Here is a 72,089-nt window from a genome sequence, read left to right on the forward strand (position 1 = left end):
ATGGCCAATTTATAAAAAGAAAACATTTTCCGTCATAACAACCTCTACACTAACAATATCAACCTTTGGTGACAATACATTGACTGCATTATGTAGACGCCCACGATTCAGATTCCAGGTAAGTTTGGTGCTTACACTTCCCACAAGTTCTTTTACCGCTCGATTCACTGATTAACGTCTAAGATGCCTCTTCAAATTTGTCACAATGCACTTTTTTTTAGAGACCTCACTTCATTAACCTAGGCTCGCCTCATTGATCCACAATTTAACTACTATCCCCGAACCGTGCTCTTGTTTTTATTCTTTTCTTTTTACCTCACTTCACCATTTTTTCAACTTTGTTTACCTTTCCACTTCGTGGTTTTCATGAAGATCAGCACATCTACCCACACGACGGTTTTCTCACCTATGAGTTACTTGCACCATACCACATGCACTTATCATGATATATTAACGTCTTATGAGTATACAGGACATGGTTGTTGATTGCTATATCCTTGTTTTCAGCGCTCCTTGAGAAAGGGCAAGACGCCCGAAATGCATTGGAGTATTTATGAAGGCGAAATACGACATATCAAGTCATAATGTGAACTATGTAGAACCACTGATATGAATTTGAATATCAAGAAGAATATAAACATAACTTCGAAAAAAGAATAAACATTCCAAAAACTTTTTTGAGGAGTCTTATTCAAGAACCTAAGGTGTGCCCACTGCAGGGATGCCCTCACAATCCTTGTGATAGCACTTTCTTCCGACAATACATTGACAACATACCTATCTTCTGGCAGGGAGACATTGAGGCAGGTGACAATTACGAAACATGAGTTAATTCCCTTAATCCTTTCCTACGGTTCAATTAAGAATCTTGGACAAGTCTCTCCCTTTTCTTGACCTATGCATTACTATTCATAATGGTAAACTCACAACTACAACATACAAAAAGTCTGCAACAATCGACAACTATATGATAGTAAACACCCAAAGCATTGAGGGACAATCTGCCCTATGCTCAGGAAACTGCAACTGATCTCCAATCTGAAAGCACGCAACTACACACCCCGCTCCATCCATCGACTTATCACGGAAAAGGGTAAAAAACAATAATTGGGCATCAATGTTGGAACCCTGCACTAGAACACAGGGTAACACTATCACCTGTGTCACAACGTTCACCTCTAACTCAAACAAAGTACAAAACAATTATAGGCAAGTATTGATCCATCTTGCAAACAGGCTCACTGGAGATTCCCACACCACGTTTGAGTTTAAACAGACACATAATCTCAGAGACATAATAGCCCACATCAGGCCGCGGCGGGCACCCAGGCTCAAACAGCGTCCTCTCTTGAGCCTGCACCCCATTACTGGACATTATCCATATGGCTCTTGAAGCTTTTGTGACTTAACTGAACCTACAGAAGTGATTGTGCTTGAAAAGACCTACACATGGATACAAAAGAATCACACCAACCTTAAATGCAAAGAAGTGTGTATACATGATCACCTGCCCTTGCACCAAAAGATACATGAGCATGACAACTAGACCTGTCAGAGTGAGGATCACAGAACATTGGAGTGCTAGCCGATGTAGAAAAAACTACCACTAAAATTGGTACTCACTTCCTCACCCAAAATCATACACCTGACAATGTGCTCTGGTCTATCCGACAATCACACAACAATATGAGCAAACAAACGCTCTTCTGTAGGGAACAAAACTTGATTTTTTGCTTAGCCACACCGGACTGGCATCATTGATGATATTCTTTGATATGAATTGGGTAACTAAGGCCCTCCTATTGGAGAACCACCCTGACAGTGCCTGATGCTCATCTGCCTTTCCCATGGGAGTCTGTAACCATGGGTTGTCACATGTGAGTTTACACACCTGAATGACCTTTCCATTAATTCATGATTTACCATTGCCTCATGAATTATTCAATCCTGTAAAAATATATGCCTATTTTGATATTCTGTCCATCTAGATAAGCCTGAGTCCTTAACTTATTTCTGGCTGTTGAATTTTTATTTATGAACCTACTACCGTCCCTCTATGGCCAATGAAACACATGCTGCCTCTCTTTTCACTCTTTGAACCTCCACAACATACTCCACCCACTGACGCTTGAGTGATATACATTGGTGCAATGTAAAGGCATTCAGCCTATGAGCCATCCATGTGTGCAACATATAGGCTTTTTACTTTTAAACCGTCTTTAATCCTTCTTTCACATCATTTCCTTTTTTATTTCAAGCTCTTAAACATATTAGAAGGCTTTTTATTACTAACCCAACCACTTCAAGATGGCAGCTTAGCTGTGCTGCTGTATTTTTGGATGGGTGTACACCTGCCCCCAGTTTTCCTCCTCGTAGCAAGATGTGCCGCATCCCAACCAGCATTCAATGGACGAGAGCTAGTTTTTGATATGTCAACCCTGCTTTTCTGATTCGGGTAATGATTATGATTTTGTTGCGGTCCACCGCTTTTAAATTCAGTTTTGGGTCCCAAAGTATTCCTCCCCAAGATGGTGGAGGGACCGTTACGGCTTGGGGTCTTGCTTATGGGCGAGTTTCTCACTCAGAAATTAACTCAGGTGCACTCCTTTACCACACCTGCGAGTGACCAACATTATCATGACCAGTACTTAAACCTCTCCTCTGGCTCCCTCATTATCTCCAGGGTGGCAGGGAGGGGTAGGTCTCCGTATTTCTAACACGCTGGACACCGTGAGTACCTGGGAGAATCATTAATCTAATGTATCTGCTTTCACTACTGGGCCATTTGCTTACTCCAATTGAGTAAGACTCACTGCTCTTGCAGTTTAATGTTGTACTTCTTAATTTAAATAGCAGATTACTGATTTTCCATGCTCATATATGCGTGGAGGATGATGTGCTTTGTGTTTGTAACGTCACATGTATCACCTGTCTTTATATTTGTTCTTACATGTTTGCACGATCACTGACAGGAGTGCTTCTGCCTCTGGCATGTTTTTCATTACAGTTGCCTAATGCATTGCCATTCTATAGATAGGTATAAATGCCTGAATAACCACCTCTGTGTTCCCTCTATTACTCTGTTCTCCCTCTCCTTGCAGGTCGGATTTTAGATATTTAGCCAATTATTGTAGCTATATCCTGCAATTTGCGGCTGATTTTTTGTGATTGGTTACTTTGTTAATCCTTACACCTACAACCCCAGTCAATTTTAGATTAGGTCTACATGGTCCTTAAGTGTTGCCCAGATCCACAGCAACTTTATATGGCAAGAAACATGTTGAACCAAGTTTTCACTACTTTGTGAGCTGTACTGGATCCTTACCTTCAATAAAGCAACTCCTTGTTGTTATTTATAACAAGAGGATCTACATATTAAAATTCCTAAAGGGTCTCTCTTAGCTATTTTTAAACCACATAGTAACCAATCTACACACACTGCACCTCCACACACACTTCATCATGGCATTTTATTTTCAAAAGACCTCCGGCAAAGAGCCCCCTGGTGGGGCCTGTTGGACACTGCAGTGCCAGTCTAGTGATGAGCTACCCTATGATGATGCATGACACCCATCTGGGTGCGTGAGGGCTTTTGCTTCTGAGCAATAAGATCTCCCCCTTGTCTGTTTGCCAGCCTCTACAGGCTTATTTACTCTCCTTCTCTTTGTACCTTTATAGGAACTGCATACTCTATGTGGATATCAGACACAATTAAATTCAAAATCATGTAGCTTAGTTAAATGGCCTATGGCAAGTGCGCTGTGTGCTTATAATCATTTAGCAGAGCACTTATATTAGGTGCAAAAAGCATACATTGAGCATGTACTCCCCTCCTTCTCATTCTAAAGGCCCACAGTGTGGTGGACTTTGAGCTTGCATGAAGCAAATAAACAAAAGCAATGCTGATAAGCTGGTTAGATAGAAAGGAGGAAATGCTAGTATGTCAATGCCCTCTGTTATGATGCTTAGTAAAGGGGAAACCACTAGAGTTGTTTTGCATTTTCAGTCTGAGTTTCTTGTCATAAACCACGCTTCAATGCACCTTTGTGGTCTTTGGATTACGCCACAGCTAAATCAAGCTTGAACATGTTTCACATGTTGTTTCGTTAATCATCAACTGTACAATCAAGATTGCGCGTTGTAAAACACCATTTGGGAGTGAAAAACGATCAGATATGGAATGGAGTTTCAGTGCCTCCCTTTCTAAAGTGATTGCTCCATGCGTGTGTTTGCTCTGCAGCAGGCACTGGAATGGCGGCTGTTTGTTCTGTGCTCTTTTAGTTAACGACTCTGAAACAGAGGAGCCCCTCCTGTTTCCATCGTTGGGAGTTGCCTAGCAATATATCATACTGACGGCGAACAAATGTGTAATGGTAAATATTATGGTTTCATCTAACACTTCCACAGTGAAATAAACCACAGAAAAAATGAAGTTCACATAACAGATTCTAAGGTCATTGACCACAGGCGCAGACATTTGAAAAAAGGCAACTATTACAGTACTCGTCACCCATAAGTGGCTATTTATTGGAACACGTTATGGGTCACAACAATTCAGAGCACAGCGTGCACCGGAAAATTCCATTCTTTGGTGCTGGCAGGCATTATATATACATGACACATTTAGAGCCCAGGTGAAAGAAATACAGCACTTGAAAAGTGCAGCAGTTTTCTGTGTTTAATTTCAAAACAATATATGGTGTTTCTCTAATGATAGATGATTAGTCACATGACAAACCGGAAACTAGAAAGTGCAAACAGCATTCAAGTATAGACAAATTTAAGAATCCATTTTCGTCTTGTTTATATTTTTATTGTATTTATATTAAATAAAAGCGATAGATTAGGAATTGTAAAAAAAATGTTCATCGAGAATGTAGACAGATATTTTCAGGCTTTTTTTTTTTTACTAAATAACCACTTTTTAGCTGCGTGATCAAAATAATATTGAGAAAAGTGGCCTGATATTTTTTGTTTTGTTGATGTTCTGAAATATTACTATGCAATTGACGCAAAGAAGTAAATTGCAGAAGATTTTCTAATTTTGACATGTAAGGTATAGGTAAGAGAGCTTCATAACAGCCCCTCCATCAGAGCGCTGTATCCACACACAGCGTACTGAAGTGCAGCTATCGATGGTGCAGTGTCACCGGGTCCCAGGTTTGAGAGGCCTGCTGCATCCCAGTTATTGCGAGTGTATTCCTTGCTGAATCACGCTCCCGTTTTGCTACGCCTCGGTCCACACATCTGAACACTTGCCTACAGTCGTACAGACAGCTATATTAAGTATGATACTACGTTGTATTTGTAGAGAGTAGTCATTGTTGAGTGTTGTTAATGCTCTACTGTTGGTCCTGGGTCAATGTCTTTATCTTTTGAACCCGAAGTGTCGCAATTTTAGTCTTGGGTGCATCAATTTGAATATATTTGAAGGTCTGTAATTTTCCTGCATTTCGAAGTTCGTAGTATGCTGGTGCACAGTGGTATGCAAGGCTATTGATGCAGCAGCTTCTAAGCAGTCTGGGAAACACTGACAGCGAAATCGGGTGACTTTTTAGTTCCAACAAGCTATTGAGGTGTCGTAATTTGGCAGTACCTGAGTTAGCGTTAAGCTCAGCTACACGAACATTTCTGTTAACTTGACTAAACGTGCGGGGGCCATTTTGTATTCGGTGGCTTCCATTTTGTATGAACATGCGGCCTCGTGGTCAGCGTGCCCTTTCGTCATTCCTTCATGCCAATGAACCTTTACCCTGCCCAGCAACAGGCTATTTTTAGTAATGGTCAGTCTCGCGCATGCGTACATCTGATCTTTGGACTAGAGAATGGTCACTCCTTAGGAATGTTCCTCCCAACTGACCAGTGGTATTAAACCCCTCCCACATGTTGGCTGTGTTCCAAAAATGCCAATATATGTACCTAAAACTGTTCTAATGTATACCACCTACCTTTTTATTGCTGTTAAACTGAATAAAAGAGGTCGCGCACCGATGTTCGGTGTGATACTTCTTGCATTGCCGAAGGGTGCTATAGGAATGTACCACCACCCCATGGGGTCCTAATAAACTTGTCTCTTTGCATTTTCAGTTTCCGTGCCAACTTCTGTTTTATGGTGTCCGAGTGTTTCTGCAAGTATGTAGACCTGATAGAACCCGATACCACAATTGGCGACCACGAAGGGACTCATCGGCGACTCGGATGCCCGAAGGAGAGGTCACGACGAAGGATTGGAAACTCGCTATGGACGCGTACGCTGCCACTGAGTGACCTGAGTCTCGGCACCCATGGTGTTTTTTCCTTTCCTTCTGATCTGACCTTCCAGGTGGGGCCGGTCCCCGACTGAGATTCTGATCGTTTGGCTTGTCATGTAGTGCCTGTTTTGGCTGATTCGGCTACGGAACTTGGCAGTTGGAATCTGGACATTTTTGAAGATATTTGGTAAGCTTATGTTTGGTAAGGTAGTCTATTGACACTTACTGTGGCTTTTTGAATTTGAATTTGAATTTGTATGAGTTAGCTAACGTTTGGACCTATGATTTAAATTATATGTGGAGTGCACCTCACATAGGCAGGCATGTAGGGATATTTCTCTGCTTTTGAATTTGTTTGAACGGCACATTGTGCATAAGTACCCTTAAGTGCCATTTTATGTAATATCGCGTTTTTTCCGTGATATTTTGAACATGCCTGTTCTCAGCACACTCCGAGGAATGTGCTGCTTTGGAAATAGTACCACTTATCGATTAAATGAATCTCAGCCGGCTCCCCCAGCGGGGACTCCTAATCGCGAAATGTACATTAAATTTGGCCTTCCTCCCATAATGTATAGCACGTTATGGCACAAATACACTAAACCTGATCGTGAGTTGCAATGGCCACTACATGGGTCATTCGACTTGCGAAAAGTCCAGTATGTAGAACAGTGTTTGTTTCAGCGCAGGTCTAGACAGGATATGTTTGATTGTGTGCGTATGTGGGAGAAAGCGGTGCGTGAACGAATGAAGCGTGCAGAAGCCTTGGCGGACAAAGAGCAGCGAAAGGCTGCTCGGGATAAAGCTTTACAGCTACAGGAGAAGGAATTGCAGGAACAGAAAGAGAAAGAGAGTCGAGAACGTAACTTGCAGGTTAATGGTCAGTTTCCTATTAGACGTCCTCTTTATCCTGTCTTTACTAATGAATTAGATGATTTTTCATTGTTAGATCGTTGCCCGCCTCCGTATGTTCAGCCTACGGCTCCGGATGAGGACTTGGACGAGGATAGCCAGGATAAACAGCGTACCAGATTACATACCGAGCGCATGACGGAATTACGTTCGATTGCTCGTAAACTTAACAGTGATATTATAACTGTGTCGGGGGTTAATGATCTTATGAGTCAGTGGTCTGACAAGGAACGGTTGTATTTTTTAAATCATTTTACAGATGAAGTTGTTGAGCGGTTTAGAAAACACTCTCCTGAGTTGGAACCTAAAGATATATCAGTTGGTCGTGAGAATTTTCGTAAAGGTATTTTTGCTCTTTCAGATGCGGACGAATTCTTCCGGCGGTTGGTTCAGTTACGAGATGAGGCGACACGATTGCGAGCGGCGAACAAGGCATCAGAGCAATCAGCGTCTGGATCGACGGAAAATACCCGAGTGTGCCCTATCTATGGATCAGATAAGAGTGTTGCGATTAATGTTTTGCCTATGCGGGAAGCTGCACCTTTGTATGTCCCTCCTAAAGGGGATGGTACGGATGAGGATAAGACGTCTAAGGATTCAAAGGGCTATTTTATATATAATTAGGTTTATACGCCATGGAATAGAGCAGATGTTATGGCACTTAAGAATGCTTTGCCTGACCCCCGTAAAAATCCAGCAGCTTTCTATGAAGGTGTGGAGGGTGCTATTTCTTTGTGTATTATGACGTTAGTTGATATTGATCTTTTCTTTGGGCTGATATTGCCTCCTGATATGTGGAGGATGATTCGTAAGTTTGACGATCGAACGATATTAGGTGCAGATTGGAAGGACATAGTGAGAGCTGATTCAGATAGGGAACCTGCATGTAAACCGTGTCAGTTGATTTTAGATTTGCCAACAGCTATCTTGAATAAATTAAAAACGCTTGTCCCCCCTAAGAAAATAGATTGGACAGTGTTAGCGTCTTGTAAGCAGAAGTCAGACGAATCGGTTTCTGATTTCTTTTCACTTTTTGAGGAAGGAAGCATTCCATGATTACAGTGGTCAATCATTAACAGAGGACACGGGCAGGCACTTATTCGTAGATAAGTATGTGGCTAATCTCCTACCGGAGATTGCAAAACGATTAAAGGCTAGTGAAAGTTCATGGACCACGGCAATGCCTGCCTCCTTATTAACTATGGCTCAGTATTATGAACGTCAGGAACTAGAGGCTAAAGAAAGTAGTGATAAGAAAGCGAAGGACTTAAAGACGAAAGTGATGTTGGCACAGGTTTGTGCTACGCAATCGAGAGGGAACGATAGGGGTAGACGAGGATCGTACGTTACGTCTCCCCCTCGTTCCGACATTTCTGAGGATCAGTGTGCATACTGTAAGCAGTTTGGACATTGGCTCGCAGATTGTCCGGTACTTCGTGAACAGCGTAGTCAGAGGGGTCGAGGAAGTGGAAGGTCACGGAATAGTTATTCAGGACCAAGAGGTGGAGCGAATGATCGTGGTAGGTTTGAAGAGAGGGGACGTGGTCAGGTTGAACATAATACTTTTGATCAGCGGAATCAATACCAGATAGCTGGAGGAGAAAATACTGAGTCACAGGATAATAGATATGCATAGGATTGCGTAGTATGGGGTGTGGAATCGGTTGAAGTACCAGTCGATCAAAGGGGTCCATATATATCAGCACATGTTTTGGGTTCTACTGATCAGTTTCTGGTCGACACAGGAGCTACTCGTAGTGCTCTGTCTAAACACTTGGTTCCAAGGGCTCCCCTGTCTGGCGAAACGATTACAGCAATAGGGTTCGATGGAACACCTTCACTAAGCCCATTGTCTCAACCCCTTACATTTCATGTTGATAAATTCACTGCCCCATGTCCGTTTTTATTATCTCCAAATACACTAGATAATATTATGGGACTTGATATGCTAAAGCATTTTCGTGCAACAATACGCTGTGCCCCTGAAGGGGTGCGGGTCATTTTGAATGAAAACTACCCAGAAATTGAGAGGTCGTGCCTCATGCAAGAGGCCGACGCATTAGCTTCCCTTCCAAGTACGTTATGGGCTACTTCCGATACTGATGTGGGTCAAATGATTATTCCTCCTGTGCGCATTACTGTGTAGGAGGTAGCGGTTTTACCTCGTGTTCCTCAGTACAAGATCTCTAGAGAAGGCGAAATAGCCTTGATACATATTATGAATGACTTGATAACGGCAGGGGTGGTGGAGGAAGTTCCCTATAATGTTTGTAACAGTCCAATTCTTCCGATCCTAAAGAAAGACACAGATACTAAGATCTATCGTTTTATTATTGATTTGAGGGAAATTAATAAGATAGTTGTACCGCAGTATCCAGTAGTATCTGACATTACCACTTTACTTACTTTGGTTCCACCCACGGCTACTACATTTACAGTGATTGATTTGAAAAACGCTTTCTTTTCAATCCCTATTCATCCTGATAGCCGATATTTGTTCGGCTTTACATTAAATAATAAATCTTATAGATTTTGTCGAGTTCCTCAAGGTTACACAGAAAGTCCTAGCATTTATAGTCAGGCTTTGAAAAGACAACTGGATTCCTTTGATTTGCAGTCTGGGGTGGCACTAATCCAATATGTTGATGACATTCTGCTTGCAGCCGACACACAGGAGCAATTCGAGGAGAGTACACTCTCCCTGCTTTCTTTCCTTGCGGAACACAATCACAAGGTTTCGCGGAAGAAGCTACAATATTGTAGACCAAAGGTGACATATATTGGTCATCCTTTGTCTAAGGAGGGACGTGCATTAACATCAGACCGAATCCAAGCAATCTTAGATACACCAGTCCCTTGCACGCAGAAGGATGTTTGTGCTTTCATAGGTTTGACGTCCTTCGGTAGGCAATGGATACTAGGATTTTTCGTACATTGTAAAACCTTTGTTAGCGTTGCTGTCCAAAACTGCACCACTCCCCCTCGAATGGATGGACGAATGTCAAAATGCTTTTGAACAATTAAGACAAGCTCTTTGTTCTGCGCCAGTGTTAGGTACACCAGATTATACAAAGCTCTTTACACTGTATGTACATGAGAAGGATGGGTGCGCATTGTCAGTCTTGGTACAATTACACGGAGATAAACAGAGGCCTTGCGCATACTTTTCAGCGGTACTCGATCCTGTGGCACGAGGACCGCCTGGATGCCTTCGAGCAGTTGCAGCAACAGCAGTAGCTATACGGCAGAGTGAGGGAATAGTTTTGTCACACAAATTGTTGGTGTTAGTTCCCCATGCAGTAGCTGCTTTGCTGAACCAAACGAAAACGCAACATCTAACCAGTGCCCGTTTAACGGGATACGAATTAACACTGTTGGCGCCACACATTACATTGAAGAGGTGCGCCACTTTGAATCCCGCTACTTTATTGCCATATCCTGTTACTGAGACCCAGGAGGAAGAACAACATGATTGTGTTTTTCTGACTGACGAACAAACAAAGGGTCGTGTCGATTTACAGGACACGCCACTTCCTGATGTAGATGGGGAACTGTGGGTTGATGGATTGTGTGTGAGATTGCCAGATGGTACGGCTTCCGCAGCCTATGCGATCACGACACTTAAGACAGTGGTAGAAACAGCACGAATACCACAAAAATCTGCTCAAGCGGCTGAATTGATAGCCTTAACGAAAGCATGTGAGTTAAGCGCTGGTCTATGTGTAAATATCTATACTGATAGTCGTTACGCCTTTGGAGTAGCGCACGATTTTGGCCTACTCTGGAGGGAACGAGGGTTTATGACCTCACACGGAACACACATCATGTACGGAGAGTTGGTATGCGACCTCCTGAATGCACCATTATGTCCAAAGAAGGTGGCGATAATAAAATGTAGTGCACATAGGAAAGTGACAGACAAAATAGGGCAAGGAAATGCTTTTGCAGACCGCATAGCGAGAGAGACTGCTATGTTGCAAAATGACTCCCCTATGTATGTGGTGAGATCGCAAGCCGAGCAATGGCATGATGCTAGAGAAGAAATTCTAGACATACAACAGTCAGCATCTAAAGTAGAACTTGCAACATGGGCAACAGAGGGAGTATTGGATGATGAGGGTTGTTGGAGAAGCAAAGACATGGAGAAATGGAAATTGCCTGCTGCTTACTTGCAAGCAATGGTTCGAATGACGCATGGGCTGGCACATATTGGAGCTCTTGCAATCACGAAATTGCTTACACGAGTTTGGGAGCATCCTGAGATTGCCAGCACGGCTAGGAGAGAAGTGCAGACCTGTCTGATATGCCTACAGTATAATCCTGCTAAAGGGTCCTCTACTCCTAAAGGAGGGTTTGTTCCACCTACTGCACCATTCGAAGTAGTGCAAATGGACTATATCCAACTGGAGCGCTGTAATAACCTCAAGTATGTCCTAGTGGTGGTGTGTGCTTTTAGTAAATGGGTTGAAGCCTACCCCACAAAGGACAATACAGCATTAACAACAGCTAAGGTATTACTCAAAGAGTACTTCCCACGTTATGGTGTTTGTAAATTCTTGTGGAATGATAATGGTCCTCATTTTGTTGGGAAGATAGTGGAGCATGTCCTGAAAGGATTGGGAATTAGACAAAAATTCCACGCTGTATTCCACCCGCAGTCAGCAGGTCTAGTAGAAAGGTATAATGCGACTCTGAAGCTGAAGCTAGCAAAGATTGTGGCATCCACGTCTTTGAAATGGCCGGATGCTTTGCCATTGGCATTATTGTCTATTAGATCAGTGCCACACTCTCGAACTGGCCTCACACCCTATGAGGTGGTGTTTGGAAGGCCCATGAATATCTGGGGAGTTCCAAAGCCTCGTTTGATACATGATGTGCCTTGTATAATGATGAACGATTATTTGGCACGATTAACAAATGATTTACTTTCTATTCATCAACAGGTTCGAGAAGCGCTCCCCGACAATTCCATTGGAGAGGCTCACAATCTTCGTCCTGGCGACCATGTCATGATCCGGGTGTTTGAGAGATCCAGCAGTTTGGAGCTGAGATGGCGTGGCCCTGAACAAGTGCTGCTGGCAACGCGAACGGCTGTGCTAGTCACGAATAAGAAGCGGTGGATACATTCAACGCACTGCCGACGTGTCTCTCCGGATCTGGTGAACCCCGAAGTGCTGTCCGATTACAGAGACATCTTGAATGCGGAGAAAAGCCCAGCTGTTATGCCCAACGAGTCGGAGGGAGCCTTCCCGGACCACGCTATTTCTGGCGGAGTGAAGTACAATCTACGGCCAAGGAAATAATACATTTTTGTATTTTTGTGACTGGTTGGTAACCGTTCTGAGTATTGTGAAAACGGAAGCCGGGAATATCAAGGGGGGGGATCAGTTCTGTCCAGTGTAGCGACACCCGTCTTGAATCTCGGAGAAGACACCAGCGACAGCCTCGGTTCTCAGCACCACATTCTTATTTTTAGTTTGGTTTTTTAAACTTTCGTTCTTTGTACTATGGCACCTATGACATTGAGAAATAGAAAAATTTTGGGTGCAGTTCTTTTTGCTACGACTATGGTGGTAATAGCAGTAATAGCTTGGACTATAGAAAGACTGTTTCCTGCACTGGACTATTTACTGCCTACCACTCCAATTCCATCTGAACATTTCAATTTTACTTTGCCCTATCATGAGGAGAGACATAGACAGACTTACTTGAATAACAGTTTCATTCAAATTCTACATCACACACACAATATGACAAATACATCCAAATGTTGGGTTTGTGGGATGTTACTGGGACATCAAAAGAAAGGAGGAACACCTCTTATTCCTCTTCCATTTTCCCACAATGGTTCATGTAATGCTTGGTACACACTTCTTTTTACATTGACATGGCCAACAAAAGGTAGACTACTTTTTCGATTGAACAAGGTTTGCTATAACGATCGAGATGGCTATCCACAAGCAGAAGGAACTAAATTCGAGTGGGAAGAATATCGACCGGACAATGTATCTACGCCTCGTATCTTCACCAATCAGAGACTTACAAATATGACCAGTTTACATGTAATTACAGTTATTGATACAAAAGCAGACCTTTGTATTAGGAATAAGGGAACAATTCCGGTGGGAAGAAGTGAATGCAATGTTACTCTTGCCTTTGATACACCCAATGGTGTTTCATTTGTGGCCTCACGAAACACTTACTTTATTTGTGATAATAAAGGTTATCATCGTCTTCCTCTTGGATGGTTAGGTACATGTTATATATCTTTTGTATTACCCCCTGTGTTTATTGCCCCACCTATGTACCACAATGATTTTGTATTGTATCACGATTTTATATTGAATAGAGTTAAGAGAACATTGGGTATTGATGATGTCGATCAAACCGACACCTCATTACAACAATATGTGGATTTTAATTTAGGGTTGTTCTCTTTTGTAGGTGCTGCCCTAAACAGCAGGAAAATTAGACGGTTAACACGTGTTGTGGAGGCAGTTGCTAATGAAACTGCTTCCGCTTTATAACTGAAGAGCTTCAGATTACAAGAATCGTTACGCTTCAGAACCGGATGGTTCTGCACGTAGTGTTAGCTGATCGTGGGGGTGCATGCCGCATCATCGGAAGTAGTTGTTGTGTTTATGTGCCAGATAATTCACCATCTGTGTATGATGCTATCTCTAGGTTGCACAAAATTGCCTCTGAAATTCACACTGACAATGGTACATGGACTTTTTCTAGCTGGTTTTGGGCTCTGCATAGTACCTGGGGTTGGAAACTGCTAACTGTTCTATGTGTGATTATTGGGATATTTTCTTTTGTTGCCTATGTATTCAATGTGGTCCTACTTTATGTACTGTATGTATTACAGCCTGTATCCCATCCAAACGAGCTATTGCTAAAAATGTACAGATGAGTAATACTGAAGTCAAGCAAATTATGCTGATCGATATTAATGATGAACATTCGGATTACTTCCATTATGAGGTAGCTTCAGCTAAACGCTAAAAGGGTCGTCTGTCGTAATTTGGCAGTACCTGAGTTAGCGTTAAGCTCAGCTACACAAACATTTCTGTTAACTTGACTAAACGTGCGGGCCATTTTGTATTCGGTGGCTTCCATTTTGTATGAACATGCGGCCTCATGGTCAGCGTGCCCTTTCGTCCTTCCTTCATGCCAATGAACCTTTACCCTGCCCAGCAACAGGCTATTTTTAGTAATGGTCAGTCTCGCGCATGCGTACATCTGATCTTTGGACTAGAGAATGGTCACTCCTTAGGAATGTTCCTCCCAACTGACCAGTGGTATTAAACCCCTCCCACATGTTGGCTGTGTTCCAAAAATGCCCATATATGTACCTAAAACTGTTCTAATGTATACCACCTACCTTTTTATTGCTGTTAAACTGTATAAAAGAGGTCGCGCACCGATGTTCGGTGTGATACTTCTTGCATTGCCGAAGGGTGCTGTAGGAATGTACCACCACCCCATGGGGTCCTAATAAACTTGTCTCTTTGCATTTTCAGTTTCCGTGCCAACTTCTGTTTTATGGTGTCCGAGTGTTTCTGCAAGTATGTAGACCTGATAGAACCCGATACCACAGAGGGAAAACGGATATGGCTTGTAGGTAGGTACAGAGAAGAGAGATTAGGCGCCGGTAATCGGCGATATAACGGGTATTACACTTTTGACGTCCCTGCTCCCACACCAATTTACAGTATTCCGAGACGACAAAACTAAGAGATGCCCCCCTCCCAGACCTCCCAAAAATCAACAAGTTAACAACCAACATCCATTGCCCGGACTCCCTAAAACAACCCAAAATGGCACAGTTTCTAACTCAAAATCATGAAACATGATTGACGGAATAGGATGAGCTCTTAAATTGCACTGTGGGTGATCACCCCTGGAGGCAACACCAGGGTCACCCTTGAGGATTCAGACACTTCTGAATCCCCTTTTGGGGTAATACATGGACTAATGCCACCAGTAGGATCTCCCAGCTACCCCATGGCAGGGAGCTGCCTGATTCCTTTAGAGCTCCCAATATTGGTACTATCAACAGGCTCTTCCTGGCACCAGTCTTCCACCACTGAAGTCTTCTACAGAGGACCCAAGAATTCCTTGTAAAAAGATACGGTTTCAACCCCACCATGAGAAGTCACCATGGGGCCATGTTGTTTTATTATTTACCAGGGAGTCAGTTCAAAATGTAGCCAAAACTTGGTGCCTGGGTACCTGTCACACACCAGCACAATATCTCTATCAAGTCCCTAGACCTGACCCGCCTCTCTCAGATGCCAACTGCATTACTCTCGACGTGAAGACACAACACCTGCTCCTCACCGAAAGGAGCGGGCTTTGAGTTGGATAACGAGGAATGGCTTCCATAACTACTCCATCCGTACACAATTGGCTCGGAGCATACCCAATAGTAATGTGTGGGGTCTGTTGGTGTGCACGAAGAAACACGTGTATGGGACGTTCCAGAGGCTGCTGGTTGACATAAGCAATTCAAATCACTTTGTTTATTGTTCGCATAAAGTGCTGTACCTCTCCATTACTCTGAGATCATCAGCAAGTAATCTTCCAATGCATAATGTTCCATGCCATAAGGTACTTAGTTATGACTTGTTCTCCAAATTAAGAACCATTGTCAGTTTGAATTTCGTGCAACAGACCATGAGTGGCAATCACTTTCTCCAGTTTTGGGATAACTTCACAAGATGATGTGGTGGATACAATCTCGAATTCTGTTTATTCAGAGAAGTCATCAACTGCCAGCAACAAATATTGTACTTCTAGAAGTCTACGAAAATAATTGTATCCATTGGCATGGACATTAGCTGTGATTGTTCCACCACATGTCAGACATACTCCTCTATTTCTTGACCTGCCTGTGCCTCATCTGTCATGTCTTGATGAGGGTGCTGCAATAACTTGGGCAAATTTAACTAAATTGAAGTATAGGTTCCTTCCACAAATGGTGACATGTAACTGGGGTAAGGAAAACAATATTTTAACTATAGTAGAATTTGTATGATCAAAAGCAAACTACTCTATACTCCATGTTTATTGTAGCAAAGCTCTAGTCTGCCTCCCTCCCTTCCGCTCCGAGGCCACCAAGATCATCTGCGGAGTACCCCAGGGCTCCTCACTCAGCCCAACTCTCTTCAATATCTACATGAACCCCTTCGCCACCTTCGCCCACAAACACAACATCAACATCATCTCCTACGCTGACGACACCCAACTCATACTCCCCCTCACCAAAGACCCCCTCACCGCCAAAGCCGAACTTCCAGGACGGAATGAAAGATGTCGCGGAATGGATGAGGCACAGCCGTCTGAAGCTCAACTCAGACAAGACGGAGATTCTCATCCTCGGACAATCCCCTTCCGCCTGGGACGACTCCTTGTGGCCCACGTCGCTGGGCACCGCACCGACACCCACTGACCACGCACGCAACCTGGGATTCATCCTTGACTCCTCTCTCACGATGACCAAGCAAGTCAATGCAGTCTCGTCCTCGTGTTTCAACACCGTGCGCATGCTCCGAAAGATCTTCCGGTGGATCCCCACGGAAACCAGAAAGACGGTCACCCAGGCCCTCGTCACCAGCTGACTGGACTACGGGAACACCCTATACGCAGGATCCACAGCCAAACTTCAGAAACGCCTTCAGCGCATACAGAACGCCTCCGCACGACTCATCCTCGATATCCCCCATCACAGCCACATATCCGCCCACCTGAGAAACCTGCACTGGCTCCCAGTTAGCAAGAGGATCACGTTCAGTCTGCTCACCCACACACACAAAGCGCTCCACAACATGGGCCCCGAATACCTCAACAACCGCATCTCGTTCCACACCCCCACCCGCCAGCTCCGCTCCTCCAGCCTCGCCCTCACCACCGTCCCACGTATTCACAGAACCACCACGGGAGGAAGATCGTTCTCCTACCTTGCAGCGAAGACATGGAACTCCCTCCCCGCACACCTACGACTGACCCAGGACCATCTCACGTTCAGGAAACACCTCAAGACCTGGCTATTAGAGCAGTAGCAGCACCCCTCCCCCTCCTCAGTGCCTTGAGACCCTCACGGGTGAGTAGCACACTCTACAAATGTATTGATTGATTGATTGAGTGTACAAAAAAAATACCACTGAGATTAGAGCTACTTCAGAGATTACCCAACTCACACCTTATCTGTCAAAGAATTTACTGTCCAGCTTGCAATTTGGGAAGTTGAGGAAAATAACGTATTTAAAGCAATCAATATTTGGCCATTTTCCAGGGCAGCAAAGCACAAAGAGCGTAGGAGTAATAAGGAAGATAATGTTATAATCATAACAGACAGGCTCAAGAAAAAGGAGAAATATCCTCTTTCTTTTTCCAAACCGAAAATGAGACATGCGGCTCCATGCAGTACATTGCAACATTACAAAATTGTCATGTGACTAATCCAAGAAAGAGCATTGTAAAATCCAGGGTGAAATTTTAAGATTGGGACAGACATTATGAAGGGACCACAGGTGAGCCAATTGACGGCAAAGAGCAACCCAAAAAATTGCTAAATGAAAGCACTTGAATCACCCTTCACCCCTGGGAATCATTCTAAATAGTTGTCCACTTTATTGTTAATTAGCTCATCTGCACCACTACAGAAGAGGAAAAACACTATGTAGATCAGTCTAGACTTTGCCACAAAAATGTCAAACCTCGAGACCACATCTTGATCTTCGCTGAACTGGAGCACAATCAACACCAGACATTTTTCACCTTGGTCAGCCTTATCACTAAGGTGCAGCATTAGAGGCGGGCTAAAGACCCAGCCATTGAAGAATCCTCTCAACTTTAGTAATCTCCCTTAAGCACTAAAGAAAACCATGTATTGAACCACTAGAATCAATCTTAACAACTGATGATTTCTTTGATACCTTTGAAAAACTAAAGAAGTGTGTCTGCTCACTGTGGCACAGCACACAAGCTATACCTTACTGATGAGAGCTTAGTAGGCAAAACCCAGTCTGGGGTTGCTTGATTTCCCATCTACAGGACACCTGGCCTAGCAGTTCAGACTTGGAATTTTTCTATTGGAGCAGGGCCAAGACTCATTTGCATATGGCTGATCCCTGTTTAGAGTGACAGAGTGGGTGACATTGAACTGGAAAGCAACCCCAACTGACCACCATTAGCTGACATTGATCAAGTTTGCCGTCCATCATTTTGTGGATTTTTAAATTACTGCTAGCTTGTAGTTCCCTAGCCTCACCCAGGGGCCGTATGTTGTAATCTAGAAGCCTTAATTATTCAGACAGTGTTATTGTAGTTATGGCTGCAATAGATTTGTCCAGAGCTTTAATGGTTTTACTTCACGTTGCCAAGCAATCTATTCTTTTTCTGGCTCAGGAGATTTCTGACTTCAACTGGTTTACTTCTATTGATTATTCTTCCGTAGATAAGAATGGGGTCAAATGCTGAATGTTGAAATTGCAAATGTTAAGAAGAAGCAGAAGTTGTTAAACAGCTGCAGTAATGTTACCGCCAATGACTAAGCCCGTCTTAGATCAATGTCACAAAGCAGATGGAAGAGATTATTTCTAGGCTGGAGATTCTTTTTTTACACAGATGTAATGTCACCGTATTCCAGATTTCAGATTTTCATATATTTTGCATATTATTAGATTTTTCTTATGCTTTTTCCAATCAGCCACAGTCCGTAGTGGGATGACCTGCAGGGCGGTGACATGGGGAGGGGGAGGGACAGGGAGGGGGGCAGCTGCGGACGGTAATGGGAGTACCTGCAGGGCGGTGACGTGGGGAGGGGGAGGGGCAGGGTGGGGAGTAGTAATGTATGGATTACGGAGCTTCCCAGGTAAGTAAACATTTAAAGAAATAAAACGAATTTCGTTGAGTGCACTGCATCCCCAAATGCGAAGCAGTGCGCGCAACAATATTTGTTTTATTTATTTAAATGTTTACTTACTGTAAAACTCCGTAATCCATATATTACAATCCCCCACCCTGCCCCTCCCCCTCCCCACGTCACTGCCCTGCAGGTACTCCCACTTCCGTCCGCCGCTGGTGGGGGGGTAGTAATGTATGGATTACGGAGTTTTACAGGTAAGTAAACATATAAATAAATAAAACGTATTTTGTTGCGTGCACTGCATCGCATTTGGTGATGGAGTGCACGAAACGAAATTCGTTTTATTTATTTATATGTTTACTTACCTGTAAAACTCCGTAATCCATACATTACTACCCCCACCCTGCTCCTCCCCACGTCACCGCCCTGCAGGTCATCCCACTACCGACCGCGGCTGTTTGTAATAGATTTGTACAGACGTGATAGGTTTGAGAAAATAAAATCATGCAAACGACTGCCCAATGCACTTAGCAGGTATCTTGATGAGTTCTTCTACCTAAAGGCATACCTCAAGTACATTTGGTAGCTATGCATATGACTAGCCAATAAGCTGAATAGGTGTATGGTATACCCTATACTATGTGCCATTTATTTTATTGTAGAAGAAATACCTAGTGCATTATTTTTGAGCAGACCACCAGCCAAGCGACATTCGCATAATATGCATGGTTATCACAAAATTATACATCTTACATTTTTTCAATAAAATATTCAGTTGCTACAACTCAAATTATTAACCTGAAATATGGTAACAGCTTTTCATCTGACCTTGAGTATTCCTTTAAAAAAAAATGTAATTGAGCAGAAACAATAGAGTAATTAATTACACCATAAGCAATAGAAAGCGAGTTTTCATATTATTTTGATGCTACAAAAAATAGGCTTCACAATTAAACGATACAAAAATCCATAGACAATAAGGATCTGTTATAACTAAAAAAAAAATTATCCCCGGTCTGCCTTGAAAAAAGAATAAAGTGCAGTGTAGCTACAGAGCATTTAGGTGGCATTTTACAACCTTACAGAAACCTTGAGTATCCTTGGCTGTAGAATTGAGTGAGAATTTAGTAGGGTCAGGAGGAATACCAGAAGACAATGGGGCATATTACCAACAACTAGCGATAATTATTGCTATGTTGGCTAAGCGGCAATAATTTTATCGCCGTGTTGCGGCGATTTTTATCGCTTAGGAGCCTTGCTATTATCAAGGTTTATCTCCTAAGCGATAAAAATCGTCCGAAATGCATGAATATCGCTGTAAAGTCAGCGATATTCATGCATTACCGAGCTAATGCTCTTAGCCATGTTATCCACCTCCCATTGGATACATGGCTAAGAACTGCTCAGGGCAGGTGTTAGCTTTTGGAGATATTCGCGCTTAGCGCGAATATCTCCAAAAGTTGGTAATAGGAGATAGCGTTGTTAGCGACTGTTTCCAGTCGCTAACATCTTGGCACGCCCACTTTGCATGTCATTAGTGATAAATATCTCTGACATGCAAAGCGGGGCCCAAGATGGTCGCTATCTCCTACTAGCTGCTGCTAACTGGTGTTAGCGACAGCTAGGTAATAGGGAGATAATTTTATCTCCACTTTCTTGGCTTTTAAAGCCAAAAAAGCGGAGATAAATCCCTTGATAATATGCCCCAATGTTTTCTTCTCTGGTAGCTTAGAGCCAGCGTTCCCAGGACCGCGTTTAAGGCGCCCTTAACTTTTCCAATAGGAGAAATGATTATGGAAGACTGATATACTATACTGCTGGTTCTACTGTTTGCACCGCGTTTCCTACTTCCTATTTGCTAATTTACTCACTTATTTCATTCTCTGTTGTTTTATGTAGCGCAATTAAGCCCCAAATGAGTGTCAGAACAGTTGTAAACTGCCTCCAAGAAGGTTACATAAGGGTGGATTCATGTTTATTTTGTCCTAGTTGTAATGAACGAATGCCTTGAATACAAAAGTAGTGGAAGAGCTAACTCTATATTTATGTTTTCGCAAAATGTGTTAGTTACCCTTAGTGAACCCTTCAGTATCCAGTAATATGTTAAGGTACACAAAATTCACAATTTTAAAGCGACTCTGCACTGCAGGAACGGTATGCAAACGTCAATAGTGGCACATATGAGTGTTTTTAAAAGGTAAACTTGTTTTACCTGGCCTCCTACCATGGCAACAAATACGCTTCTGTAATAAATATTTGATATTATCAAGACCAATAAAGCTACGGAAGAATGATGCCTGGGCATGTATTCCATGACAAGCTAAATGTCAGCTGTTTTTTGATCTAAAAAAATTAACCATTCCCTTTGATCTAAGTCTTACAGTAATTTTCGTGCAATTGAACGGAAACACTTAGTATATTGTGGATAGGTGGAAATGTATTCCAATTCAGCCATACATCTTTTTTAATTTTATTCCTTTAAGATTTCCTACATTTTTCCTAAAATGCTTTGTGGAGAACAAGAATGCTTTCGTTTAATCAAACGTTTCTAATTTTTACGACCATCAGTACATAAATCAGTCATTCTCAGAGGGTCGAACAAAAATCATTATGATGAACAACATTGCCAAGAGCCTTTGCTGTACTTGAAATTCCATTCTCAAATGGAAAATACCAACATTTCTCATTTCAACATTAGGAGGCTAGGCGGAAAAAAATATTCTTTGTTTTAGGAGTTCACTGGTATTGTTATTTCATGTGGTAGAGAAGAGTGACTCTTCATCTGTACCTGCATGCCTTGAATCTTCATGGCCTACCACTGGACAGTATGACTGCAGTGGATCACTAACATAATATAGAATGGAAAAATATAGACTTACCAAAATATAGTCACCAAAATATAGAATGCCAACATGTCGAATTCCTATCTACAAACAGGTAAGTACAAAAATATCGAATCCAAAATATAGTCTGTAAAAAATATAGTCAGTCAAAATATCGATTTTTTTTAAATGTCTTAAAAGTAATTTAAAATAAATGAAATAATAAATATAATTAACTAAAACATACTTAAAAATACTCAACCTTAAAATTAAGATATAATTAATTTAGGTTATTAATAAAAAATGTACAATATTTTACCGTAGGATAGCAGGAGGGTAACATTTAATATTACCACTCCAGTGAGTGCAACAGTAGGGAAAGCGTTGGATAGCGTAGGGGTAAAAAATACAATTCCGACTCCAGCGAGTGCAACAGTAGGGAAAGCGTTGGATAGCGTAGGGGTAAAAAAAACTATTCCCACTCCAGAGATTGCAACAGTAGGAAAAGCGGTTGGATAGCGTAGGGGTAAAAATTACTATTCCCACTCCGGAGAGTGCAACAGTAGGGAAAGTGTTGGATAGCGTAGGGGTAAAAAATACTATTCCCACTCCAGAGAGTGCAACAGTAGGCAAAGCGTTGGATAGCATAAGGGTAAAAATTACTATTCCCACGCCAGAGAGTGCAACAGTAGGGAAAGTGTTGGATAGCGGGAGGGTAAAAATTACTATTCCAACTCCAGAGCGTGCAACAGTAGGGAAAGCGTTGGATAGCGTAGGGGTAAAAATTACTATTCCCACTCCAGAGAGTGCAACAGTAGGGAAAGCGTTGGATATTGGAAGGGTAAAAATTACTATTTCCACTCCAGAGAGTACAACAGTAGGGAAAGCATTGGATAGTGTAGGGGTAAAAATTACTATTCCCACTCCAGAGAGTGCAACAGTAGGGAAAGCGTTGGATAGCGTAGGGGTAAAAAATACTATTCCCACTCCAGAGAGTGCAACAGTAGGGAAAGCGTTGGATAGCGGGAGTGTGAAAATTACTATTCCCACTCCAAATAGTGCAACAGTAGGGAAAGCTTTGGATAGCGTAGGGGTAAAAATTACTATTCCCACTCCAGAGAGTGCAACAGTAGGGAAAGCATTGGATAGCGTAGGGGTAAAAATTACTATTCCAACTCCAGAGAGTGCAACAGTAGGGAAAGTGTTGGATTGCGTAGGGGTAAAAAATACGATTCCCACTCCAGAGAGTGCAACAGTAGGGAAAGCGTTGGATAGCGGGAGTGTGCAAATTACTATTCCCACTCCAGATAGTGCAACAGTAGGGAAAGCTTTGGATAGCGTAGGGGTAAAAATTACTATTCCCACTCCAGAGAGTGCAACAGTAGGGAAAGCGTTGGATATCGTAGGGGTAAAAAATACTATTCCCACTCCAGAGAGTGCAACAGTAGGGAAAGCGTTGGATAGCGGGAGGGTGAAAACTACTATTCCCACTCCAGTGAGTTTAACAGTAGGGAAAGTAATGATTTAATATATTATTAAAAATAAATTAAATATCACTACCAATAAAACATTAATTGAAATGAATAACCAATTTAATATTATGTAATAATTAATTAGAAATACAACTACATATTAGTTATTAAAAATTAATAACCTAGTCATAATTATTCAACAACTAATTAATTTTCAATAACAAAAACGAATTAATAATAATTAATAATTAACGGTAAATTAATTATCAATACACAAAAAGTATATGTAATATGTAATTAATTACAATTACATTACTTCCCACCCTATTCCCCTATAAACCCACATCCCACTACAGAAAATACATTAATACAATTATCATAATTATCAAATATTTAATTAATACAAAATAATTACCAATTAATAAAAGTAATTGCCATTTAATAGAAATTAATTACCAATTAAAAATTAATTAACAATAAATTTAAAATCAATACCAATAAATGAAAAATAATCTTTTCTTAATTAGAATTAAATTACTTCCCACCCTATTCCCCTATAAACCCACAGCCCGCTACAGAAAATAAATTTAGAAAATTAACATAATTAACAATGAATCAATTAATACAAATTAATTGGCAATTAATAAAAATTAATTCCCAATTAAAAAATAACAATAAATTCAAAATGAATACCAATAAATAAATAAAAATATTTAATTAATTACAATTAAATTACTTCCCACCCTATTCCCCTATAAACCCACAACCCGCTACAGAACTAAAAAGCAAAATTTAATTAAAAATTAATAATAATTGCTAAAAATTAATATTTTATTTAATATAATTAAATTACTTCCCACCCTATTCCCCTATAAACCCACAACCCGCTACAGAATTAAATTACGCAAAAATTAAATAACATAAAACACATTAAACATACATTACAAAAATTAATATACACTTTTCACACATATACTAACATACAAAACACTTTACAAAAAGTGATATTATTAAGAAATCGATATATTTAATGCCTATATTGTATACTTCGATATTTTGACTTCTATATTTTGAAAATCGATATTACTTACCTTAAATTCGATATTTTTAACCACTATATTGTGTCCATTCGATATTTTGTCCATTCTATATTTTGACTTCGATATTATGTCCATTCTATATTTTGGAATCGATATTATGACTGTTTACCGACTGCAGTGAATCTGCAAATATCGGAGCAGATTCACAATGTTTGAAGGGCATTTTGAGTGTGATGTTTGTAAATACACACCAGCTAAGCCACCTCGTACTTCCGGGTGTATCTAGTTTGCAGAACTGACAACGTTTGCTGGATTTCTTTTGGTAGATGCAGACTCTTGCACCAAATACAACAATCATGCCCATGAAAACTGAAATAAAAATCTTTTTTCTGCATAGTTTGATGTTTGCAGGGCATTCTGTGTAAGAAAAAATGGTTGAATTCAAGAATTACCCGCCTAGAATTCCCCTTGATCGCTAGGTTCCAGAAATGACTCCCATTGATATAGTTTTTTCCTCGTAATTTGACATCTTCAGACCTTTCTGCTGAAGAGAAAGTGACAGGGGTCCAAACAACCCTCAACAGCTTAAATGTCTTTGGGGCATATTATCAAGGGGGGGCGATAGGACATTATCGCCGCTTTAGCGGCCGTTTTCGGCCACTAAGCGGCGATAATTCTATCGCCCTATTAGCAAGCTGTCACTAACAGCAGTTAGCGACAGCTTGTAGGCGATAGCGAGCGGTTTGGGGCCTGCTTTGCATGTCAGCTGTTTTTATCGCTGATGACATGCAAAGTGGCCGCACCCTACCTGTTAGCGACTGAAAGCAGTCGCTAACATCGCTATGGCCTATTACCAACACAGGCGTAGCGATGGAAATTTTCGCGCTAAGCGTGAATATCTCCAAAAACTAACGCCTGCTCAGACCAGTTCTTAGCCATTATATCCAATGGGAGGTGGATATAATGGCTAAGACCCTGTTAGCGATAATGCGTGAATATCGCTGTATTCTCTGCGATATTCACGGATTTTGCCGCTATCGCCAGGAATTATATCGCTTTTGAGATAAACTTTGCTAATAGCACATTATCTCAGTGATAAAATCCCGTGAAGCGCGGCGATTAAAAAATTCCCGCTAAGCCTACTTAGTGATAAATTTCGCTATTTGTTGATAATATGCCCCTTTGACTCAAGTGTTCAGAAATACCTAGGGATTGCAGTATTCCCGGGTTGCTTTTACATTTCGTGCCCAAATAATGCTCTCCTTTCCTTGTTAAGACACAGGCACCAGAAGCATAGCAGTAGAGAGCGAAGGATGCAAAAGGCATACTTCACTGGGGAAAAAAGGTGTAGTTGGTGAGGAAGGTAAACCAAAGTAGAAGGTTAAAAGAGGAATAAAATGGTGGACATGTGACACCTTTATATAAGTTTGCTGCGTTGGCTTCTCTTTGGTGTGGACCCTGACACTGCGATCATGGTTAATGTCAACTCAGTAGAGAAACAAGGCAAACACCACCCTTGTGTCTCCCCTTCCATTAGCTTTGATGTGGCTATTCCTGTTGTTCCTGCAAATAGTGGAACAACCGTGAATGAGTTGAGTCAAAGTCTAGCAATCTGGAAGGGTTGCAAAAGGGAGAACTTCGTTATATATTTATTAGCGAGAGTACTTCTACCCAGGTTAACCTATCCTTACTAGTTTCTTTCAGGGGTTTCCTCATTGACTGCAACAATAAGTGGTCTCTCCAGGGTATTGCTTGTTGGACCTGCCCCTTGCAGGACCAACCACTGCACATACAGCAACAGTCTTAATCTGGTTAGCTATCGAGATGTAACAGTGTGAATATGGCATTCTTGTTGAAATGCATAATGGAAATACATTTGCTGCTTGCAGTGTTTTTTTTTTCTTTTTTTACTGCTCCATACTTATGAAGAACCACTACTATGCTACAATATTTGACGTTTGCAGGTCACTACGAGTAAGGACATCTTCTGAAATGCAAGAAGGTCACACCTCTTTATATTCTTCCTCATCTCTACTTCTCAAATATGTGTGTTATTGGTGGGTGAGCCCAATCTCAATGTCAAAACTCAGTGACATGCAGTGCATCGAAAGTGTTCAAGACAGAAGTTTGTCTCATCCTCTCTACTGTATTACGGCATCCTCATGTCTCAATAGGAAGAGAGACATTTGAGATAACTAGGCAGGGCTTACAAGGAAGCCCGGTGGGTGGGCAGCTCCTGTATATTCCCCAGTTGTAGGAAATAAATCCCCCTTTGCAGTTATTTGCTTGCAGCTTACCTGTGCTGTTGGATGGGAGGGGAGTGTCCGAAGTTTCGCTCCTGAGGGAATGAAATACAGATGCAAGAAAGAGGTCATTGAAAAGCCTGACCTGGGTGTCAAGAAGCCTGGCTACCCACTCATTTAACATTTCTTTTAAATAATACCATCTGGATTCGGGGGTCAAGAGGGTATTTCAAGCCCCTCAACAGGAGCAGATTATGGGATAACACCCATGGTCTCCTCTCAGAAACCAGAAAGAAGCACTTATGATATGAGACATGGCAACCCTCTCAATTTCTATTGTTTTGTTCAACAGAAAATGCACCCTGGTGTAGAGAGAGCCTTTCAGTCCCCTGAGATGGGAAAAGAGAGAGCTAACACACAGCCAGGACTCCTCCCATATTGTAAATGAAATTCAGGTGGTATGTAGAGGCCAGGGAGAGGCATGACTTGTGCCATATTGAACTCCCCACTTTGTTAAAAAACATTTTTTAATTCACAAACAATAATCCCTTGTGTCAAAGGGACTTTTGAAGATGGCAAGAGGATTTCATCGAGGAACATCACTAATATACCCTTACCACAGCAGCTGTAATGCAGATGGTGAGTAGAGGCCAGAGAGAGACCACCTTGTACTAGGATGCCAAGCTCCCAACTCTCTGTTTTTCTCGCTTGATAAGCAATATCACCGCTGCCCATTGTACTTTGTAGGTACCAATAGCGGGAAGAAAAGGGATTTATACTTTCAATATGCTGTCCCATGGAAGCTGATGAAGCGAGATAGAAAATAACATTTTGTTTAAACTCGTGAAGTCACACTTCCATAATATAAATTAATAATATTAATGATTTGTGATGTGTTATGCTAACTCAACTTAGATTAAACTTTACACATGGGGATATTAACATGTGTGCTCATAAACGTGCATTATTGTTGCATCTTTTGTTTGTGCAAAAATAATAAATTAATTTTGTCGTTTTCATTTTTGTCATTACTAACAGCAGCAGATTTAAAAGTGGTATGCGCTTGTTTTGCTTCCCTTGTCTATGTGATGTTATTTCTACTATTATAGGTGCATATAAGATTTCATGGATTTATGAAGACTGGTAGATATAAAATGCTGCTTTATTTGTTTGCTTCTTGCTAGGTAACACTAGAATAATAGGGTGGGTTAATTCATTAGTAAACGAAGGGTGGAAACAGAATAAAATAATATTTCTTTCATTAATACTTTCTTGTGTTTGTTTTATACTAGAAAAATAAGTTGCCTGCTTTTGGGCCTAGTTTGCTCGAGTTTGCAAAAAGATGAATTCAATTTCTGCCTGAAGCACGATGTCCACCCTAAAGTTTTCCATGAACGTTACATTCACTTAACAATGAAGAAGCGCTGTCATTATTTTTGTCGGACGTGGCCAAGGTCAGAAACCGGCAGAAAGAAAATTTTGATAACTTGGCATCCGAGGAAGTGAAATGAAACCACTGTGAACTCTTGTTCAAAATTGTTGCAAACTAAGGAAGCTTTGGAACACGTACAATAAAGACAATGGTCTCAAAGAATATGACAGAATGGAAGTTTTGAAATATGGGGTGACATGTCACTTGTCACTTTCGAACCAATGGGACATCGACTTTTGCAGAAAATTTTCCTTTACTTAGATTAGCTAGCGTAGAAAGGTATAAAAAACCCGTGCCTTATGGTTAGTGCTGGCTGCTGCTTTTCAACTTTCAGATGAGGGTGTCGTGCTGACGGACTTTGCTTGGAGCACGTAAGAACCCATAAAGACTTTACTTTATTTCCATTTATTTTAACTTAGCTAGGGACTTAGGATTTTAGAAATGCTAAACTTTAAATTTCTTGCTTGAAACTGTAATTTTCTATAATGTTTTCAAATATGCTTACTATGATTCTAATAAAATTACATTTATAAAATTATATTCACAACAATCTAAATTAGTTAATAAAATCTTACTTTTGGAAACAAGCTGGTCTTGATTATTCAGAAGTGTGGGTTACTATTAGCTAGATGCCATCGCCATGGTGGTCATTTAAATAGTTAGGATTTGTTCAAATGATGTTGTCTTTTACCGCGGATGTATATAAATTGTAAATAAGTTGTATATAAGTTTAATTTGGCCACCTGATTCAGTAGGTCAAAATATGTCATATTTGATTAATGGGTCCATGAGTTAGAGTAGTGTTTAATATAGTAGGTTATAGAGTTAGGTAGCGTTGCTTATGACATATTTCCTATAGGCCGCTGGATCAATTCTTCTGGTAGCAGAGATTGATGGTTGCTAAAGGTAACCAGTTTGTTATGGTATAGATATAGGATCGATGTTTAACACATGTTGAGTTCGTTTTTGTGATATTTGTGAGTAGTACCGGTACAGATTGTGTGATGAGAAGGTAGTCACACAGGGCATTTGATCTGTTTCAGAGTAGTGATATCGCCGTGTATCACAAGTGTTGTGGCCGTGCAACACATTTTAGGGCTAGGTGTGAAAGTTGTATAGTGAGGATTATCTAAGAAATTTGAACAGCATAAGTATAGGGACTGAGAGCCTGTTATAAAACTCACTGTGATAAAAGTATTAGTATATATTCGAGCTCGAATGAAGGGTAGGGTAACGTCGGTGCATGATTATCTATAAACAGGTGAGAGTCCTGTAGGGGTACATGTTTTATATCTATAAACAGGTGAAAGTCCTGTACGGATAACGTCGTTATTCTACTAACGGTGCATGATTTCTATAAACAGGTGAGAGTCCTGTACGGATTTCATGTGTAATTGAATTTAGGGACATTTTCCGTGTGAAAGTGCGAGGTTGTTTTGTAAATTATGTTCAAGTGGAACTTTCGAACAGTCACTTAGTTGTGCGTTCTGAGGAAAATGAGTTCATAATTACTTGTATGAAGGGTAGAGTAAAAAGATTACTGTACTGGCAATTGTGTATTCTATGGGAATAGCGCCTTCTATTCCGAGAAAGAGAATATTTGAGTGATTGAAATTCTATCACTTTTTAGAGAAACAGACAGATGAGTCTTTCTTGTCATTGTTAAAATTAATTTTAATTGAAAAAGTGCTTTAAAATGGCGCTGTGAAAAGATTTTGTGAAGGAGGGGTGAGCGCTGAGGGAGAGAAGTGAGAAACCGCAGCTGCTGTGTACGTCACAGAGCCGCGCTGTGATTGGGTGATATACGTCACTAGCTGTGTTCTGATTAGTTCTTGTGTTTCTGACGAGCTGTAAGCTAATTGGCTTTTCAGAAAAATTCCATATCTATTGGTTGAGCAGAATAGTGACGTAGTTCAACTCTCATTGGTTTGTTAGTGTGTTTCGCGCACGGATTGGTTAGCTGTGCGGAATATCCCGGAAATATTTTACGAACAAAATTGTTAATTAAATTGAAATTTTAAAAATGAGTTATCATTTTAAACATGTTGAGAAAAAGCCAACGTTATTTCAGAAGCTAAATTTTTTTATCTCACCTGACAAGAAAATCGAAACGCGAGGTGGTAAATTACTTCATAAGTACAAAACACCTGCAGCATATATGGAAGGTGAATATGGTTATCATACTGTTTTGTGGTTTGATATTTAGAAACACTACACTAAGGATGATAGTGTTTTGGTTTGGCCTGATGATGGTTCGTTTAACGTAAAGGTTTTGAGAAATTTGAGAGAGAAAATGAATGCTCTTATTCCAAAACCGAGACCTACTCAATTTGAAGCTTTAGTCGAATGGGAGGATGAGATGTTTCAATTACAAAGAGAAGCAAGTGGAATTAAAAGACCTCCTAAAACTCCAAGTTATAGAAGGGAGACACATGAAGATAGGATGCGAATGTGGAGACAGGGAAGTATGAGTGAGGGACTCTATTTAATTAGAGAAATGGTTTTAGGTTCTCCTGGTGAAAAAAGAACTGAAAAGAAAAATAATGCTTCTGTAGAGAGTGAAACTGAAGATACAGTTTTAGAAGAAATTTTCACTTCTAATAAAAGGAATGAGCCTTTGAGACCTCCTAGGTCATGGTCTACTCCGATGGTTTCTACAGAAATCACACCGAGTGCACCTCCAATTATTGATTCTTCTAAGATTTATCCAAATAATTCTGAAACTTTTGAAACTCCAAGAAAATTTGAAACTGAAACAAATGCGGATGTCTGTATTGAAGGTAGGCATTTTTCATTAATTCCAAGAGAAAGGGAAGCTCAAAAAATTAGGTGAGAGAAGTCAGAAATGTGGAAGCTGGGAATTCTTCTGAGTATTTACGATCAAAAGAAGAATTAATTCGACAAATAACAAAAAGTATGGAAGCTGTGACAGTTCCAGTAACGATTGGTCCTGTTCAGCCTGTCTTTGAGCAAAGAGAAATTAATAAGCCAGGTTTGACTATCCCTTTAAATGCAGAAATTCAAAGGGTTGCCGAAAATTGTTATTCAGACATATCAAAAATTAATTCTTCAAAAACACGAATGCCTAATCTAACTTTTAATGAGGATTCATTTCCTAAATCACCGATGGGTGCAGAATCTGATGCTGAGTGTTCTGAAGTCAGAGTGACTAAACCTAAACTTGATGTTGCAAAATTAAAAGCTAATTTGGAAGAATTAATAATTGGTACAATAGATCCTGACAGTTTAAAATTTTATCGAGATGATGAACTTCTGTTCATTTGTAAGAGTATCCAGTGGAAAACGAAAAACAAATATGATCAGTTGGATGAACTGGCAGCAGAACTTGAAATTGATTTAAGCAGGCAAAAGAATTTTGCAAAACATTACAGATTAGACTTTTCAGAAAATGACATTGAGAATTTGAACTCAATGGGAAGAATAATGCACATAAAAGATTTGATTGTTTATATAAAAAAACTGGGAGAGTTGAGTAAGTGGAGAGTTAAATGGACAAGAAAGAAGGAAGATGAGAAATTAGAAAAATTGTCAAAACAATTTCCAATGAGAGAGATTGCAGGTGGAGGGTACGTTCATGTCCCTTGGTCAAGACAGGACATATTACTGTTTACAAATGATTTTCCGTGGCTGAGAGAGAAACCTGTTGAGTGGTATAGACAGGTAGACAGGTTCATCAAAGTCTCAAAAGTTCTGTGGATTGATCTGGATGGATTTTTTGACATTGTTGTCCCATCTAGTCTTTGGACAGAATGCAAAATATCCATAAGTTGGCCAAAAGTAGAACCTGAACGAATAAAAGAAACAGGTGCTCCTAATCCGATTGTAATGGATTTTTATGAAAAAGTGATTTACTGGTTAAAAGAAAAAATTCCACCTAAAGAGGTTGATTGGGTTAAAATAGAAAGAACAAACCAAGAACCAAAGGAATCAGTTCATTCATTTTACGAAAGGTTACTGTTGATCTTTAAACAATACAGTGGCTATGAAAAACTAGACGAAAAAGATATGAGTCATTTCGTCTACAGATTTGTTTATGGTTTGAAACCAGAAATTGCTGATATGATTAGAAACAGTATTGTCGGATGGCAAGCACTTTCTGTTGATGACATTTTAAGAAAAGCAAAATACTGTAGTGATGAATTAGAAGTGAGACAGAAGAAGCTCAAGGAAAAGGCAATGTGGGCTCAAGTGAAAGTAGCTGAACAACAAATTGCTAATCTTGGAAATAAAAACACAAATTTTGTTCAGACTGCAAATTCAAATCTTGGTCAAGGAAAATTTAAGGGTAATAATATTATCAGAAAATGTAATCCTAAAATCGAAGAGATGAAACAAAAATTGCCTTGTTTTAATTGTGGCGAGATTGGACACTGGAGAGACGAATGTAAAAAACCACCAAGAAATTTAAAAAATCCATTGTTAAATCCACAGATGCAGAATGATGTTGATCTGCAGCGACAGCTACAGTTACAACAGAGTTTAAATGAGTTAAATCTTCAGCGACAGCTGCAGCATCAGGTGAATCACCAGCAGAATCAATTGCCACAACCTCCTTTTCCTAATTGTGGGGGAATACAAAAATATAATTCTGGTGTGGGATTTCAAGGAGATGAACAGGTAATAAAATCCCAAAGGCAAACTGTGCAAAATGCTTCACAACAGTTTTTGTTAACAGAAGGACAGGGAAGTGACTCTGATGATTATTTCTGACGGTGCCCGAGAGAGGGGGAAGAGTGTGTTATTGGAGCCACTCTTGAGGTTGACCAGTCTGGTCCTTTTGTAAATGGGAAAGTTAATGATGTAGACATCACTTTTCTAGTGGACACTGGTGCTACCCGTTCTACTGTTAGATCAGTAGAAATTGAAAACCTACCTCTCTCTGGAGAAACCATCCAAGTTGTCGGAGTAAGTAATCAACAGATCAGGACTGACCTAACTGACCCGGTACCGGTCGAAATTGGAAATTTTAAAGACAAACACAGGTTTGTGGTTTGTAATAGTAGTCCAGTCAATTTATTGGGCAGAGATATATTGTGCAAAATGAATTGCAGAATATATTGTTCTCCTGATGGGGTTGAATTGCAAACAATAGAAGAAGATGGCTTGTACAGAATGACAATGATGTTGATGGAATCAGAGGAATCAAAATTGTTTCCCACATTTGAAAAAGAAATTCTACCAGAAGAGCTCAAAAATACAGTAAAATCTGAAATTTGGGATTTGACTGGAAATGAGATGGGTCTGATGAAACATGTCGATCCAGTCAAAATTACATTCAAGCAGGGAATAGAATTTCCTAATATTCCTCAGTACAAGATGAAAGCAGAGACAATTGAGGGAGTTATACCTGTGATTGAAAAATTCATTAAACAAGGCGTTTTAAAGGAAATTGGAAGTAGTCCTTGTAATTCACCGATCATGGGAATTAAGAAATCGAATGGAACATATAGAATCGTTCAAGATTTGAGAAAAATCAATCAAATTGTAGTTCCATGTTGTCCTGTAGTTCCAAACCCAGCAGTTATTTTGTATCAGATTCCACATGATGCTGAATGGTACACTGTCATTGATCTTTGCAATGCGTTCTTTACTGTTCCTTTACATCCAGAGAGTCAGGAAATTTTTGCTTTCAGATTCCAGAGTAGGACCCTCGCATGGTGTAGAATTCCTCAGGGGTATACAGAGAGTCCTTCAATCTTTAATGAGCTGTTAAAAAGATCTTTGGAAGATTTAGATTTACCTGGCAGGTCAACGTTGGTGCAGTATATCGACGACTTGTTGATTGCTGCTAAAACAAGAGAAAATTGTGTGACAGACACTATAATACTTCTGAATCATCTTGCAGATGAAGGACATAAAGTGTCTCCAGCAAAATTGCAGTTTTGTAAACAAGAAGTGAAATATCTTGGTCATAGAATTGCTAAAGGAAAAAGACAGGTGACAGTTGAGAGAATAAAAATGATTCAAGCAATGCAGCCACCGAGAACACAGAGACAGGTTAGGATGTTTTTGGGAATGGTTGTCTACTGTCGACAATGGATAAGTGGATTTTCAGTAATTGCAAAACCACTACAGAGACTTACTAAGTCTGATGTAAAAGATCCAATTATTCTTAATGAAACTGAGTTGGAGTGTTTTGAGAATTTGAAAAAGAGCTTATGTCAAGCTCCTGCTTTAGGCATGCCAAATTATGAGAAAGGTTTTGAACTGTATTGTAGTGAAAGAGAAGGATGTGCATTGTCTGTGTTAATTCAGAGACATGGGAATTTGAAGAAACCCATTGCATATTTCTCTGCAGTTCTTGATCCTGTAGCTAAAGCCTTACCAGGTTGTTTGAAAGCAGTTGCAGCTACTAGTGTTAGTCTTGAACAGAGTGAAGGAATCATAATGGGATTTCCTGTGAAAGTTTTTGTGCCTCATTCAGTTGAAATATTATTGATAAGAGGTAAAACTCAACATTTAACCAGCAGCAGGTTGACAAAATATGAGAAAATCATTCTTGGAGCAGACAATGTTTCCATTTCAAGATGCTTGAATTTAAATCCATCTACTTTATTACCTGATTCAGAAATTGTTGATGAGAATGAAGTGGAACATGAGTGTGTGGATGTCATGGAATTTTGCACCAAACCGAGGCAGGATATTAAAGATGTACCTTTGCCTGAATCAGATATTGTCTACTTTGTGGATGGCTCCTGTCTGAGGACAGAAGGAGGCGTTTTGAAGGCAGCGTACTCAGTTTGTACAGTTGCAGATGTTGAAGAAGCATCATGTCTTGAGGGAATTCGTTCAGCACAGGTGGCTGAATTAATTGCTTTGATTCGTGCTTGTGAAATATCAAAAGATAAAAGAGTTACCATCATTACTGATAGTCAATATGGGTACGGAGTTGTGCATGATTATGGACAGCTCTGGTCCCAGAGAGGCTATTTAACTTCAGCAGGGTCACCAATTAAAAATGCAGTTTTTATTAAAAGATTAATTGATGGTATACAATTGCCTAAAGAGATTGCAATTGTAAAGTGCGCTGCACATACAAAAGGAGTGGATTATATTTCATAAGGCAATGCCTATGCAGATGAAACTGCTAAATATTGTGCGAAAAATTGTCGCGCATACAATCGGGAAAAAAGTAAAGAATGTGATTCAAATTCATTGATGCTAACAACAACAGTAGAGACATGGCAGGAAATCAGGGACTTACAAAATGAAGCAGATGATGAGGAAAAAGATTTATGGTTGAGAGCAGAATGTAGACCACGTGATGAGGATGGAGTGTGGACTTACAAAGATGGTAGAATAGTTTTACCAAATTGTTTGATTGCTGACATGGCTAGATTATATCATGGTCCAGCTCATCTTGGAAGAGATGCTATGATCAGACTTTTCCGTGAGACTTGGTTTAACACAAAATTCAGAACGATTGCAGAGTCTTTTTGTCAAAGGTGTTTGTCATGCCAACAAATGAACCCCAACAGAAAATCAGTTGTAGGAACAGGGGTAATTGGTCGAGAGGGTGGTCCTTTTACCAGGTTGCAGATGGATTTCATTGAGATGCCTCTACACAATTGTTTGAAATATGTCCTTGTGATTGTTTGTTTGTTTTCAAGATGGGTAGAAGCTTTTCCTACACGACATTGTGATTCAATTACTGTGGCAAAACTGCTGCTCAGAGAAATTATCCCAAGGTACGGTTTTCCAGTCACTATTTAGAGTGATGGAGGAAGCCATTTTGATAACAAACTTATGAAACTAATATGTGAGGCATTGAATATTGAGCAGAAGATACACTGTGCATACAGACCAGAGGCATCTGGGGTGGTGGAACAGATTAATGGAACAATAAAAAACAGAATTGGAAAAATGTGTTTAGAGACTGGTGTAATGTGGACTGATGCTCTTCCACTTGTCTTAATGTCATTAAGAAGTACACCTGATAGAAAGACAGGTTTGAGTCCTCATGAAATTCTCATGGGAAGAGTCATGAGACAAGCTTTTGTACCTGTAGGCAAATTGTTAAGTATAAATGACAGTGCTATTTTGAATTACTGTAAGAGGTTATCTGATATAGTGACTTCTGTGTCTAATCAGGTGGGAACTGAAGTACAGTCAAATGAGAAAGTTCAGACTCATGATTTGAAACCTGGTGATTGGGTCAGAACAAAAGTACATCGAAGAAGAAATTGTCTGGTTCCTAGGTGGCAGAAGCCTAGACAAATTATTTTGGTCACTACAAATGCAGTAAAGTGCAGAGGATTGAAAAGGTGGATCCATCCTAGTCATACTATTCCAGTGCCTACTCCTGAAAATTCTGATGATGAGAGTGATACTACGGAAGATTCTGATTCTGAAGTAGAAAGTGAAACAAATCCAGATTCTGAAGATCGACAGGGAGGTCGACATCTGGAACATGTACCTGTGAATGAAAAGTTGAAAAGAAAAGATTTGGAAATTATTGAAATAGATTCTGGGGAAGAAGAGAATCTATTAAAAGGGAAGACAACTGAAGATTCAGTTAAGAAGATAAATGGAGTAAAATTTATTGAAGACAGAGAAGCTGAACCAATTGAAATTTCTGACCAGGAGAGTATCGAAAAGCAGAAATCAAGCTCTGAAGCTAGGAACGGAAGACCAGAAACTGGGAAGTTGGAGGTAATTGAAGAAGAGGAGGAGGACGAATTACCGAGTACCAGTGATGGAAGACAAAGCATAGTTCCTGACAGAGTGAAACTGCCGAATAGAAACATTCCTGAGTCAATCATTGAAGTTTCAGACTACGATTCTGGAGAAAGTGACGTAGATGGTGAAAGTAGAAGTGTAAAGAAGAGATCCTGGAAGTCAGAAGTAAATGTTTCTGAACCAAAAAGAAAATTCTTGAGAAAAACAGATTTCTGGCCAGGTGGAAGATTGAGAGTCAGATTAATCAAAAAACCAAAGGAGCAGGTGGAAGAAATAAGTAGTCAAAAGGATTGTGAAAAGGAAGTTGGAGTTGGAAGAAAAATTGAAGTAGTGACAAGAAAGACAAGGAGGATTATAAAGCCAAATCAAAAATATAAATCTCCTGAGTGGTCTTATCTAGTGATTCCACCTGTTATTGATATTTACGATAGCAGCCAAGAAGAAGAAGAAATTGAAGAGATTAGTGACAATGATTGAAGTATAGAGATTTTAATTTGGATTTTTGAGTTTTTAATTTTGGCAAAAGGCCGAAGAAATCTTGTTAAGGTGACATAAGGTCGAAGAAATTTTGTTTAACTGAGAAAAATTGGTTGTGACATAAGGTCGAAGAAACACTGTTAGGGTTTGCAAAAAAAAAAAAAAAATCTTTTAAAAAGGGGGGTGTAAATAATAATTAGTTATTTAGATCGTTTTTAAAATAATTTGTTGTTTTCTTTAAGGCAAAGATAATAAAAGATGCCTTACGTCATGGAACAGAGTACTTCAAGGTGTTCCATTTTTAAGAGATGCTGTAGGATGACTCTGGTGTGTGTGCTCATTTTGATTCTGCTCTGGTTAATTTTAGCTGTTGTTATTCCTTTTGAAATTAACAAAGATTCTCACAAAGTAAACATGACAAGTAAAGCTTCAGTTAGTCAAAACAAACATAGTGTAATAGGCAAAATTATTGATCACCAACCTGACATTCATCAGGACAAATCTATTAGTGATTTTTCAAGCAATACATTTACAAGGCTTTTGAGCGAATATGTCAAAGTAATGAATGCTAAAGATTGCTATGTTTGTGTTAAATTACCTGCTTCTGTTTCTGAGGGAGTGACATACAATATGCTTCCTCTTACATATGGTGTAACATGTAGTGTGTTAGCTAGTCTGTTCTATCAAACTGGACGCTTAGAATATTATTATTCGAATTATGATGAAATTTTTGCTAACTTAAAAATTGAGGCTACTTTAAATAAGCATAAAAAGGCTAAACAGATGAGGGAATTTGTCCTTGTTACTAATGAACTCACATATGAGTATGCTTACAAAAACAATCTAACTTGTAAATTAAGTGTTGAAGGAAAGAAATTTTTGAACCTAGTTGAGGAGAGGAGAGCAATTTACAAAAGAAATGAAATAGTCAAGCAGACTAAGTCTAAGTTCTGGCAAAAAGAGGATGAGAAGTTAAATGGTAAAACACTTGATAATGCTGCAATTCACATAGACAAACCAATTAGTGGTAAGCTTTGCATTAGAAGGGATAATACACTTTTTGATAATTACTTTGTGGGTGCGAGCAATTGTGAAGATACATATCAGATTTTGGGAGGTTGGGGATTCAAAGGTGGAAAAGATCCAATTTTCCCTGGGATTTATTTTGTTTGTGGTGACAAAGCTTACTACAACCTTCCTGATCATTGGTATGGGACTTGTTATGTTGGGATTGTTTTCCCTAAAATCTTTCATGTTGATAGAAATACAGAAGGATTGTTCAGAATTAATAATTATGTAAATAGGGCTAAAAGAGAAACTTTTACAGAAATTTTGGGAGATATTTTTGAAGCAGTGATACCTGTAGTAGGTATAACCCTGAATGCAGGGAGAATTAGAAAATTGTCCACAATTGTTGACAGATTGTCAACAGATACAGCTGATGGTTTCCAATTAGTGAATGTTGAGGTCATTGCAATTAGATCTATGGTGATTCAAGATCGCCTTGCTTTAGACATACTCCTTGCGAAAGAGGGAGGAGTCTGCGGCATTTTACATGTGCAACATTGTTGCACTTACATTCCTGATGAGAGTAAGAACATTGAGATGTATATTAAGAACATTACTGAAATGCATTCAGAGATAATTCCATTGGAAGAAGAAGATTTTTCAGAAAAACTTTCAAAAAGATTTCAAACTATAAAAAAGTGGTTCCATGATATTGGAAGTTCAGTTCTTGGCAAGATTTTGGCACCTTTGATTGTGATAATATTCATATTTGTTCTGACGAAAATTGGTTGTTTGTTACATAAGAGAAAGAAACAAATGAAAGAAAAGAGAAGAATTTATAAAATTAAAAAAGAAGAAGAAAGGGAAATTGAGTTCCAAGAATTACACAGAGCACAGTATGACAATTGCAAGGATTTTGCAGAAACAAATTTCTAGAAATTCTAACTCAAAATAATTTGAATCATTTTCCTAGTAGTCTAAAATTTTCCAAATTTTGGGTGGTGGTGTGGTGATTTGTTAATCACCAGATGAGGGAGTTGATGAAGCGAGATAGAAAATAAAATTTTGTTTAAACTCGTGAAGTCACACTTCCATAATATAAATTAATAATATTAATGATTTGTGATGTGTTATGCTAACTCAACTTAGATTAAACTTTACACATGGGGATATTAACATGTGTGCTCATAAACGTGCATTATTGTTGCATCATTTGTTTGTGCAAAAATAATAAATTAATTTTGTCGTTTTCATTTTTGTCATTACTAACGGCAGCAGATTTAAAAGTGGTATGCGCTTGTTTTGCTTCCCTTGTCTATGTGATGTTATTTCTACTATTATAGGTGCATATAAGATTTCATGGATTTATGAAGACTGGTAGATATAAAATGCTGCTTTATTTGTTTGCTTCTTGCTAGGTAACACTAGACTAATAGGGTGGGTTAATTCATTAGTAAACGAAGGGTGGAAACAGAATAAAATAATATTTCTTTCATTAATACTTTTCTTGTGTTTGTTTTATACTAGAAAAATAAGTTGCCTGCTTTTGGGCCTAGTTTGCTCGAGTTTGCAAAAAGATGAATTCAATTTCTGCCTGAAGCACGATGTCCACCCTAAAGTTTTCCATGAACGTTACATTCACTTAACAATGAAGAAGCGCTGTCATTATTTTTGTCGGACGTGGCCAAGGTCAGAAACCGGCAGAAAGAACATTTTGATAACTTGGCATCCGAGGAAGTGAAATGAAACCAGTGTGAACTCTTGTTCAAAATTGTTGCAAACTATGGAAGCTTTGGAACACGTACAATAAAGACAATGGTCTCAAAGAATATGACAGAATGGAAGTTTTGAAATATGGGGTGACATGTCACTTGTCACTTTCGAACCAATGGGACATCGACTTTTGCAGAAAATTTTCCTTTACTTAGATTAGCTAGCGTAGAAAGGTATAAAAAACCCGTGCCTTATGGTTAGTGCTGGCTGCTGCTTTTCAACTTTCAGATGAGGGTGTCGTGCTGACGGACTTTGCTTGGAGCACGTAAGAACCCATAAAGACTTTACTTTATTTCCATTTATTTTAACTTAGTTAGGGACTTAGGATTTTAGAAATGCTAAACTTTAAATTTCTTGCTTGAAACTGTAGTTTTCTATAATGTTTTCAAATATGCTTACTATGATTCTAATAAAATTACATTTATAAAATTATATTCACAACAATCTAAATTAGTTAATAAAATCTTACTTTTGGAAACAAGCTGGTCTTGATTATTCAGAAGTGTGGGTTACTATTAGCTAGATGCCATCGCCATGGTGGTCATTTAAATAGTTAGGATTTGTTCAAATGATGTTGTCTTTTACCGCGGATGTATATAAATTGTAAATAAGTTGTATATAAGTTTAATTTGGCCACCTGATTCAGTAGGTCAAAATATGTCATATTTGATTAATGGGTCCATGAGTTAGAGTAGTGTTTAATATAGTAGGTTATAGAGTTAGGTAGCGTTGCTTATGACATATTTCCTATAGGCCGCTGGATCAATTTATACTTTCAATATGCTGTCCCATGGAAGCTGAAAAGCAGAATTTTTTAGGGGAGGTTGACAGAGACATGTTGTACTCCATGACCAAAAGTGTCCTAGCTTTGAATGTGCCTTAAGTTCTTTGCTGTGCAGGTGAGTGGACAATGAAATGCCTCCCATTTCTGGTCTATCATATGGCCGCTGAAAGGCGGATGGGTGAGGAGCTTGTGGGAGAAATCCAGTCATGTAGGAGGCACTCGCAGACCTGGATTGGGATCCTAACATTGCTGTAAAAAATCCTCATACCATCAAAACAAATCACAACGGAGCTAGATAGAAAGTAAGTTGCTGCTCAACCACTGCATGGGGGACGAGGGAAGTCAACCTCTAAAATGTTTGGAGACATCATAGTACATTATATAGTTTACTTTCCCTATTTTACTTGATACAATGAAATGTCTTCTATAGGCAGTTCATTTGTCATGAAATTACAGGTATAGAAGCAAGTACATTCTAACCGAAGGAAACATTATTTGTTGTCTGTGATCCCAACTCAACTTGAATTAGCATACAAGAAGCACATAATCAAGTTCTGAGAAAGTTACACATCACATTGACATGCTTTGCAAATTACACACATTGGGTTTCGGAGTAGCAGTGTTTCATGTTTTACAACAAAAAAATACATTTTTGAGTGGGAAGGTTGTGCATCGGTTAAACTAATCTTACCTGCTTTGCACCCGCTAGTTATCAGCCATTTCTGAGTCAGGGTCAACGGACAGTTCCTGACAGGTGAATTTGATAATAGAGATGCGATTTCGTCCTTACATATGAATGTATCATTTATTAATATTGACATCTACTTTTTCAATATTAACATTATGCAACACAGACACAACACAACATTAGGGAAGGGGAGCACACAAGGGAACATCTGGTAAACAGATGCACTTGCATACGTACCTACAAAGAAAAAAGTAGCACCATAACCATAATCAGTGTAATGTCACAGTAATGCATCCATTCTGCAGGGGAGGAACAAACTCAAGACGTGGAAATTAAACCCACAAAAGCAAGTAAATAGGAAGCAAACAAATGACAATGATGCCAAACAATGGTAAACAATAGGCGGTTGCTAAGCCCACTGTAAGCTAAATAAAAAAATGTCTTGCAACAGACAGCACATGCACTCTCTTAGGCGAGGCCTAAAAATACACACAGACACACACTTGCATACACACATTTCATCTCTGTGAAATCTAAACACTGTACAAGATTCATGTTTGTTGCTTTAAAGTTATCGCTGCTTATTTGGTGTTACAATGATTAACAAAAGAAGTATCTTTCATAGTAATCGTAGTTTCTTTTATTTACCCTGTTTCTGTAGTATTTCCCCAGTCACTGTTTACGTGTCAATCTTGACATAAAGCATCATACGCAATAAATTATAATGGAATGTACGTGCTAGAAAACTTACTGATCATTGGCTGGGCAATGAACTGCACTCCCTGACATGGATAATTGCTATGGAGACGCGAATTACTTTATACCAGTCTTAAACAAATGAAAACAGACAATCATGTTAAAAAAATGCCATGAAGCTGCAGCACTCAATTGTTAAAGCATGACACTGGCAGTCCAACCAGTTGCAACACCAGAAATTGCACTCGTGGCCCCACCACATATAATATCTATTATGGTTTTGCATAAATAAATGCAGATCTGTGGCACATTATACTGACTCCACGAGGCTAACAAAAGTGAAAATGGTGCAGGGGAGCAACTATCAAGACCATAAAGAGCTGACCAGCTTTGCTTGCAGGGAAAGGAAATAAAACAGCTGAGAACTCTGGTAAATAAGGCTTTGAGAACCCTCTGGACTAATAAAAATAATCAGACAATGAAAGAAAATACTAAAGGAATAAAAAACCGCAATAGAAAAAAGCTTTGGGACAAAATGAAACGAGAAGCAAATAGGAAATAGGGCAAACTGCATGCTGTTATAAAAAACGGATGACTCCAGGAAATTTGGGTGTATAATCAATGACCTCTCGGCCAAGAAACCGCAAATAGCCGCATCAAACATCGCCCCTGCTAATTGGGTAAAGTACAAAGAAAAGCTGTGTGCGGACAACAGTTGATCAGTTTAAGGACGCCTTAAAGAGGAGTTGACCATGTCTCTGTGCTGAGGATATCCCAAGCCCTCCTGGCCTCCTGGCATCTGTCTTCTAGATCTCAACTGTAATGTGGGCTAAGATGTAAACGCCCCTGTTTAATTTGTGCTAGACATTGGAGAAAGCTATTAGTGGGTGGTAGTCTGTGTCCTGAAATATATTCTTGCTCTTCTGAAGCAGAGGTTACTATCCTTGTACAATTCATTTGCTTATGTACTCTTGGCAAGTACGTTTCGTATGGCTGATGAATGTCAGAAGTGTCTTACTCATCGGCATCAGTTACTATGGCTTGCGTCCATTCAGAACCTTTATTTGGCCTCTTATTTATATATTAGTATTGGCACTGGTGTGTTCCTGGACTAGTCTTGTTTACTGATGGTGGACATTAAAAGCTAGTGCAAACCAATATTTTAAACACGCAATGACAAAGCCAACAGGTTTTACCTATGCAAGATCTATTGGCTTTGTCAATGTTTGTCAAGACATGTTGTACAGCACTGAGGGATGCTGTTGAATATTGCTTAAAGTACAGAAAAAAAGAAGCACTATGAGACTGGCATCACTACCCTTCACAGCACTGTAATTTTCTTTACTTTGAGAAACATTGCACAACATCCAGCACTATGGTGCTACCTGTCTAAAAACATTGACAAAACCAATAGATCTCACATAAGCAATACATGTTGGCTTTGCCAATGCTTGTTTGCAGCTCCATTGGTTGCTGTGCTTCAGAACAGCATGAGTAAAGTAGTCACCAGAATTAATCTCACTAAAATGGCTGATAACTAGTGGGTGCAAAGCAGGTAATGTTAGTTTAACTTATGCACAACCTTTCCACTCAGAGTTTCAATCCTCCTTCTGGCTCGCACTCTCCCTTCCTTATTAATAATATATCTTGCAGTTGTCTCTCACTTTCTCAAAGGAGCCAAAAACAGTCACTCAGTCATGCACCATTTGCCTTTCACGTAGGCCCCATGTCTTTGCGTCTCCCAAGGTAGCCTCCTCAGCCATCGGCCACCGTTCTACCTCCCTCTTCTTCCTGCAGTGGGGAGGCCTCCAGGGGCAGGGCCGGACTGGTAATGTCGGGCCACCGGGCAATCCCCCGGTCGGCTGGATGGTGTGGGGGCCGGTTTTGTAACCGGGGGGGGCGGTTTTGGTGCTGGGGCCGATTTGGACCCTAAGTGCAGCCACTGCAGCGTGATCCACGAGCAAACGAGCACCTTCATCTGCATAAAATGCAGCAGCTGCCGCTGCTGTCTGTGATGCTGCATGACATGACATGACGGGCCGAAGACGGCTGTAATGCCAGAAACCGGTCCCCGGGAGCTTGTTTTCTTCCCAGTGTAAGAATTGGCTTTTGTAGTTTGGTTTGCCCTGTTCCCATCATGCACTGGGACAGGAACAGACTAATTTGCATACAGCCAGGTTCTGAAACTGGGATGGTGCAGTGAGCTAAAAAACGGTGTTGGATCTAGCCCTGATCTCTTGACTGGGTGAGAGCTTTCTGCTTAATTCAGAGACTCTGTCCCTCACCACCCCTTGTTGTAAATATTTTTGTCCACCCTAAGCGTGGAAGGGTATTCTCAGATGTGAGATCCTTGCTCATTGCACCATCAGGATTCAAGTAAACCGGGCCGAAGACGGCTGTAATGCCAGAAACCGGTCCCCGGGAGCTTGTTTTCTTCCCAGTGTAAGAATTGGCTTTTGTAGTTTGGTTTGCCCTGTTCCCATCATGCACTGGGACAGGAACAGACTAATTTGCATACAGCCAGGTTCTGAAACTGGGATGGTGCAGTGAGCTAAAAAACGGTGTTGGATCTAGCCCTGATCTCTTGACTGGGTGAGAGCTTTCTGCTTAATTCAGAGACTCTGTCCCTCACCACCCCTTGTTGTAAATATTTTTGTCCACCCTAAGCGTGGAAGGGTATTCTCAGATGTGAGATCCTTGCTCATTGCACCATCAGGATTCAAGTAAACCGGGCCGAAGACGGCTGTAATGCCAGAAACCGGTCCCCGGGAGCTTGTTTTCTTCCCAGTGTAAGAATTGGCTTTTGTAGTTTGGTTTGCCCTGTTCCCATCATGCACTGGGACAGGAACAGACTAATTTGCATACAGCCAGGTTCTGAAACTGGGATGGTGCAGTGAGCTAAAAAACGGTGTTGGATCTAGCCCTGATCTCTTGACTGGGTGAGAGCTTTCTGCTTAATTCAGAGACTCTGTCCCTCACCACCCCTTGTTGTAAATATTTTTGTCCACCCTAAGCGTGGAAGGGTATTCTCAGATGTGAGATCCTTGCTCATTGCACCATCAGGATTCAAGTAAACCGGGCCGAAGACGGCTGTAATGCCAGAAACCGGTCCCCGGGAGCTTGTTTTCTTCCCAGTGTAAGAATTGGCTTTTGTAGTTTGGTTTGCCCTGTTCCCATCATGCACTGGGACAGGAACAGACTAATTTGCATACAGCCAGGTTCTGAAACTGGGATGGTGCAGTGAGCTAAAAAACGGTGTTGGATCTAGCCCTGATCTCTTGACTGGGTGAGAGCTTTCTGCTTAATTCAGAGACTCTGTCCCTCACCACCCCTTGTTGTAAATATTTTTGTCCACCCTAAGCGTGGAAGGGTATTCTCAGATGTGAGATCCTTGCTCATTGCACCATCAGGATTCAAGTAAACCGGGCCGAAGACGGCTGTAATGCCAGAAACCGGTCCCCGGGAGCTTGTTTTCTTCCCAGTGTAAGAATTGGCTTTTGTAGTTTGGTTTGCCCTGTTCCCATCATGCACTGGGACAGGAACAGACTAATTTGCATACAGCCAGGTTCTGAAACTGGGATGGTGCAGTGAGCTAAAAAACGGTGTTGGATCTAGCCCTGATCTCTTGACTGGGTGAGAGCTTTCTGCTTAATTCAGAGACTCTGTCCCTCACCACCCCTTGTTGTAAATATTTTTGTCCACCCTAAGCGTGGAAGGGTATTCTCAGATGTGAGATCCTTGCTCATTGCACCATCAGGATTCAAGTAAACCGGGCCGAAGACGGCTGTAATGCCAGAAACCGGTCCCCGGGAGCTTGTTTTCTTCCCAGTGTAAGAATTGGCTTTTGTAGTTTGGTTTGCCCTGTTCCCATCATGCACTGGGACAGGAACAGACTAATTTGCATACAGCCAGGTTCTGAAACTGGGATGGTGCAGTGAGCTAAAAAACGGTGTTGGATCTAGCCCTGATCTCTTGACTGGGTGAGAGCTTTCTGCTTAATTCAGAGACTCTGTCCCTCACCACCCCTTGTTGTAAATATTTTTGTCCACCCTAAGCGTGGAAGGGTATTCTCAGATGTGAGATCCTTGCTCATTGCACCATCAGGATTCAAGTAAACCGGGCCGAAGACGGCTGTAATGCCAGAAACCGGTCCCCGGGAGCTTGTTTTCTTCCCAGTGTAAGAATTGGCTTTTGTAGTTTGGTTTGCCCTGTTCCCATCATGCACTGGGACAGGAACAGACTAATTTGCATACAGCCAGGTTCTGAAACTGGGATGGTGCAGTGAGCTAAAAAACGGTGTTGGATCTAGCCCTGATCTCTTGACTGGGTGAGAGCTTTCTGCTTAATTCAGAGACTCTGTCCCTCACCACCCCTTGTTGTAAATATTTTTGTCCACCCTAAGCGTGGAAGGGTATTCTCAGATGTGAGATCCTTGCTCATTGCACCATCAGGATTCAAGTAAACCGGGCCGAAGACGGCTGTAATGCCAGAAACCGGTCCCCGGGAGCTTGTTTTCTTCCCAGTGTAAGAATTGGCTTTTGTAGTTTGGTTTGCCCTGTTCCCATCATGCACTGGGACAGGAACAGACTAATTTGCATACAGCCAGGTTCTGAAACTGGGATGGTGCAGTGAGCTAAAAAACGGTGTTGGATCTAGCCCTGATCTCTTGACTGGGTGAGAGCTTTCTGCTTAATTCAGAGACTCTGTCCCTCACCACCCCTTGTTGTAAATATTTTTGTCCACCCTAAGCGTGGAAGGGTATTCTCAGATGTGAGATCCTTGCTCATTGCACCATCAGGATTCAAGTAAACCGGGCCGAAGACGGCTGTAATGCCAGAAACCGGTCCCCGGGAGCTTGTTTTCTTCCCAGTGTAAGAATTGGCTTTTGTAGTTTGGTTTGCCCTGTTCCCATCATGCACTGGGACAGGAACAGACTAATTTGCATACAGCCAGGTTCTGAAACTGGGGTGGTGCAGTGAGCTAAAAAACGGTGTTGGATCTAGCCCTGATCTCTTGACTGGGTGAGAGCTTTCTGCTTAATTCAGAGACTCTGTCCCTCACCACCCCTTGTTGTAAATATTTTTGTCCACCCTAAGCGTGGAAGGGTATTCTCAGATGTGAGATCCTTGCTCATTGCACCATCAGGATTCAAGTAAACCGGGCCGAAGACGGCTGTAATGCCAGAAACCGGTCCCCGGGAGCTTGTTTTCTTCCCAGTGTAAGAATTGGCTTTTGTAGTTTGGTTTGCCCTGTTCCCATCATGCACTGGGACAGGAACAGACTAATTTGCATACAGCCAGGTTCTGAAACTGGGATGGTGCAGTGAGCTAAAAAACGGTGTTGGATCTAGCCCTGATCTCTTGACTGGGTGAGAGCTTTCTGCTTAATTCAGAGACTCTGTCCCTCACCACCCCTTGTTGTAAATATTTTTGTCCACCCTAAGCGTGGAAGGGTATTCTCAGATGTGAGATCCTTGCTCATTGCACCATCAGGATTCAAGTAAACCGGGCCGAAGACGGCTGTAATGCCAGAAACCGGTCCCCGGGAGCTTGTTTTCTTCCCAGTGTAAGAATTGGCTTTTGTAGTTTGGTTTGCCCTGTTCCCATCATGCACTGGGACAGGAACAGACTAATTTGCATACAGCCAGGTTCTGAAACTGGGATGGTGCAGTGAGCTAAAAAACGGTGTTGGATCTAGCCCTGATCTCTTGACTGGGTGAGAGCTTTCTGCTTAATTCAGAGACTCTGTCCCTCACCACCCCTTGTTGTAAATATTTTTGTCCACCCTAAGCGTGGAAGGGTATTCTCAGATGTGAGATCCTTGCTCATTGCACCATCAGGATTCAAGTAAACCGGGCCGAAGACGGCTGTAATGCCAGAAACCGGTCCCCGGGAGCTTGTTTTCTTCCCAGTGTAAGAATTGGCTTTTGTAGTTTGGTTTGCCCTGTTCCCATCATGCACTGGGACAGGAACAGACTAATTTGCATACAGCCAGGTTCTGAAACTGGGATGGTGCAGTGAGCTAAAAAACGGTGTTGGATCTAGCCCTGATCTCTTGACTGGGTGAGAGCTTTCTGCTTAATTCAGAGACTCTGTCCCTCACCACCCCTTGTTGTAAATATTTTTGTCCACCCTAAGCGTGGAAGGGTATTCTCAGATGTGAGATCCTTGCTCATTGCACCATCAGGATTCAAGTAAACCGGGCCGAAGACGGCTGTAATGCCAGAAACCGGTCCCCGGGAGCTTGTTTTCTTCCCAGTGTAAGAATTGGCTTTTGTAGTTTGGTTTGCCCTGTTCCCATCATGCACTGGGACAGGAACAGACTAATTTGCATACAGCCAGGTTCTGAAACTGGGATGGTGCAGTGAGCTAAAAAACGGTGTTGGATCTAGCCCTGATCTCTTGACTGGGTGAGAGCTTTCTGCTTAATTCAGAGACTCTGTCCCTCACCACCCCTTGTTGTAAATATTTTTGTCCACCCTAAGCGTGGAAGGGTATTCTCAGATGTGAGATCCTTGCTCATTGCACCATCAGGATTCAAGTAAACCGGGCCGAAGACGGCTGTAATGCCAGAAACCGGTCCCCGGGAGCTTGTTTTCTTCCCAGTGTAAGAATTGGCTTTTGTAGTTTGGTTTGCCCTGTTCCCATCATGCACTGGGACAGGAACAGACTAATTTGCATACAGCCAGGTTCTGAAACTGGGATGGTGCAGTGAGCTAAAAAACGGTGTTGGATCTAGCCCTGATCTCTTGACTGGGTGAGAGCTTTCTGCTTAATTCAGAGACTCTGTCCCTCACCACCCCTTGTTGTAAATATTTTTGTCCACCCTAAGCGTGGAAGGGTATTCTCAGATGTGAGATCCTTGCTCATTGCACCATCAGGATTCAAGTAAACCGGGCCGAAGACGGCTGTAATGCCAGAAACCGGTCCCCGGGAGCTTGTTTTCTTCCCAGTGTAAGAATTGGCTTTTGTAGTTTGGTTTGCCCTGTTCCCATCATGCACTGGGACAGGAACAGACTAATTTGCATACAGCCAGGTTCTGAAACTGGGATGGTGCAGTGAGCTAAAAAACGGTGTTGGATCTAGCCCTGATCTCTTGACTGGGTGAGAGCTTTCTGCTTAATTCAGAGACTCTGTCCCTCACCACCCCTTGTTGTAAATATGCATGACATGTCAGGTCACCCAAATTTTATTTTTATTCACTGCCAGGAGGAAGACTATTATTTATTGGCTATTGACTGGTCGCTGCAAAACTACCGTAGGTTGGGGGTCTAAAGGGAATATTTATAGACTTCAGGTATATGCTCCCTATTTCAATATGAACAAACTACTAAATATACCTAAGTCTCTATTGTATATGCAAAGATGTGGTGAGGTATAAAGGAAAAACTTATTTTACACTCTTAACTCCACTGGTCCATTTTAAACTCTACAAAATTTGAACTTTCCCGTCCACTATTTGCATACAAACGCAGTGCCAATTTAAAAGACAAACTTGTCCATACACGACCACAGCGTGTTACCAATACAAGCACTCAAATGACTCTATGGAATTTACCTCCAGTCGTAGGTCACTACCCATGCGGGTCATGCTCTGTGTGTACTTTGACGGAGAAAACGTTAGAGTTGGATATTGGCACAACACGCCCATGAAGATTGGTAAAACACACCAATTGCAATAGTGAAGGTCCGATATATCTGATCTGGTGTCCTTGCCAACTCCGATATGTGGGCATGACCACCAGGAAGATAAAGACACGTATACAAGAACACATGAGCACCATTAGATGTGGTAAACGTTAAACGAAATTGACACATTACTTCTTGGATAAAGGTCATACAGAAACTGACCTGAAATGGGTGGTTTTAGAAAAACCATGGATCCCACCCTATATGACAGAATTTTCAAGATTACTATTCCGTAAAGAACAACAGTGGGTGTATAAATTAAGAACAGATATTGAGGGTCTCAATGATGAAATACCGTGGACCCAGATCTACTAGGAATTAAACCTTCGCAGTTGTAATATATGAAAATTATCTAGATCCCCTGTTCCAAACTTGGAAAGTACAGTACTTGGCAATGCAGGATTAGAAGAATGCCTGCACAATTGGAAGCCGGTTGAGACTCACCGATGGGGGTAGCAGGTAGACCAAAATATACAACCCTTATTGAGTACTTGGCAATGCAGGATGAGAAAAATGCCTACACAATAGGAAGCCTGTTGAAACTCACCAATAGGGGTAGCAGTTAGACCCAAATACTCAACCCCTATTGAACCTAACATGGTAACTTTAATAGAGAAAATGACCATCTAAATCACAGGCACATTAAACTTCTTTTTAAAAATGCAATTTTAAAAATGCCTTTTTAAAAATGCCTTACTATCTCCCTCCTATTATACCGCAAGTCAACACGGCAGACTAAAAAGTGTTACCACTCGACTAATGATGAGGTCACGGTCGTCATTCCAAATGTAAATTATATCTATCGTGTCATAAAATAGAAGATGAATCTGTATCCTTAATTGATCTAGAGTAGCATTTGCATGTTACACACGTTTGAACATAAAGTAAGATAAGGCGCGACACAGCGCATGCGCACATAGAACACAAAGACGATTGAAAAGATCATTTGAGTGTGCATGCGAGGGAAGGGTGTGTTTTCTCCCTCCCGCATGCTCGCACAATACCTCTGAAAGATCGTGAGGTGCGCATGCGGAGGAGATGACCATCTCCCGTTCACACATGCGCTTGAGGTCTTACAAACACAGGCATCTCCGTGAACAACCGTAGAGGTGAGGACCCGGCGCTCAAGCCCAGGTGTACACACTTTAGACCGTAGTATTTAACTCAGGCGAGCCAGCCGATCGGTACCTCCCGGGGTTAGCTCTACCCCACGCCGAGGTACCGACGGACAGGTAAGTGGCCTCCACTTTTTTTCCCCCCTGCATAACAAAAGGATTCTCAGCTGTGGGTTAATATAACTTTTTGGCCCTAGAGAGAGGGGGGAGCAACCTATGGAACCGCCATTATCACTATGGGTCCTAAGGAAATGGAGCACATAGTACTTTTTGATTTTGGTGTCCAACACTGCTCCAGGCTATGAGAAAAGGTGGACACCTACTTTTGACCAATACTCAGCACCATTATATTTAATGTTTATATCATGCTTTCACATGAGTATTGGGAAATTCTATTGCTTAAATTAAACAAAAACGGTTACTCAGACGAATTTAGAACCCTCACATTGAGGAACGCACATACACCTTGACCTTTTTTAACGGTCTGGGGTAAAGGACTCCCCCTGGGTTTTCAGCTAGATTATAGAGATATAGAAGACACATGACAGAGTGGTTAGTTATCACTTAATGTCTATTATATCCACAGAGCGGGGCCTCCCTCCTGAGCAACTTGTCTGGTAGAGGTGAGGCAGAACTATCCAACTTTTGTGGGTAAGTTCATTACACTAAATGTATATGATAAAAGTAATATGTGATTAGGTATTTTTGAAGTATATATGACCATAATAATACTGAAAAAAGCTGTAGTTGATTAACTTGTCTTTACACTACTCCTCCCTATTCGAGACAAATACACTTGTGAATTCCTTTGCAGATATCCAGAGTGTGACCTGACACCAGAAAAAGATGGAACAGGAACACTGGTGATATTAAATGTAATTTATTTTCACGATTAGTTTTTTCCAAAAATATTGGGGTTTTTCACGTTTTTCACGTACTTTTGCAGCAGCATTGTAATAATACCTGGTCCTGATGAAAGCCGCTGATACTGTAATAAGATCAACAGGCTGGAACATGTCGACCCATCACTAACAGTGGTTTAAATCCATACCACTGTGCTGTTACATTTTTAATCAAGCCAGCTAGTACACAGGAATAAAGTTTATTTGTGTTCTATCTAGGTAGTTTTAAGTTCACACCCATCCTTTAACACAGCGCTGCAACATACCTCACTTAATCCTGACAGCACACATATGGGATTACCATCCTACTCCTAATAAACTTGAAAACATCTCTGAGCTCCTTCTTTAAGATCCCCAAAGTAGTAGCTCCCAGTGTTGACCAGGTTCTCCACTGGTAAGGAGGCCCCATATGATGAAGCATGTCACCTTCGGGTGAGTGAGGGGTCTTATCCTTAAGGGATGCCTTCCCCTGTGCCACAACACATAATGGGAGTTAAGAGTGTAAAATAAGTTTTTCCTTTATACCTCACCACATCTTTGCATATACAATAGAGACTTAGGTATATTTAGTAGTTTGTGCATATTGAAATAGGGAGCATATACCTGAAGTCTATAAATATTCCCTTTAGACCCCCAACCTACGGTAGTTTTTCAGTAATCTGTACGGGCTTCAGGCCGAGGGTCTTCACGAATAGCCAAGTAATTTTTAAAACTAGGCTATTCTTCTTCTTCTTTCTTTTTCTATAAACACGGGAGTTGCCCGAGGCCCTGGGTAGTTATTAATCGTTGAGGTCTGTTCTTCAAATATGGCAGAAAGGTTAGGATTAACCTTTGATGAGGAAATGACTAGGGAAATCCTGAGTACCCCGAGTATTCTTGATAGTACCCCAAGTATCTCAACCAAACCAACTGATGACTGGACGAGACTGTTGACTCTTAAAAAAACTCACTCGAGAACAGAGACACATGGACTAATAATGACAGAGTACTTTAGAGCTAACTGTGCACCAACGGGTTTAATAGTAACCAATGCTCCACGTCTGTTTTTGGACGATAAAACATTCCTACGCAGCTGGTCCTTGATAGCCTGGAAATGTACCAGAGACTGGTTAATACTCATTATTACAACAGCAAAGAAAGCGGCAGACTTTTTATTAATAGAAATTCAAACATTAGAAACCAGCATTAAAGCTGCGATTGTGAGTATAGTCTCAAAAAAAACATCTGACAAAAAACAAGCTGAAGTAAACTTCAAAAAACAAGCTGATGACGTAAATAAGAACAATCAAGATTATAAAGAGTCTATTCTATCAACGAAAATCGCAAAATTCAAAAAAGATCTAGACAAATTTGCGATGGATAAAATCTACCCCTATACCAATGACAATTATGTCGCTCCCCAATACAACCAAAGAGGAGGGATATATGGCTCAAACTACTCCACATCATCGAGTGAAGAAGACTCTAATAATGATGATAACACACTCTATGGAGGGCGACCCCCAAATCGTCGAGGAAGGGGAAGAGGAAGAGGCAGAGGACCAAGATGGACAAGTTGTTCCGGCCCTGGTCCAAATACATGGTGGCCACCAGTGCCTTTCGTTTTTCCGCCAGGGAACCCACCTCAATTTTTTGGGTACCCTCAATACGATCAGATGATGCCACAACAGCCTTTTTTAGGGTATGGCCCGCCCAACCAAAGAGGAAGAAGAAGAGTACAAAAAACACGAGTCAATTGGAACACACCTGTGGCCACAACCCTGACGACACAACCACCAGGGACAGCAACCACGAGCGGCACAAACAGGTGATAGTTAATCTCAGTTCCTATTTACCTACAGATTCAGAGCTCAAAGTCTTAGAAAAAGGCCTTGGATACGTGCCTACCTTTAAAGGAGATGCCTTCCAAACACGACAGGAATTGGCTACTTTCTTCAGGAAAATTCGTCTGAATGCATTTTTTAAAAAGAAGGATCCAACTGCAACGATACAAACAAATACAGGATTACGCCCTAAATCAACTTTTAATCCTCCTACCCACATGGTACCTGCACGTATCGTAGCCTTTGAAGAGGCAGTCTTAAACGATTTTGAACACATCAAGAATGAAAACTCAAATCAATACCAAAATTTGACCAGAAACGAAAAAACATCATTGAAGAAACTAGCAGATAATTCGGCAATCGTAATTAAACCTGCCGATAAGGGGGGAGCCATCGTCATCCTGAATGTGGAAACATACCGAGAAGAATGCTTACGCCAGCTGAATGACACTAAATCATACAAGAGGCTTCTCTTGGATCCTACAAAACATCTACAAACTGTTATTAGCAGCAGAGTAGAAGAAGCTAAAGACAAGAAATGGATTACCGACCATGAAGCACAATACTTGGTAGCTACGTCACCTATAACACCGTATTTTTACGTGCTACCCAAAATACATAAAGCCACTAGACCTCCACCGGGAAGACCGATAATTTCAGGAATCGGGTCACTCCTTGAGCCCTTATCAAGTTTTGTAGCTGTCTTTTTGAGACCGATGGTGTCTAAAATGCCAACCTTTATCCAAGACACAAAGCATTTCCTAAGTGACATCCAACAACTTTCTTTCGACACTGAACAAGACTGGCTGGTGTCTTTTGATGTAGAATCACTCTACACCTGCATTCCGCAGGAAGAAACATTAACAACCATAAGGGCCATGCTAGAAAGCTTAGAATGGGAGAGCACTACACCAATTGACTTCGTCATGTTCTGCGCCAGGATGGTACTTAAAGAAAACTTTTTCAGATTCGAAGATCTCTTATACCTGCAAGTATCGGGAACATGCATGGGCAGTATTTGTGCCCCTAGCCTGGCTAATCTGTATGTTCACTATGTAGAACAGGAGATAATACTAACTACAGGCAACCCGTTCCAGGGTCATCTATGTACCTGGAAAAGGTACATAGACGATATTTTTGTAATCTGGAGAGGAGATTTGGAAACATTAAAAATGTTCCACGAATGGCTGAACAATCAAAACGATTTTCTACGGTTTACCCTGGAAACTTCCAAAAGGGAACTACCATTTCTTGATTTGCTTATTAAACCCCTTAATGGAGGATTGATAACAGAACTGTACCGCAAACCTACCTCCTGCAACTCGCTGCTACCCATCCAGAGTTATCACCCGCGAGCATTGCGAGATAACTTGCCGTTTGGACAATTTTTACGGCTAAGACGTAATTGCACAACTCTAGAATTATATGAGGAACATGCTAAGGGATTAACAACGGATCTCCTAAATAAACAATATCCAAAACATACAATTCGGAACTCCAAAAAAAGAGCCGCCAACAACAATAGAGAGTGGCTATTGGAGAAAAAACCTGAATAAGACCCTAATTAAAGAATATCATTTGTCAATACTTTCTCGAGTTTCTCGAACTCAGTCAAAAAATCCATAAATAAGCACTGGTCCATTTTAAACTCTACAAAATTTGAACTTTCCCGTCCACTATTTGCATACAAACGCAGTGCCAATTTAAATGACAAACTTGTCCATACACGACCACAGCGTGTTACCAATACAAGCACTCAAATGACTCTATGGAATTTACCTCCAGTCGTAGGTCACTACCCATGCGGGTCATGCTCCGTGTGTCCTTTGACGGAGAAAACGTTAGAGTTGGATATTGGCACAACACGCCCATGGAGATTGGTAAAACACACCAATTGCAATAGTGAAGGCCTGATATATCTGATCTGGTGTCCTTGCCATCTCCGATATGTGGGCATGACCACCAGGAAGATAAAAACACGTATACAAGAACACATGAGCACCATTAGATGTGGTAAACGTTCAACGAAATTGAGAAATCACTTCTTGGATAAAGGTCATACAGAAACTGACCTGAAATGGGTGGTTTTAGAAAAACCATGGATCCCACCCTATATGACAGAATTTTCAAGATTACTATTCCGTAAAGAACAACAGTGGGTGTATAAATTAAGAACAGATATTGAGGGTCTCAATGATGAAATACCGTGGACCCAGATCTACTAGGAATTAAACCTTCACAGTTGTAATATATGAAAATTATCTAGATCCCCTGTTCCAAACTTGGAAAGTACAGTACTTGGCAATACAGGATGCGAAGAATGCCTGCACAATTGGAAGCCGGTTGAGACTCACCGATGGGGGTAGCAGGTAGACCAAAATATACAACCCTTATTGAGTACTTGGCAATGCAGGATGAGAAAAATGCCTACACAATAGGAAGCCTGTTGAAACTCACCAATAGGGGTAGCAGTTAGACCCAAATACTCAACCCCTATTGAACCTAACATGGTAACTTTAATAGAGAAAACGACCATCTAAATCACAGGCACATTAAACTTCTTTTTAAAAATGCAATTTTAAAAATGCCTTTTTAAAAATGCCTTACTATCTCCCTCCTATTATACCGCAAGTCAACACGACAGACTAAAAAGTGTTACCACTCGACTAATGATGAGGTCACGGTCGTCATTCCAAATGTAAATTATATCTATTGTGTCATAAAATAGAAGATGAATCTGTATCCTTAATTGATCTAGAGTAGCATTTGCATGTTACACACGTTTGAACATAAAGTAAGATAAGGCGCGACACAGCGCATGCGCACATAGAACACAAAGACGATTGAAAAGATCGTTTGAGTGCGCATGCGAGGGAAGGGTGTGTTTTCTCCCTCGCGCATGCTCGCACAATACCTATGAAAGATCGTGAGGTGCGCATGCGGAGGAGATGACCATCTCCCGTTCACACATGCGCTTGAGGTCTTACAAACACAGGCATCTCCGTGAACAACCGTAGAGGTGAGGACCCGGCGCTCAAGCCCAGGTGTACACACTTTAGACCGTAGTATTTAACTCAGGCGAGCCAGCCGATCGGTACCTCCCGGGGTTAGCTCTACCCCACGCCGAGGTACCGACGGACAGGTAAGTCGCCTCCACTTTTTTTTCCCCCTGCATAACAAAAGGATTCTCAGCTGTGGGTTAATATAACTTTTTGGCCCCAGAGAGAGGGGGGAGCAACCTATGGAACCGCCATTATCACTATGGGTCCTAAGGAAATGGAGCACATAGTACTTTTTGATTTTGGTGTCCAACACTGCTCCAGGCTATGAGAAAAGGTGGACACCTACTTTTGACCAATACTCAGCACTATTATATTTAATGTTTATATCATGCTTTCACATGAGTATTGGGAAATTCTATTGCTTAAATTAAACAAAAACGGTTACTCAGACGAATTTAGAACCCTCACATTGAGGAACGCACATACACCTTGACCTTTTTTAACGGTCTGGGGTAAAGGACTCCCCCTGGGTTTTCAGCTAGATTATAGAGATATAGAAGACACATGACAGAGTGGTTAGTTATCACTTAATGTCTATTATATCCACAGAGCGGGGCCTCCCTCCTGAGCAACTTGTCTGGTAGAGGTGAGGCAGAACTATCCAACTTTTGTGGGTAAGTTCATTACACTAAATGTATATGATAAAAGTAATATGTGATTAGGTATTTTTGAAGTATATATGACCATAATAATACTGAAAAAAGCTGTAGTTGATTAACTTGTCTTTACACTACTCCTCCCTATTCAAGACAAATACACTTGTGAATTCCTTTGCAGATATCCAGAGTGTGACCTGACACCAGAAAAAGATGGAACAGGAACACTGGTGATATTAAATTTAATTTATTTTCACGATTCGTTTTTTCCAAAAATATTGGTTTTTTTTCACGTTTTTCACGTACTTTTGCAGCAGCATTGTAATAATACCTGGTCCTGATGAAAGCCGCTGATACTGTAATAAGATCAACAGGCTGAAACATGTCGACCCATCACTAACAGTGGTTTAAATCCATACCACTGTGCTGTTACATTTTTAATCCTGCCAGCTAGTACACAGGAATAAAGCTTATTTGTGTTCTATCTAGGTAGTTTTAAGTTCACACCCATCCTTTAACACAGCGCTGCAACATACCTCACTTAATCCTGACAGCACACATATGGGATTACCATCCTACTCCTAATAACCTGGAAAACATCTCTGAGCTCCTTCTTTAAGATCCCCGAAGTAGTAGCTCCCAGTGTTGACCAGGTTCTCCACTGGTAAGGAGGCCCCATATGATGAAGCATGTCACCTTCGGGTGAGTGAGGTGTCTTATCCTTAAGGGATGCCTCCCCTGTGCCACAACACATAATGGGAGTTAAGAGTGTAAAATAAGTTTTTCCTTTATACCTCACCACATCTTTGCATATACAATAGAGACTTAGGTATATTTAGTAGTTTGTGCATATTGACTGGTCGCACCATGATTGATGCGCAGCGTGCAGCACGCAGTGCGCAGTGATGTCATTGTCCCGTCGCCGTCGCGGTAACATTCACCCTTAGGGTGGGGTCTGGTGCGCGTGGCTGCGACGAGGCAGAGAGAGGAGGCCTCGGCCACTACGCCAGAGAAAGAGAGGCTGGAGGCACCCCATAACGTAATTATTTCTAGCCTGCCCCCGTGTGTCTGCCGCCCGGCGCCCGCAGGTGAGTGATTGTTTTGTTTGCATAAATTGTGAATGACAGCTAGGAGTATCCGGGGAGCGGACGGTGGTCTTAAGGACTACTCCATTCTCCTCTGGATATTTCTTTCATGTTGTGCAATCCCAGTCACGTTAAGGGACATGGTTGCAATATCAGCACTTTGTGAATGCAAAGAGGAAGGTATGCTGTCCCTTCACAGGTCTGCATCTCTTTAATGATAGTTGGTCATAAAGTTATATATACGATATCTTATCTCTAGAATATCAATGAGGGTAGGTTTTGTATGAATCCTGTCACCGTTTCCTTTGCACTCTGCCCGATTGATGCATTTGGCACAGAACAAAGAATAGACCAGGTCACATTGCTGCCACGGTGCAACCACAGTAGTGTGCTGTGACCTGGCCAATAATCTATTTGGGCAGTTGTGTTTAGCGTATATCAATAGATCTGGCTATTTGTTAGCACACTTTGACCAAAGTTCCTAGTGTTCCTGGATACTAAATACAAATGTTTTCATGTTTATAAATACGAGTAAAGATGCCAGGATAAATAATTCCATATCCTAAAATGCTTGGGTGAAAGAAGTCCTTGCAGTGGATTTTCAGGTAATCAACTTCTCCTGTGGAGGGTGTATAGAGATGTATGGCTTGTTTGCGTTCCCTCTCCCAAGCCCCTTCCAGCAGCTACAGTGTAATTCTCTTTAACCGCAGAGAAAAGTTGCCACTCATTCCCTGCTCACTAATATACACATCATAACGCTATATTCTGCTCTAGTAAAAAATAATCATTCTTTTCTGATTCCTGTGACAGAGGCTTATCTCAGTTATTGGTGAAAGTATAGTGCATGTCTAAGTTTCAGACCTGTATTGGTCATTACACTCTTAACAATTATTCTCAGTTTGAGGTAGTCTGATAGCGGATTTTCCCTTGTCTCTATTTATTTTCGAACCCTTTGACAGTCTGTCTTCCATCACTCTCATTACCATTAACTAATAAAGCATCTCATTGTGACAGCCACTCACCTCTTCTTAGGCAATATGCTGGAAATTATTCCCAGTACACACAATGGTTTCAATATGACAGAAAGAGAGATAGTGGTGTATGGTACAGATGGGATGGTCGAGTCATTAGTACATCAGAGAAAACACAAGGGGATTTTTATAACGATCATATGATACAGGCCACAAACACGGGCACCCACAAACAGAAATCATGGGTGAACTTGGACAACTCAGTGCAGGGGCTCATTTTGGGCGAATGAAGGCCGGCCTCGTCGGAAATCCGCAAGTTAAGCACAGTTTTCTGCCGCAGACGCTCAACACACTGAGCTATCTCACTGTACTAGTAAAACAATTGGATGCATGTTTATGTGTGTAATATGATGACTGAGACCGGACTGCACATCGGGGTTGTGAAGATGGTCGTAGGGTGTCGGACTGTGTCTTCAAGACAGCACTAGACGGGCCACTTGACTCCTAAACCCCCCTCAGTCCCCCCGCCCCCTCACTGGACAAACACGTGCACTCTGCAAATTTAACCACAAGCAACAGCTTATGCATTATTCACAAATTAGCATTTTTTGCTCCCAAATAAACTACATTATGGCTTCTTTTGAATGAAACACCCATTGGGAGTCTATGGTTAAAGGTGTTGTACATGTTTCAGAGCGCCCTGCACCTTACACAGCCTTACTGTGGGGTTTTAGTAAGGTATTTCAGTCCAAAATCCTCTTCCTTTTCACCGAAGAGTGCCTCTTTTTACCTCATGTGGACTCCACGCACATCCACGGATGCATGCTACCGTCTGATTTCGAGGCTGCAGGAAGCTACCGGCGACTGTTTGGCAAGGTGGTGGCTGCACTGGCTGGCCTGGCCTCCTGGCTCTAGGCTATGAGGTCGGACTTGGAGCAAGCCGCAGCGTCATATTCGCGCATTCTAATGAGGCTTGGGCCTGGATTGTTGCCATACTGTACTCACTACTAATTGAAAACTGGCATCTAGCTTGGACTCCATTAAAGTAATTTGGAGATGCTTTCCAGCTGAGTCAGGACTGTTTCACTCCAGGTGTTCACATTCACCCTATTTGCATGTCCAAATGTAGAATCACCAACTAAAGCTGCCATGGCAATATAAACAAACGGGTCCCCAGCAGCCACTTCTCTATTTCCCCAATCAACTAGGTATGCCTTGTGCACTACTTAGCTGGAAAAGAAATACACTATCAGATTTATCACAGCTCTGCACTACATAGGGACTAATGAAGTAATTTATGGCTGTCAGTCAGAGCATCCAGTGTGGTTTTCACTTCCCCGGGCTCACTGCGCGGATTAAAAGCACAGTATAGGCGACCACTCACAACGTCAGATTAGAGGGAACTGACTGTGCTCATAAATACACTCGACCTGTAGGTTAACATTCTGAGCCTGGGCTGAGCTGAACACAGTACCACTCTGTCATTTTCCAAATAGACTACAGGCTAGATGGCTGCTTTCAGATCAGGTTAGGCTCCCATGATCTGCAACATATCCCAATTACAGTTGTGACCCCCTGTAGTTTGGAGCTGGTTTAAACATCTTCCAGTCCAGCCCTGCCTGAGCTCCAAATCTATACCTGTGCATAACCAAGAGCCTAAGCACTTCATCTTTATGATTAGAATTGTACTTTTGAGTTGAGTTGCTGTTGGAATGTTGCCTAACTGGAAAAGGTAAAAAATGAGAATGAATATGGGTTGATTTTTGGATTTTAGAATGGTGAGGGAATTTGGAGTGAGTGGCAATTGTAAGTCAGTTGGAAGATAGCCTCTTATCCTGCACCAATTGCTTCCTGTTTCAAATTTTGAAGTACTGAAGGGGCGCCAAAGGCAAGGCTGTCTGCGCCCATCCGTGTCTGTACAGTACTCAGAACCTGGGTCAGATCACCAGGCGAGCAGCACGCACGGCAGAAACACCTGGAGTTGTTTTGTGAGGGCAAAGGAAGCAGACTCCATTATCTGCACTTTGAATGGGGCCTGAGAAGTGAGAACAAAAAGGGATTAAACCTAGCGAAATGCAAATAACACAATTTCTTATCGCGTTACCAAAACATAGCGCTTTAAAACCCTGGGGGTGGTGCGGGCGCTCAAGGCACACGTGTTCATGCCAAGCAGGCCACAAGGAGGACTACTTTAGTTGTAGTGTTAAGGGCATATGTTTAATGACCTTAATTAAATGTGATGTGTCTTGCTTGAGTCACACTCCCGGCTTTGAAGATGTGCTCAGGGTAAACACCAGTTAGTCTGTTTCTAAACACAGGGGCCTGACTGTTTAGGAGCACATCTTTTCCCAGTTACCTCCATAAAGATGTCCTGTGTGCCTCCTTCTCTGTTAGAGGCTGGTCTGTTGGTGTGATCTGTGTTGTCTCTCTAGTAACACTTCTATGCATTGATTTCTCGAGACTTGATTTTATTTCGTTTAACTTTGTTTACTCCCTCTTTTTTTGTTTCTACCTTAATATTGAATTCACACGTTCTTTCTTCGATATACTCTGTTGTAAGCATATAAGGTAGTTTCCATGCTATGGATTCTACGGAGTCAAGTCAGCCTGTCTTTCTGTCTGTCCGTCTGTCTGTCTATCTATCCACATTTAAATGTAAACATTAGTGTCTACCCACATTTAAAGTTACATTTTATTGGTGGTCCTGGAGTCTCTTCATCTGTCTGTCTACCTACATGACTACCTACCTAATCCATCTAGCCACCTACCCATCCATACCTCAATACATCCATCCATCCACCCATCCATCCCTTGTATCTTTGCTCCCACCCTTCCATCTATCTCTCTGTCCATCCTCTCCTCTCTAGGCCACATTGGTGGGCAGATCATGGCCTCCCCATGTGTTCTTGTGAGCCCTCTCACTCGCCGTGAGTGTGACCCCTGACGTGAAATTAGCTGCTGGCTGGTAGGTGTCTGTCAGCCACAGTGCGGCCGCCCGGTCTGTGGGTGCTGGCCGGCCTGTCGGGAGCTGGACAATTGGTCGGGTGCTGAAGGCTTTGTGGGGCATCACTGGTGGAGCGCACAGACTGTGGGAAAGCCCGGGCTGTCGCAGCAGCTCCTCTGTGAGGGGGCCCTGCCTCCAATTTATACTGTGACATTGCGGCTAATTTTCAGAGTATGCAGGTGGTGCAGATTGTCAGCAGTCATAGTCCCTGCTAAATAGGACATCAAATTGGCGAGACTCATACAGGGTGTACACAACACAAAACACATTGATTCATGGTAATTGGTAAAACAGTCGTGAAGTCACTTCACGACTGATTTACCAATTACCATGGATGGATCGATGTCTAAAGTCCCATGCAGCCTGGTGTGTGTGAAATTAAATTCAGGTTTGATATGCTTTATTACATTAATAAAGGCCCTTTTTGTTGGCTCTTAGCGCTCAGTGATCTTTACCACCGCTAACCAGTGCTAAAGTGCTTGCGCTCTTTCCTTTAAACGTGATAAAATTGGCTTACACTGAATTGGCAAATTTGATTTACTTGTAAGTCCCTAGAAATGTGGTTCTACATGTACCCAGGGATTGTACATTAAATGCTGCTAGTGGGCCTGCAACACTTATTGTGCCACTTACGTAAATAGCCTATTTAAACATGTGTCAAGGCCAGGGCCTGTCATTGCTGTCTGCCTGTGCAGTTGTAAAACTGCCTTTTTAACCTGGCAAAAGGAACCTTTTGCCAGGCCTAAAAATATTCCCTTTTACTACATATGTCACCAGGATGTCACCACTAGCGCAAGCCCTTACCATAAGGCAGAGTGCTGCGTGCAGTGTATTTAAATGGTTTGGCATATACTTTTAGGTTTTATATGTCCCCGAATAGGCAAGGCTGAATTGCTACCCTTGTTCTTTGTGTAATTCTTACATTTTTCACAATCCCATGACTTCAGTGATGTACAGGCAACATTGATGGCAGCACTCACACTCTGAAAAGTGTTACAGTGCCACTGGCCTGGGTGCCTTTGTGTGACTTTGTCATGCTGTATGGCTAGGGTGCCATGTGAGAAATTGCCATGCCTTCTGGCAGCCTGTGTGCTTATGTGTGCTATTTCCATTGTTTCTGGCCTCAGTCACCTGGAGGCTCTGTAGGAATGTCTGTGATTTATGACTGGGTATCCTGGTACTTCATAATGTAATCATTTATTATGCTTTAAAAGTTAATACAATCTAATATGCAATGAAAAGTGTGTTGAAAAATGCATTGTCTTTCTGTCTCAAAAATTTTCTTGGGGGGATAACCCCCCAAACTCCCCCTAGTAGTGATTGCTCACTGCGCTTGCTCGCTACACACCATGTGGGGTCTGCTCTTACTTTTACTTTGTTCTCTCTGATTCACTATGTGTGTCTATTTTTGGTGCAGTCTGAAAGAATGTCTCTGGGTACATATGACTGGGTGGGTACCCTGGTGCTCTTTAAGGTCATCATCTACTATTTACTGTGCTTTGAAAGTTGATACAATTGAATATGTAATGAAAAATGTGCTGTAAAATTCACCATTTTGATCAGTCTTTTTCCAAAATTTTCTGGGGGGAGAACCCCCCCAAACCCCCCTAGTAGTGGTCGGGCTCTCTCGCTACGCTCACTCGCTACCTGCCGGGCGGGGGCTGGTCTGTTGAAATTTGCCAGGGCTGATTTCAGTTCCCAGTCCGGCCCTGTCCAGGGGGATCTCCAGTTCATTACAATGGCCTGCTTGGACAGTACCAGGGAAAGGTCTAGAAAACTAGTGGCTGCTCTCTCGTTCTACAATTAGGGGAAAAGGACTAACATGCACGCTTCCATCCACAGGAGGATTGTTCATCAGAAAGAATGTTTCAGGTCTCCTATAACATCCTACCAGAACTGTATGATTTCATGACAGGACCAGGCCATATAAAGGAAGTCTGCATCTACCTCATTACATCTTGGGCAGGTCTTATCAGCTGTCTCCTACATTCTATTCAATTTATGGGGTGTGCTTACACTAAGCACAGTACCTTGTAATTGAAAGGTACCCTTCCAGCACAAAACATATGCTGGCACCTCTGCACTATAGTGCAAAGGAGTGTGTGTGACGCTCGGCAGCCTGATTATGCGGCACTGCTAGGGCGAGAGAAGGACAGTGTCATACCTCTGTAGATATGGCAGTTTTCTGTTCTCCCCCTGACATGCAATACAACCCAGCAACTTTGGGTGCTGCGTTGTGTTGCGTGACAGGTAAGTCTAGGCCTTCACACATAAGTGGTTAATTATATCTGCCCCTCCACAGTTTATGTATTGCCTGAGACACTGCTGCATATTCTAGAGTCTATGCTTCTTGCAGCTCAGCTTCAGTGATGAGTATTTCCAAGCTCCTCAGTTTTCCCCATTCAAAGTTGTCCCCCACTGTAAGCAGTATCATTGCTGTCCACGTCTCCATCCTGTGTGCAGTAAAGAACCCACAGCCAGGCGCCAGAAGGCCAATCAGCGGCACAGTAGGTGGGGGGTATTAGTTGAAGCCACTGCAGTTTTTTAACAAATTTCCACCAGCAGCGCAAGGCTATATTCAGCAATTTGGGCAGTGGAATTGAGGTCAACCGTGACCCCCGTTAGAAGTGCAATGAAAGCAACTTCGTGCCTTGGCATCTCTAGGTAACATTTCCTCCCACTGGAGCCCTGCCACCCATCTGGCCAGCCACTGTATCTGGGGCCTCTATCTCTAGTTGTGTGTTGCATTAATAAGAATTCTCGCTTACCTTTGTCCTAGATTAAATCATGCTTCAGCGTGTCTAAAGATTTAAACCAGGATTGAGGGACACAAATTGGAAGATTCACAAATAAATTGAGCCCTTGGAAGCATAATCATCTTAGTGTGTGCTACTCTCGGCATTATGAGGAGCTTTAATGTGCGCCAGAACTCAACACTGCCCTTCAGAGAACTCAATGCCCCATTGATGTTGCCCTCTTTGCTGTCCATATCTTGGTGATATATTATGACCCCTAAGTATTGGAACATTCGGGGTCCCACTTGATATGTCCATTTTCCACTGCCTGCAGAACTTCTCAGGGATCAACAGAAACCAGGAAGACACGTCTTCTCCTATTTTTTGTAAAGGTCCATCATGTCCTCCAACAGCCGTAGCATCTTGATGCTCCGAATCACTCCAGTCCCTGCATCCATTAGAAATAAAAGCATATTGTTGACATAGATCGATATGTTATGTTCTGTGTCATGTAGCTGTATGCCCTACATCCAGCCTTCTAGCCTAATAATTCTGTCAGAGGCTCTATCGCCAGTACAAACACTATAGGGAATAGCTGGAATTCCTACCAGGTGCCTGTCTTTATCCCAAATTTGGCTGAGGTCCACACACCAACATATAGAAGCACTACTAATTTATCCCACTTAGAGCCCAGGTTAATTGGGCACATTCTACGTGCATGTACCACCATTGAATAATGTCGAAGGCCGAGCATAATTCTACCGAAGGGACAACAGCATCCAGAAATCTTGCCAGCACAGTCTCATTCAAGACTTGGAAAAAAGGTCATATATTTAATGACGTTTTACACTTAGGTATATAGCCATTCTGGTCTACATGAACCAACTGCTGTAGACGAGGTTGCAGGCAACTGGCCAGTATCTTACTGAGTATTTTGTGGAGAAGAATTAACATCGACAAAGGTAGGTGGGAGGATGTGTCCACCAGATCCTTGTGGGTTTTAGGGAGGAGATCAGTAATTCCTCTCTGCTGGTGGGGGGCAAGGTGCCTCCCTCCTAAGCAACCCTGTACACCGCAACTAAGTGGGGGACAATAAGTAGTGCTTACGTTTGATAAAATTTAGAGTGGAGTCCATCCATTCCAGGAGTATTTCCCTTGTCAAAATATTTATTGGCCGCCCATATTGACCTGTAATGTGATCTGCTGTCCCAGCATTTTACTGTCTTCATTTGAAACTATGGGCAGCATTGCCCTATCCAAGAATGCCCATATGGAGACATCCGTGGCATATTTTGATCCACTCTGTATTTCCTTATAGGGCTTGACAAAAACATTGTGTATATCTATTTGATAATGCTTTAACTCTCCCCTGATGTTTTAAGTGTGTGGACATTCCGAGTGTCATGCTCGGGATTAACCAGCCAAGCTAGTAACCTCCCCACCTTGCCTCCCTCCAAGAGAGAAGCAGCTACATATTCCTTGTATGTAAACATCCGCAGCTACTGCACTACCTCTGCATGTTTAGCCTGCATGTCATGTCATTCTTGCCTTGTAAGATGGATTCATTACACTCGGCCTTCCAGGGGTGGGTGGTGGGGTTCTCCAACTGAATGAGGTGTGCCCCCTAATCCTTATGGACTCCAATTGGCTTACCCAAACAGTGACCTCTAAACCACCACCTTGAATGCTCCCTACTCTGTACTCACAAGTTCTGTGTTGTTTCTGTTCTGAAGAAACTACTCCCTGACGGCCGCGGTCGGTAGTAGGTGTACCTGCTGGGTGGTGACGTGGGGAGGGGCAGGGTGGGGGTGTCAGTGCGTAGGGGGGTTGTAATCTATGGATTTTGGAGTTTTATAGGTAAGTAAACATATAAATAAATAAAATGAATTTCATTGCGTGCACTGCATCCCCAAATGCGATGCAGTGCGTGCAACGAAATTCGCTTTATTTATATGTTTACTTACCTGTAAAACTCTGTAATCCATAGATTACTGACCCTCCCCCAGTCCCCACGTCCCCGCCCTGCAGGTACACCTACTACCGACCGCGGCTGCTCCCTGACAAGTGCCCACTGGTGCGTCTCGAAAAACAGGGTCTTGAAACAGTTCAGCGAGGAGCCTCCAGGTTGGAATTGGAGCCACTTTCTTCCCACGTGCAGGTCACATTAGCAGCGGATTATGGTGTGAAAATATGCGGACTAGGTACTCCACCTGGGTATGACAAACAGCCTGTCCAAACGGACATGCAGGCCATAAACCGAGGAGTAGTATAAATCTCTCCTTGACACATTTCTACTCCTCCACACATCTTGGAGGACCCAATTAGCTGCCCAGTTCCGAAAATGATGTGCACCCTTCAGGTCAGGGAGTTGCACAGAAGGTTGTAAAGTGATCCTGGAAAACATCGGCACCACAATTGAAGTCCCCACCCGATATTCATGCCTCCAGGCCGGTATCACTTAATTGCAGCATTAGAGAGTCCAGAAACTGTGTTTGGCCCACACTGAGGGCATATATACTGCTGATGACTAGTGGTGAATCATCTAACATACCCATGAATATAGTCTATGGACTGCAAGGTTAACCATACCTAAAGTATTGCTCTTCGGGCATATGTTGAACAGATCATTGTAGTGTTCCGATGCGCGAGGTGGCGTTCCAGCCTACCTACGCGTTCGGGACGAGCGAGCGTTGGCGCGTGACGTCAGACGCTCGCGTGTATAAATAAATGGGCGTGGCCTCGGCTAAGCAGTCGGAGCCGCGTGTAGAAGCAACTTGCCGGCTCCTGTGATTATTAGCGCGAGCGCGCTAATTGAATATATGGCGTTATCAGCAAACGCCACACTGGCGACGAGGATGTATCTCTGAAACCCCCGGTGGTGATATCTGCCCGTTTCTGTGCCAGATTTTCTGCTGCTTGATTGTGCATTCATCGTGTGCCGAGCCTCCCAGGAAGGCCCAGCTGTGCATGCTGTTGCTGTGTTGGAGGTCGGAGGTATGATTTTCCCCTGGGGACCCAGAAAGCATTTCCCTACACAGGCCCACAGGCTAGAGAGGTGCGGGACGGTGCCCCCCAGTGACTTCCTGGGCCAGGTGGATTGCCTATGCCGGACTGCAGTACCAGGACCCTCATGCCTGGGCTGATAATCTCTGGCTGACCGCCCTCGTAGAAGACAGGGGGACAAGAGCAATGCCCAGAGGAGGAACACAGGGCGTCGCCCCTTGACAAAACTGCCAAGGAGAAAAGGGGCAGTACATGGCCTACGCAGCGCGCTGAGCACGTGCCAAAATGGCGTCAATCCCCGCCCTTGAGCCGTTCATCGTCGATGGTTCCCCGTCGTCCCTAGCCCCGCGATGGAGGGATTGGACCGATCGCCTCCAAATATATTTTGAGGGGGCAGGGATATCCAGAGAAAGGCGCAGGGCCCTATTACTCCATTTGGGAGGCAATGACATCCACCGAATATACAAGACCATCGTGGAAGCCACTCCGAAGACATACCTCATGCTACTGACCGCTTTAAATGCCCATTTCGAGCCTATGGCAAACAGAGACGACGAAAAATGTATCTTTCGTCAAGCCAAGCAGGAGGCCGAAGAGTCTCTAGATGCGTTCCATGGCCGACTAAAGGAGCTAGCCAGCACGTGTGGGTTCCGTGATGAGCAGGAGGAGATCCGAGGACAGATCATCCAAGGGTGCTACTCATCCAAACTCCGAGTCGCCATCCTCCAAGAAGACGGCAAACACCTGGCGGATATCCTCACACTAGGCCGTTCAAAGGAACTGTCGCTGGCGAGGGCCTCACACATGGAAGCAGCCCTGCACCGCCCCATCAAGACGGAACAAGCCCACGTGGCAGAGAAGGTGAAGGTGGTGAGACCCAAAGCGAGGCAGACCGGAGGAAGGAGACAACCGGACACCAAGAAAAAGGAATGCGGGTACTGCGGAGGCCAGCCTCACCGCATGCAAGATTGCCCAGCAAAAGGGAAGAAATGCATCGCGTGCGGGTGGATGAACCATTTCGCAGCAGTGTGCAGATCCACCAGAGCCAAGAAAGAGGCCGCACAAGCGGTGCGAGAAGAGCCGGACAGCGAGGACATGGATGAGGACACCGACGAATACCCGGTCCACTATGTGTTCGCAATCAACCAGCCACAAAGAAAGAAGCGCCGCCTGCCGAAATGTCGCATCATGATCCACCAACAGGAGGTAAAAGCGACTATTGATACAGGGGCATCCATTGAGCTAATGGCCGCCAACGTCTATAACCAGCTACGCACAAAGCCTCCGTTACGAGAGGCGAAGAGCCGAGTATTTGCGTATGGCCAAAAGACGCCCATCCCAATCATCGGCTGTTTCAAGACCGACTTGGAGCACGGAGAGACGAAGATAGGCACCACCATCTACGTCACGAAGGAAGGCAGTGGCATGCTGTTGAGCGGGCAATTAGCCGAAGAGTTGAAACTGATATCGTTTGCCATGGCGGTATTAGAAGAGGAATTGGATACCATCATGGAGGAGTTTGGCGAAGTGTTCAAAGGAATTGGGTGTTTGAAAGGAAAGGAAGTATCCCTGCACATTGATCCATCCGTGCAGCCGGTGGCGCTGAGGCACAGGCAAATCGCATTCCATCTGAGGCAGAAGGTCGAAGAGGAGCTGGAGGTCCTAGAAAAGCAAGGCATCATAGAGAAGGTCAGCGGGCCAACCCCATGGGTATCCCCGATCGTGATTGCCAGGAAGCCGAAACAGCCCGGACAGGTCCGCATCTGCGTGGATATGCGCGTCCCCAACGCCGCCGTAAAAAGGGAACGACACCTAACGCCCACTATCGATGACATCTTAGGAGAGTTGAATGGGGCAAAGTGGTTCTCCAAAATGGATCTTCGGTCAGGCTATCACCAGCTGCCACTCCATCCACACTCGAGGTATATAACCACCTTCTCTACCCATGTAGGCCTCAGACGATATCGGCGCCTGAATTTTGGTATCTCCAATGCAGCTGAGGTATTCCAGAATACCATTAGAGAGGTCCTCAGTGGGCTCCCCGGAGTGCTCAACGTTAGCGATGATCTGCTGATCTATGCGTCAACAGTTGAGGAACACCACCAGAGGCTGAGAGGAGTCCTCAAGAGAATCAAAGAATCAGGCCTCACTCTGCACTGTGAAAAGTGCCAATTCCTACAGAACAAAATCAGCTTCTTTGGATATATGTTTTCTGATCAAGGGGTGGCCCCGGATCCAGACAAAGTGAAGGACGTTCAAGAGGCCCCTGCCCCAACGAACATTTCAGAAGCTAGGAGCTTCCTGGGCATGGTGAACTTCTGCGGACGTTTCATCCCCGACCTCTCCAACCTTACCAAGCCTCTCAGAGAATTGACCAAATCCACAACCACATGGCAATGGGGCCCCGAACAAGAGCAAGCTTTCAGCACAACAAAAGCGGCCCTGTCGGCAGACACCACCTTGTCGTACTTCGACCCTGCAAAACCCACCAACGTGGCCCTAGATGCCAGCCCTTATGGCCTAGGAGCGGTACTGGCTCAATTGCAGACCAACGGAGACTGGGCACCCATCGCCTACGCCAGTCGGTCCCTAACCGAAACGGAGCAAAGATACTCGCAAATTGAGCGAGAGGCCATCGCTATTCATTGGGCCTGCAGACATTTCCACGTGTATGTGTATGGCCACCACTTCACGGTATCAACCGACCACAAGCCACTCATACCTCTCTTCCAAGGGTCGGCATCGAAACCACCACCCAGAATTGAGAAATAGATCCTCCAGCTGCAAGGATACAATTACCGAGTGGAGTACAAACCGGGATCCACGAACCGGGTGGATTATCTATCCAGGCATCCCCGAAAGGCCACCAAGGAGGAACAAGAGGAAGCGGAAGACACAGAAGAGTTTGCCCGATTGGTGACTGAAAGATCACGACCCCTTCCCATGAGCCTAGCTGCTATCATTGAAGCCTCTGAGGGAGACGAATGCCTGCAGGTAGCTGCGGATGCAGTCAAGTCTGGAGATTGGAGGGCCATCCAAGAGTATCTGAGCAGGAAGACGCCCCAAGCCAAGATGACACTGGAATCCATCCTGAGAGTGAGGGGAGAACTGTCCGTCGACGGCCAAGGGTGTCTTCTACGAGGCCCCAGACTAGTGATGCCGGCTAGCCTCACCCAACAGGCAGTAGACCTAGCGCACCGAGGACACCAAGGAATGGTGAAAACCAAAAGCAGATTGAGGGCCAAGGTCTGGTTCCCCGGCATGGATGCCAGGGTCGAACAAACAGTGAAGGCCTGCAACTGGTGTCAAGCGGCAGGGCAAGCGGATCGACCCCACCCAGTGGCCACAGAAGAAAATCCCCAGAGACCGTGTGAGTGCGTGAGTGCGGATTTTGGGCACCTCCCGGATGGACGCTATGCTCTAGTCATTATTGATGACTTTAGCAAGTACCCGGAGGTGGAAATAGTGGGAAGCCAGACAGCCAGCGAGGTGATCGCCAAGTTTGAGAAGACCATTGCCACTCACGGCATCTTCGAAGTGGTAAAGACAGATAACGGACCCCCCTTCCAGGGACAAGAGTTTGCAGAATATCTGAAAGGGTGGGGGATTCACCACCGCAAGATCACCCCACGCTGGCACCAAGCAAATGGGGAAGTGGAAAGGTTCATGCATACCCTCAACAAGACAATACGCATTGCTTTGGCAGATGGATCTCCACTGTAGAGGGCGATTTACAGCTTCTTGAGAGAGTACAGGATGACCCCTTATGTCACCACGGAGGCAGCGCCAGGAACGGCAACCATGGGCCGAACAGTGAGTGACACACTCCCCCATCACCCAACCTGGGTCCCTACGCAAGCCAGTGGAGAGAAGAACCTAGCCAACAGAACTTGCTCAAATAATCAAGCCAGCAAGCGGACAGGAGCCAAGGA

This window comes from Lissotriton helveticus, chromosome 10, assembly GCF_964261635.1.
Source record: "Lissotriton helveticus chromosome 10, aLisHel1.1, whole genome shotgun sequence".
Classification (NCBI taxonomy): domain Eukaryota; kingdom Metazoa; phylum Chordata; class Amphibia; order Caudata; family Salamandridae; genus Lissotriton; species Lissotriton helveticus.